This window comes from Streptopelia decaocto (genome assembly GCF_964273445.1).
Source record: "Streptopelia decaocto genome assembly, chromosome: 11".
Lineage (NCBI taxonomy): Eukaryota > Metazoa > Chordata > Aves > Columbiformes > Columbidae > Streptopelia > Streptopelia decaocto.
Window position 1 is genome coordinate 1,598,356 of NC_138666.1, and position 70,765 is coordinate 1,669,120.

Sequence of the window (70,765 nt, forward strand, 5' to 3'; positions counted from 1 at the left end):
CAACCGGAGCTGGTGAAGACCCTGCTCATGGGGGAGCTGGAAAGGTCCCTCCAAACCATCTGTGATTCTGCGGTGCTCTCTAGGTTTCCCTCAGGTTTTCTGGCTCCACCAGCAACGGCTGAGACAACGCAGCATCTCTGGGCTTTCTCAAACCCCTGCAGTAAAGCAAAGCCCACGTGGGTGCTGCTCCGGCCTTGGAATGCTGTCAAAAACTTTTAAAATAACCCATTTGTCCTAACTAGCCCCTGCCCTCTCCCATTCACTCCGAAGTCACAGCTTTCCTCACCCCCGCGGCCTCTTCCCACAAGGCTGGAAAGCTGGCAGCGGGCAGGTGAGCCGGGAAGGCAGAGCCCAGGGAGGTACAGCTGGGGGTCAGCGACTTATAAAGTCACAGAGCAGGGTTTGGCGAAGAAAGGGCTGCTTCTCCCTTCCCTCAGAGCCCTTAAATCACCACTTTAGGACTCAAGCCATGTGGGCAAACTTTGAAGGAACAGCCCAGCGCTGGAGAAGATGAAGGTGCTTGAAGGAGCTGTGACAACCCCAATCACTTGCTGTGACGCTAACAAAGGGCAGGGCTAATTAATAACACCATTTAGGCTATTGCCAGGGGTGTAAGCCCGAAATCATTAGGTTATCTACTCTCTCTGTCCATTCCTCTGGATGACTTCTCTAAAGCACATGACATTCTTGTCAGCAAGGGTAAAAAAGCTTCCCAGTTATTAGATGTCTTTCCTCTGCTGAGGTACCTGGACACTCATATCGCATCCAATCATCTTTTTGTGAGAAAAATCAATCTCTTAAAACTTAACAGCATGAAGCTTGTTTTCACAGCCATGGCTTGTTTCTCCCAGCGTATCCCCAAATCTTCCCTGAAAAATGGACTCAAACCAGGCAATTCTAGTATTTTTTTCTCCCAAACCATCGCCAGTAAATGTGCTCCCCCTTCTGCTAATGGAACCAAAAGAACAATAAGCCGTGCAAGGATTGTATTTCTTTCTTTCACCGCAGCACAGCACTAATTCCTGCAGCTGCAGCTCCAGAGCACCGTCTCCCACCTGAAGCACAAATGGCCTCCTCTGCACCCAGACGCGCAGCGAGCGCCGGCTCCTGCCTGCGGCTGGGTTTGCTGATTGAGTCCCCTTCGCCAAGCGAGTCCGACAGAAACAAAGTCTTTGTTATTTACTGCTTCGCCACTTGAAAGTTTTGCTGGAAAAAGGGTTTTTGTCGCTTACAAGTGCTCAATCTATGACACGCAGGCTGTGCTTGGCTTGACAAACCAACTCATGCTGCCCACAACCCCTCTCTGCATCTGACCTTTCCACACGTTGTCAGCAGCAGAAATTTCAGTAAGATTTAACCGAATAGCCTAAATGCTTCCAGCAAAAAATGAAAATGTTTGCAAGCTCACAGCTTCCCTGAGAAACAAGTTATCTGCTCCTGCAATTTCAGTGTAGCTCACAAGAGGCAGCAGATACATTTCCAAGAGTTTCTACTTCATTCACCCCATTTGCATTATGTGTCTTGCTTCAATGCGTCTAATTAGTTTACACAAATTACAGAGTTTAGCACTCTTCTCTCTAAAAGTCAGAGAGAAGACCCAAGTAGACGTTACGGAACTGTTCCACAACTGGTTTGCACTGAACTGCATCAGAAATTTCTACTAAATAAAGCAATACAGTAAAGCAATATTGCTACTAAATAAAGCAATACAATAATGCATCTTTTTGCTTTTCATACCCCAGGAAGCCTCACAAAGCTTTACGGACACAGAACAAAGCGTTCAGGCCTTAGGACATGTCCAATTTGAAGATGTGTGGTCCACCACAAGGTCTCTCCAACACCCATGTGCAGTATGGCACGCTCCTCGATGACAAGATCAGATATTTAAATAAAGACACACTGCTTTCCTAATGGAGTGACTATCTATTTGATAAGGAGCAATGCATCATCGTATTTACCATTAGGGCTTTTTTTACCATAGGGAGTGTCCTTGGTCACCACCCAGCATTTGGCACACACTGCACGCAGCCTCCTGTTTCCTCCAACATCTGTCCCTTGTCACCGAGTTCAAAAGAGTCAGAGGATTTGGGGTACCCATGGCCAGCGTAACAAATTGGGTACTCAAAATAAAGAAACCCCTACACAAACAGTTACAGACACTTTTTACGTGGTTTGTCCAAAGTTACACGGAAAAGCTGTGACAAGCAAGAAGCTCCTGGAAGAGCATTGTGACTTTTGTGATCTCTCAGGCTTAACATAGCCTTGGTGAATTTGAGTGTGCTGCTGACTTTTATCTACGAGGAGCCTTCCAACTTCTGCAACAATCTCTGCCTTTATTACATAAGGCGGCTTTGATTTTAAAACACTCCAGATATATCGAGGCAAACATCCTGCACAAATACATGAACAGTAATGAAATACACAGAAAACAACCATAACTAAGGTTTAAAGATTGTACACACCAGCAATGGGATTGAACTGGAGTTCAGCATCTTCTAAATATTAGCATTGCTAATGTAGCCCCAACACATAAAACCAGCACAGAACGCAGGTTACTTACCTTCAATCAATTAGAACTCAACAGTTCCCAGCTACTGACGCTTGAGTCTGGGATTTGCCCAGGAAATCAGGAATTATGATTGCAGAGGATGCCAGCATTTGGCAATGAGCATTTTTGAGTGATTAGTTCTCATGGAAGGGATTTTAACGAGCTGCTAAGACATCAAAGTAGCTCAAGTACTGTCAAGCCAGCACTGTACATTTCATTCATAACAGACCTGAGAAGGGACATTTTCTTCCCTCTACATGTTCCACTTCGATCCCCAACAGTGTTACACCCCACTAAACACTATAAAAGGATGATGAAGATGAAGTACCAAAACCACCCAATAAGATACACACTTTTACAAACATCATCAAAAGTTTTACAACACACCAATGAGCACAAGAAAAAGGACAAGGGCTTCAGGCTCACACCGTTTATTCAGCCCACATATAAAGGAAAGCCAAGCACCATGTAAATAACTTATTATCACAAGAGAAAATATCTTGCCTGGTCCCTGCACAACACTGTTATCTTTAGCAAACCTCATTAAAACAAAAACTAAACAAAACAAACTAAAATCACATTGAAGTATTTGTTTAAGCCCAACCCTACACAGGTAACAGTTTGAGGAAAAAATACAGAACTAGGAAATGCTTAAAAGAGCTGTATCTAAACCCATTAAAATAGTTAATAATCAAGCTTTCATCATCATCAGACACTAAAGCAACAACACTCATCACTCAGCAATTAAAAAGCCAACCAATATTTGTATTTTTCAACACACCTGTTGCAAAGACCAAAGTTTACTGCTGCCCTACCATGGTCAGGCACATAACCCCCAGCCTCCCTACTCCCGCTCTGCGTTTGGAGAACACTAGAAATCCCCTTTATAAACCAGTAACTTCTCTTTCACAACCCACAGCTCGGGGCAGGGTGCTCGGGGGGGCTGAGCGGGCAGGGATCCCCACAGCCCACCAGCGCTTGGACCACGGACACAGCTCAGCACTCAGCCTTTCACAACATGCACAAGCAAAACTGCATTGCTTGAAGCCCGATCTTGCAATTTATAGATCACCTTAGTTAAATGCATGATGAAGGAGCTCTTACCTGCAGCAGGGCCTGACGTGATCACTGGCACAGCCTCACTTGCCAGCTGGTGAAGCAACAGGACAAAAGGAAACCCACGCAAAGGGAGCAGCGCGCTCCCCTCCCCGGTGTGCAGCCAGGAGAGCGCGCGCCACGCTCGCTTTGCCTATGGAAATAAAAGGCAAAGCGAGGGCACGGTTTCCTCCCCCTCGGCTGGGCTGCAGCAGCTGCCGGGCTCTCTGCAGCTTTGATCTGCTCAGGCAGGAGAGCAGTTCCAGACACCTCTCTGCCCTCCGCGGTGTGTGGATTCCACAGCGAAGGGCTGTTCCCCACAGCCCTGGCCAGCATGGCTCCCGCTCCCCTGCCCTCCTCAGGTGCACAGTGTGAGGGAACTGACACACACTCACTGACTGACACCCACCGTGGTGTTAGGACACCACTAAAACAAGTTACATGCCCCAAAACACACGTTTTAAATGAGGGAGTCATCGTCTCTTGCCTTGGTTCCTCAAACTTTCGCCAGGCCCCTGCAGAGCGCAGCTCAACGTTTTCATTTATTCCGGATTAAAGTTCAATCTATTCAATTTCAGTTCAAAACCTGGTCAGATTAGAACTGGTGTTTGTTTGAAAAATACTTCAAGTCCAAGTTTTCTGTCAGAAAAGTAAATCCAGCTAAAGATGTAAGAGTGGAAGATGAAAATACAGTGCCTTTAAAATAGTTCACCACATGAGCCCTGAGGACATCTAAATCAACGGTATCACTGAAGATACGATAAGCATTCAATAATTCAAACACTCTGGGCCACATGTCAGCCTTAACTACAGATGAAAGTTATCTTTCCTTTTTCACCTTGATCAGCAGAGCAGGATTCTGGTTAAAATCTCATCTGATACATTTTCTTCTTTGTAAAACATGACGTAGGCCTCAAATGACTACTGCACAACCAAGCAGTTCGTAAAATAAACACACTGATCAAAGGATGTGTTAAGAGTGATCCAGGGTCCGTAACACGCCTCCAACACCAGCTATGCTTTGTATTTATTCCCATCCTCAGGTGCAACATGAAGTTTTGAAGACCAGGAGACGGACAGAGCTGGGGAAGCTTCAGCCTCTTCCAGGTCTGGCTTTGCTGAGAAGCTTCACACAGGCCCATGTCCCACCAGCAGCTCTGAGGAGAGCACAGACACCCCCAAAACTCACAGGTGACTGAAAAATGAGCAGCAACCACAGCTGGGCAGGAATCCTGTCTGTCTCCTTCACTTCTCACAACCAGCAGCCCAACGCTGGGCTGGAGACCTCACACCCCCAGGCCCCCCGCCATGTCCCCGGCACCCGCTGCTTCTTCCCTGCGGGCAGCAGAATCAGCTGCTTTAAAATGCAGCAGGACTCAAATATTTACCCGGTCAAGGGTCAGTTTGCTGTGGTTTTCTCTCTTTACTCACCTGCGTGGCACCACACACCATCACTCTGTTCTTGCACGCTCCCCAGTACCATGAACACTCATTAAGGACCACTGGCCTTTTTAACCTATTTAAAATTGACCCAAACACCTCATTCAAGGAGAAAGGAGCATTTTAATTCATAATAAAGTTTAAGACCACTTGCAAGAGTGTGCAAGTGGCAGGTCAATGAAAGAGGGATCAGAAGTCTCCTCAGGAAAATAAATTCAAAGCTCACAATTCATTTAGTAGACAATGTTCTACAAGGCTTGTTTGTTGTTTTGGTTATGTTTGTCATGCAGATTTTTTTCCTCTTCTCTATTTAAGTGAATGAAGTTATAAACATGATTTCCTTTGTGCACTCTAATTTCACCTGAGTAAGGCTACTAACTTACACCTAGTTCTCTTGGAAAGTAAACATCCACAGAAACACTCCACTTGTATCCACAGCAGGTGTAAACTGGGTTAGCCTTGGTTAACTCCCTTACATTTCCTTTTCGCATCTGAAATGAGAGGCGCAAGCTAACTCTAAAGATAGATAGCAACATTAACACCCCTTTTCACTTCATCACACGGCTCATTTCTGTTCTTCACAGAGCTCAGCTACATTCCTCTCCTCTTTATTCTTAGGCTATTTAGTTCTACAGGGAGGGATGGGGTTTGGGTGCAGGTGCCAGCTCTCCACAACCCATTCCCTCCCTGCATGTGCCACAGCAGCAACTGCAACTTCCCACTCCTGCCTCTGGGAAGATTTTACACCATGACAAGTAACTCTTCAGCAAGCAAAGCTCACCTCAAAACCTCAAGTGTTAAAACAAAAGCAACAACAACAACCCTTACATAATTTATTACATTTAATCTCTTTGGGGGAAGTGGGGATTAAGGACCTACTGTGGGCCTCGAGAAAACTAGTTCAATTCCAGGCTCTGAAACAAGCTTCCAGGTTCCTCATGCAAGCTCCTGTCTCAAGAATTACCCTGCTGGTGTCCATGTAGGTGTGCAGCCCCCAGACATGGAGTATCAACAGTCAAATAAATGCACAGGTAGGGCTTAGGTGAGCTGCAATCATGCTGAGGAGAAGTTTGCTATCCAAAGAGGGCACTATCATTAGATGGGCACCTACCACAGAAGCCATACTTACGTTTTTAAAAAACATATTAGAGGGAATCTTGAAAAATAATACATTTTATTACTAACTCAGTCTGGCAGCTAGTTCCTAATGGTTTCAGCTAGTGCATTAAGTGAATGTAAAAAGCTGCAAGACAAAAGTAAGTTGGCAGGTCTTGCAGAAAGACACCACTTAGTTCTCAAGCACAGAACTATTTTTCCACAGTTTGCACTGGGAGGAAATTTTGCTCAGTTAAGATCTACAGTTGGTATTACTTCTTGGCAAATTTACTAATTGATTTAATTCATAGAATGAACAAATTCAGTAATGAAAACACCTGACAACATGAGTTATGATAGAGCAAATCAAGCAAGCGCTACCAGAAAAACATAGTATTGAAGTAGCTGTGCAACCTGCTAGAAAGCAGAGTGCTCCACTATATAATCCACAGTGAAAGCATTGGACAGCTTGTCTCACAAAAAGAAAAGGATTTAATTACTCTGATATACTGATAAGCACACACATTAGTCTGTTCTTCACCATTCACTATCAGCAGAAATTTTCCTACAATTATAAAAGCAGCTGTCATACACCCATACCAAAAATCTATCAAATAAAAACTGCTTCCCATTTTAAAGACATAATCATTTAAAAATTTGACTCCTTTCTGAAAAATACAATATATTTAATGCATTACAGGAATTAATTTCAGTAACTTAATGAGTGCTTCACATACAACTAAAGCTATTTTCTCTGAGTGTAATTGCCTCTTTCAGAAGGTAGAAAAAAGTTTCACAATTAGTGTTTCTTTATATTCAATCTAAAAGCAATAATGTAACCTTGAGAACTATTTTTGCTGTTTCTACCAATTATTTTGCATGTATTAAATCCAAGTGTACTTGTATTTCAGCAGAATGGCTGTTATTTTTTTTTTAATCTGGTATTTGATTGCTTGTATGTAACTACAGATTAAGGTGGCTCCTCACACTAATTTACTTGACTGCTTTTCTAACTACAATTACTTCAATATTTTCCTTATTTTTTCCACTGTTGTAACTTCAAGCTATAATGGAAGTGAAAACAGTTAAGCACAGAACAGCCAATCCCAAGCAAATTTGATACTCAGGAGATCAATACAAAACTGCTTCAAAGCTGTCAGTTATTAGGTGAGCAAGTAACACCAACAATTCTGGTTGAGACTAAAGTCAGTCCTTTCACCTTCATCCCTCTATAAAATGCAAAAACAACTGATGGACTTCTAATGAATCAAGATCAATTCCATCCATGCCACCCAACACGTACTGAAAGCCCAGGTCTGACCAGACCTGCTCATTCTAACATGAAGAGTCAGATGAAGTTAAACCACAAAGTGAAACTGGTGACAACGATGTAAAACAGGTAACTTTATTGTGTGACTGCTTTGCAGCATCTGATGTAGAATTACAGAGGTACAACACTGACATTCATCAATATTTGTTTTAATAGAAAAGCTTTAAGTTTTTCCAAAGTTCCCACAGGCTGGAATGCGACAGAAGGTGTGATGCACACATGCTTACAGGATGTCCGCTATGGCCAATGGTGTCAGCTGTGCCTCCTTAGCTAAGCTCATTGGTGCCGTATTGGTTTAACGTGAAGAGCTGTGACAAAATACAACAAATACCATCAGACAGTTGTAGTTTCTGTATCTGATCATGGTCCCCACATCTACTTATATCTTAAAAAAAATAAATCAGTTCTCTTCCACCAGTGAAATGCTAACTGCTATCTTAATTTTTCATTTTACTGTACTATCAAGCCTAATGATTTGCTGTAAACTTTTGATTGTTTCATGTACTCAAATAGGTAATCTAACATCCAGCTTCTCACTTCAAAGCAAAATACAGTTCAAATATCTTATTCTTTTTAAGTATGCTGCTTACCTCAGTCAGGTTTCAGGTGAGGGCTCACTGCAAAGCCACTACACTCCTCCAGCTCATATTGTGCTGCAGAACATCATTAAAATGAAGCAGCATGTCCTGTCCTGATGTCTGATGGGGAATCATATACATCTGTATTACCACCGATGGGTGTGCATCTCATCAGTTCTTATTACTGTCCGGGCAACGCGTTTCAATATAAATTGGCCACACACTTCACATCTAACCTAAATAACCCTTATTACAAATTAATGCAATTGCTTGTTATTGTATCTACAATGATGCCAAGAGGAAGAGCTTTGACAAAACCCAGACAATTCCACTAATAACCTCTCCAGTTCTGCTAATACCTTTCAGAGGCTGTGAGCTCACAGCTGCTGCACACCCCCAGTAACTCCACAGCACCACATGCCTAATAAGTAGTCAAAATACCCACTTCATTTCACAACTAGAGAAGCACATCAGTATATTTATGTCTATAAAATGCAGGGATGGCCAATTACCCACACATTTAACCATCCTACTTATTACTGTAACTCCTACCACAAAAAAAGCTTTGCTCCTTAAAAAGGCTGAAAAATACGCTGAAAGCAACAACTGGCTTGCCTTGCAAATCAAATTAATGCGAAATGTCACTTGTCTGCTCCCCTCTAAGCACTGGCATTCTACTGAGTAGAAGCTCAAGCCAACTCTAGGCCCCTTCTCTCCTCTCCCTCCCCTTGTGACCACAGCTGCTCCAAAACCTCCAGTCCAACTTATTGACCAACAAGAGATGGCAGTCACCCTGTGTCTAAGCCCCTTGCAAATCAGTGCAGAAAATGATTTTCAGTATCTCATTTTCCTTTTCCCCCGGCTGACATCTACAAAACCACAGTCCTGCAGAAAAGCTGCCAGCCTTCCTGCAGGCTCCACAACCCCATAAGCAGGGCACGGGACTAGAGTCATTAAGTACTTTGCTTAAACTGATTGTGATCCACCTTTTCGAATTACTCTCTGTGAACTATGGGGATTCAGAAAATACATTTTTTCCCCACCCTGGAAGAGTTTAACATAAGAACTTTAAACTCAGATGTGGTGATGTAAGAAGAAAATCAGTTGCTTTCAGTTCAGCTTTCCTTTGTTTTTCCAGCTGCCTCAGAAATCAGGTCTTCTTTCTTTCTCCCAATAAAAAAATTCCATCAGGAAGTATGCATATTTTTATTTTAAGTCTACAGTAATAGCTAATCATTTTTCTACCTATTTCAAATTCTAAATACTCTAACTATAAATTACATTACCATATTTCTACTGTGAACAACATTTCATTTTGGTTGGATGACAACAGTAATAACCACACACATCAATATGTTAAGTACTCCAGGTATTAATAACAAGCCAAAGAAACCCATTGGACTTGTAGACTTCAGCAAGCGGTGTGTAACTATTACAATTTAGAAGCAGCATCCTTCAGGCTGAGATAAGCTTGAAGAAAGAGGGCCATTGTTCATATTATTTAAACAAAATGAAGTTCTCTAGCTAGAATAGATGTGTGATTGTCAGCATGGGGAAGTTTTTAACTAGAAGTGATTTACAGTTATTAAACCAAACAGCTCCAGAGCTTTGTCACTCACCTGGCCCTGGCAAGAGGCCAGGTGTCCCTCCAAGCACGGGCCACTTTGCAGGTTGATGTCAAGGATATCCCAGGAGTCCAAATCTTTTTTGCAGATGCTAAAAGAAGAGGTGGAAGATTATCCTTTGTATCTGACAGCTCTGTTTGGAAATGGTTTTTGGTTTTTATTGTCAACTGTTTTCAAACAAACAGGAAATATCCGCTTTTGTTTGCATAGGACACTCTTACCTGTGAGGGCCTAAATAAAAAACCCGGCTCAAGAACTGCCAGTTACCTGTTTGAAAACAGGTATAGGAACATACAGAAATGAGCACTGCAGACAAAGCAGTGACACCACACACAGCAGCTACAAATGCCTCAGCCTGTATCCCTCCCAGTGCCCCACTTTAACAGATGTACAGCCACTGAGCTACAAATACCACCATCCCATACGTATTAAACAACGGAGCGCACTGACCTGTAGTGTTACTGAGCTCAGCATGAGCACAGTACAAAGGAAAACCCTTCCTGGTGTACATGCAAACCTGTACACACCAGTTACAACAAACTGACAAATTGGTATGGAAAGTTACAGCCAGATTTTATTTCTGAGTGATTGTTCATGAGAAACATGTTAGGCATCGTTTGAGGCTCGTTTGAAGCACAGATTTAGTCGATGACCATAATGTAGGTCACTAGTTTTGACACAGTTTGTGCCTAGTATTCATTCCGAGGAATCAGATTCAGCACTAACACCAATAGCTGTCAAGAGTCTACATGTGGTTTCACTTACACTACCATTTAATAAAATAATCCAAGTAAGCAGATATCACAATATTTTTTGCTGACTTCCCTGTTTATTTCAATCACTAAAGCAGTATCTAAATGAAAAAAGCACCACAGTCTAATTCTACACATCCAAGAATATTCATCTTTAAACCTGAACCGCCCTCACTGTTTCTGCTGCCCTTCTGGTTTTCAATGAGCTTCAGTAACTCAAAAGAATTGCAACCAACTTGGTAACTAAAAGAGAAAGCTTTGTAGAATAGGAAAGGTTCACGACAGGGGAGGGAAAAAAGCCTTTCTAAAATAGCCAGGTGTTCACCTCAACCCGTATCAACTTCAAACAGACGCAAGGACAGTAGTCGAATCTGATTTCAGACTAAGGACATGAAAGGTGAGCTTTATATTCTTTTGCTTTTATAATGCTAGAACGAATTCATTTTTAGATAAAGAATGGTATACTCCCCACCTCTCCTATTCTTTCACAGAAAGTTTGCTCTGAAAATAGCATGGCTGAGTTCCAGTCTTTCAACTATTATTTGATCACTGCTAAATATTTGCAAGTTTGGATTTTTCCATATCCCATCCATCTACTTGATTGTAGTTCACGTAGTATCTACTATGTTTTGTTCTGCTTTTATAAGTAAACGTACTGTGGCAAGTGATCGAGTCAGTAATGAAAACAGAATGAGTTACTTGAAATACAAAATGGAAACAGTATTGGAAGAAGAGCCCCAACGACCTCTCACCCAAAGGGGGGTTGAACCCAAGGAAGGGGTGACTGGCCCAGGTGAGCAGCTCTGCCGGGCAGGGGAAGAGCTGGAGTTTTACTCAAGGTATGGCTGGTGGTGCTTGTTCATGGCCTTGAAGACAACAGGTCACGAGGACGCAACTCCAGTTGAATCACACAATCGTTTGGGTTGGAAAAGACCTTTAAGGTTATCAAGTCCAACCGCTAACCTGGCACTGCCAAGTCCACCTCTACCCCATGTCCTGAGAACTTCATGTCCGTCTGTCCAACCCTCCAGGGATGGTGACTCCAGCACTGCCCTGGGCAGCCTGTTCCAATGCCCCACAGCCCTTTGGGGAAGAAATTGTTCCCCAGATCCAACCTCAGCCTCCCCTGGTGCAACTTGGGGCTGTTTCCTCTTGACCTGTTTGTTCAACAAGGCTTAGTTCAAACAAACAAAAGTGGCAAGCAACTCTTCAAAATACATTAAGAACACAAGGAGAAGCTTGTAATAATCTCACTATCCCCTTATCACAGAGGGAGCCAAGACTCCTCTGTAGAGTAACTTCTAAGATCAAAATATCACAGATATTCCAAGTCTATAATTTACACATATGGCTGCATTTTTTCTTTTAGAGAGGTTTTGCTGGATTTTAAACTTCATAATTAAAATAAGTTTATACACCACTATATTACTGAATTTTGTTAAACAAAGAGTTGCATTCTGCTTAATGGACTGATGGATATCACTTGAATGCATTTATGTGTACACTGTTATTACAACTTAAATACACAACAGCATTAGCAGATGATCAAATACTCACTTCGCAACCACAGCGCTGAGAGAGCAATTGCCCATTATGGGACTTGTGTATATGTCCTATAACATGTCCAGTTCTGTGAAGGATATATGCAACCTACTTCAGGGTGCACATGCCCATCAATACACACCCTGGCATTCTATACATGCACTTTTGATCTCTAGTACCTATTGTTTATTAACATATTTATGGGGCATGTACCCCACCTTATTTATATCAGATTTAAAAGAAAAAATATTAATACCTTCAATATCTTTCCTGGTCTTTGCATAGTCCCTTACTGAGTTCAACTCCACCCAGTCCCAGTATTTTTCTGTATTTAACAGCAATCTAACACCCAGAAGTATTCACATCTCCCAGCAGTCTGTGAAACGCTGGTGCTCTCCTGCTGCTCACACTCAAACATGCTCCCAAAAGCCTGAACTACAAGAGCCAGTGCATCCTCCCCATGCATGTTATGATGCTCTGCAGAGAAGAGGCAGCCGGCTTTATCAGCCTTGTGTTCTCAGCTACTTCAGGCATTTACAAAAGTACAGAAAAATACAGCTGTTAAGTTCCTGCAATATAGAGATTTTTAAAGCTTTCCATTCAATATCGATACAGCCCACCTGTAGCTGCAGAGGTTTGATTTAGCACCAGTGTACGAACTTCATTTGAAATATAAATTAAAAGGTGTAATTTCTCCTCCCTGCTGTCAAAATATTATTGATCATTCATAATCCAAAGCTAAAATGGAGATGAAGATTCTCAATTCCATATGAGGACTTGCATGAACACCTGAAATAACAGGATTAGTACAGATTTTTTTCTTGATTTCAGAACACTTTTTACCTAACTGGAAAACAGGGCAGTTACTTTCCCTCTGGGAAAAAGTGCCTTTTTACTATTGTGTTCCTGTTACAAGAAAAGACGCAAAATTCCTAGATCTAGTTCTGCAACAAAGATAAAACCTTGATGATTTTAGCAATTCATTTACATAGAACCAGTGCAAGACAGCAAGAATTTAATCAAGCAACCTCTACATAACTTCCTATCATTAATTGTTATCTCTGACAGTTTGTTGCATGCATTTTATGTTATTATTTAAGAGGCAGCAATCCAGGAGATATGTTTAATCACTCCATGTATTATGAATTTTTATAAATTAATTAGTGAACTATTTCAAAGCTGTCTCATTTTAACTAGGTCAAATTTTGTTATGAAGTGCAATGAATCAGGGTTTAAAATTTTAATGAGCTGCACTTTAAACTGTGGCTCTGAATGGGCACTGTTTTAAATGACATCTCCCAAACAGGCTAAACTCTCTTTTCAAAGAACGATAAAGCATGACTACAGTGCAAGAGGAAAGTGTTACACTGGGCTGTCTGAGAATACAAAATCATTTTTGAAATCTGAAATTATTAGTCACAGTATAGTAGGAAGCTGTAATATACATAAAAGGAATTTTACTCATTGACTCCTGAGTGTAATCTTGTTAGTAGCCTGTTTTTTGAAAAAGTACTGAAGATGGAGGGCACAAAAATAAAGAGTAGGGATGTGTATGTTCTGAGGATAGATGCTGGTAAAATTCTTAAAGAATGTTTAATCTCTTGATTTTTAGTCTTTTAGATCATGGTTTTTACTGATAGCAATATGGAGAAAGCAAATTCACGAGCTCCATTTGCTTCACCCAAGAGCTTGCAAACAGTGACCCTGACATTGCCAATGAGACAGCAAGCAGGCAAGAAGAGCTATGGCTTATTCTTCATACACTGTAGTACACCTGCTTTTGGAAACAGTTCTAAAAGTGTTTAATCTACACATTAAAATAACATATTTGGGCTTAAAACAACTGAAAATGAATTGATTTGTCAGCTTCAATTAAATTATTTAAAAAATTAGAAGTCTATTTACAACCTGCTCAGATTATCCCACATGATCTTTGCATTTCAGGGAAATTAACCAACCCAGCTGCAGTTTTTTTTCTGTCTGGATTTCAAATCTCTCTACTACTGATTAAACATTTCAATAGAGCACTAAACCATGGTAGTGGCAGAGAATTTCCAACTCCCATTCGAAGAGATGATGTACCAGTACACTTCTGCAGCACTCCATGAACTGAAACAGAAAATCTCTTGGGCATTCTCAATCATATTTGAGTATCAGAAGGGGATATATCAAATATGGAGGTCAGTGAGGAGGAAGGGAATTAAATATTGCATTGACAGCACCACAATTCAATAGAAAAAGCAACTGTCTCAGCTTAAAATGACCGTGAAGGCAGAATATATGGTCTACATTTCCTGTGAGTTTCAAATGTATTAAAGACATAGGGAAGTGATACCAATAACAAATTTGGTATATAACACTGTTTTGGGGAGGAAGAGAGAAGAAGTTACAATATCAAAGCAGCAATAAGGAATTCAAAGGAGCTACAGTTTACATTTCCAGTTCTCTAGATGGTCCCTTTACAAAAGTGAATTCTGTGTATTTGAGTGGTTAAGATCTCTGTATTCAAGCTGACACAGCTCACCTCCAGAAGATAATGAGCAATATAATGAAAACTAGCTTTTCCAGGATTAGACACAGATTTGTGATACAAGTTTGCCTTTTGTTTAACAGAATGTTACTCTACTAATTCATTTTTTTTTCCAAAGCATTCTTCTAGTTTCGCTTCAAGTACTGACTAAGAACTGGAGACCAGGCAAAATAAAGCTCTGCACTTAAAGTCCTTTTTTTATGTAGCCAGCTGCCATTTTTCCTTCTGTTGGCAACTGCGAAAGGAATCTTTCAAATTAGGAAAGTATCTGACATGCATCAAAACCCACAAAGATTACTCAGGTAAAAACAGTATCTGAAAGTTCTTTTCGAATGTTTAGATTAAGAGACCACAAAATCCACCAAATGTAGCAAAGTGGAAGAATTATGATTGGATTAAGATCAAACTACATCTCAAGTCAATTTTTTTTAAGAACCTAGACAGGTCCCTCATGGCTGCCATACTCCAAAGCCTAAGAAATCTTAGGACTAACTAGAAGTACAAGGGAGATCCAGGAACATTAAATAGGGATGATCTTCAAACATTATCTACATAGTTGCAGGTTCACATTTCTGAACTGGGTTACACTTACCTATGTAATTACCACCTCTAATAAAATAATCTTAATAGAAACCTACTTTTGCTCCTTGCTGATGGCAATGACAGCCAGAAGGTATCTCATTCTTCCTGCATCTGTTGGTAAAACCGCGGGTATAGCTTCTCTCTGCAATCATCTCTGGTGCAGTCATCTGCAAGCCAGTGAAAAATCAATTAAGCAATGGCACAGACTGCAAAACTATATTAGGACTTCAAGTCTTCACTACCTTACTATTTAACAATACTGTCAAAAGTGATACAAACAGTTCTTTGAAGCAAAGGGTTTTTTTTTTTTTTCCTCCTTTCTTTTTCCCTTAGGAAATTTGTTACAGACATGCAAGAAACTGTAAGAACCGTGGTTAAACTCTGCTACAGACTTCTCAGAATAAATCTACCGGGAACAGCCCATTCATCTATTCTAACCCATAGGTGATTGGTTTTGTCCCATTCTCTCCTGAACTTTCTTCTATTTTGATGCTGGGTCTCAAATGCCGCTCCAAGGGAAGGCAATGAGGGACTAGGAAAACCCAAACTGCCTTCTTTTTTTGCTCTAGCCAGACACGAGCAGCTAAACTGGAGCATTTTCAGCTGTGTTACAGAGCAGCTTTAATATTTTAAGAGCCACGTTCAAAAAATACCCACACTGGATACACACCAAGGTAGGAGTCACCAGAAATGAGCTTGCTTGCCCATCTCCAACTTACAGCCACCTGCCAGGTTTTTTTGGATCTGCAAAAATATATACACAGTTCTCTCTGACGGCAAATCCAGAGATTTTTGTGGGTAAGGATTCATTCTCCTGAACAGAGTGTAATATTTTCACAATGCTAATCCTCCAACAGGAACCACTTCTCTCTCCTAGTTCTTAATCACATACCACATCCCACAAGCCCACCCCAAGCAAGCAGGCACTCGTGAACTTGGATATACAGCATTTTATTGGCCTGACCTTGTCAAAACAAATTAAGAGGTGAAAACACCAGGAAAAAAATAATTGTCACATTCTGTTAAACACTTATTTGGAATTAGTCTTCACAATCTTCCTAGCAGCCTTAGAGGAATAAAGCAATTAATATAATTCCAAGTCTACTGCTTGCTGACTTGTCTGTGCAAAACAGGTAGTTAAGCAATAATCCTCTTGAAACTTCTTGGAGGAACTCACAGGCTGAGCACAGATAGATCTAAGTGATCCTGCAATTTAATTAGCGATTATTCCTCACACAGATCTTCCCACATGCTACAACATTTGCACCATTCATTAACTTGTCCTAGATATCATGGGATTAACAACTTCCTTAGATAGCAACAGAAAACTCCTTCATAAATATTCTTCTCTTCCCTGAAGAGAAGTATCTATCTATTTTTGGAATCCAGTTCTACCAGAGATTAAATTTCTCATTTCTACACTCAGCTTCTATTGTCCCAGTCCACTTTTATTGGGCAGATCTCCCCATACAGCTAATGCAAATATGGGTCTCATTGACAACAAAACCTTTTTCCCTCCACCACAAGTATCTACAGTAAGCAACATGAACTCAAAGTAGCCATAATGATTTAAGGCCTGGCTGGGACACCGAGGGATATTACGGGATATTACGAATTTGTCAATTAACATGAGGGTGCACACTAACAAGGAACAGGAGCTAGTTACAACTCTTACCTTTTTAGGAGTACTGTTATCTCATACTAATCTCCTTTCCCTGCCGAATGCTCAGAGCGCTGCCCAAATAGTTCTTCAAAGCTAAGGAGAAAACATATTTTGAATGTACTCTTCTTCAAGTTAAAATAAAAGGCCAATTCATGCCAAATATTTTTCTGCCATGCTTATGGGGGTGATTTAAATAAATCAGACATATCCATTTTCAAAATATTAACTCTGCTAATTGAATATACATGTTTCACCAAGACTGAACTGACGCAGAAGACTGCTCCCCACAACTCATACAAACTCCTTTAGTACTAGCAGGTGGTTGCTTTTCTTCCTATTTTTCCTTTTCTATTCCTCCCAGCATCTCCAGTTCTCACCATATAAGTTCTTCATATTTCATGAGTATACAAAGCATCCCTTCATTAAATATAGACCAGGCTAATTAAATTAGGGTTTTGGAATCTCTTTTGTGCCTTCCTAGAAGGTAAAATGCACATAAACCTGGCACAATGTTTCAAACCCAGACTTTAAATTATTTACCTTCTTTATAAGGCTACTGACTTTTTCTTTTAGTGTACAAATTCAAAGACTCAATTAAAATGATAATATTTAAAGCAACTGGCAAATCATTAGTGAAGTCCTTTTGCTCTCAAAATTAAAGTATCCTATTTTGAAAACCACTCATATTTTGGATTGTAAGCATTTGCAAGACCTTTGGTAAACAGACAAGACAGAACAGGTGAAATAAAGCCTTATATTACTTCCCTATTTTTGACATCCATGTATTTTTATTCCTATTGTACAGCTTGGAACATAATCAGCAGTAATTAACAGTTATTTGTTGTAACTATTTGCAATAGTAAAAAATGGACAGGTATTTCATTTAATACGGTTATTCTTACATTTAAAGCTAAATTTTAGGTATCAATTTAAACTAAGAAAAGTCACTTAGAGATGTAAAATCAAAAGAAAAATATTTTAAATCACTGGTGAGTGATCAAGTTGTAAATAGAAGGCCAACCTGTTAAAACTAGACCAAATGCAAGTTAGTTTTGTGCTCAGTACAATGATATTCCTGTCAAGCTATGCATCTCATTCTTTTAAAGACCTCTCTAGTAATTCACTAAAAAAAGACCCACTGACCTTCCTTCAAGAATCACTATAATGACGGTTCACCTAATCCCATCCCAACATTTTTCTGAACTGTGTAAATAATAAAATGAAATCAATGTAATCATAGTTTGAGCTGTATCAGAAGATCCTAAAACTCTTGAGAACTTCTCCTTAAGTCTATTTTCAGAAGTATAAACTATGAAAACCAAAAATCTAGAAAATAGTTATTTCCATGCAGTTTAATTATACACTCAGCATTTTCTATGCAGCTAGATTTAGTTTCTAGTGGAGAGTAAGTTTCCCTTACCATCAAGGGAAAAAAAAATTACTTAAGGCAATAGGTAGGTAATTACAAACATCCTCAAAAATTTACAGGATAACTCCAGAAAAGATGAAGCATGCACACATGCATCCTGAAAAGAACAGGATAAAAGCTCTGTTTGCTCTTGAAACCAAAAAGAATTCAGGACAAAAAATAAGTATCTAGAATCAAGTCTGTTCACCATAAAAGCTGTCGATTCATGTCACTACAAAAACATCCACTTTTCTTGCCACAGACTTAAATTTAGCAGCCAGGGACTCATAACAGACAGTGCTTTGCAACTGCATCTCAAAGAGCAGAGTCTAGAATTCGGCAGGCTTTGAGACTTGAGATATTTTTCTTACATTATCTATTTATTTCACCAAATGACTTAATGTATAGTCCTGCTACCACATTACCAATATTTTTCTGTTAAACACACAGGTGTTCAAAGCCTTAGAATAATTTCTATTTATGCTACTGAAAGTTTCTTACCTATTCAGATCCTCAAAATCCTTTGTATAATCATCTTGGGAAGATGACGTGATGTCTTCTGTCATGATTCATAAGGATTCATACTAAAAGATACAAGAATATGAAGTCAGATATGCAGAAGTTGCCAGAAAAGCCTTTAAAAAGCTAGAATAAAGTGTCAATGACAAAATACGCACATGTAATAGATTTTCAAAGTAATTTGTTGTTTAAAGAGTACCATTATATAATTAAGAGATGTACTATTTTCTCCTTCACCACACTTTCATTAACAAACTCTAGTGAGACATGAAAAGGTCACATTTCCTTGTTCGGGTTTACCTACCCAACCGAACACTTTAGGATACACTATACACCAGCTCCATCAGTTCCCCCAACATGGTTTAATAAAAGTCTAAACCAGCAAACTGACACAACAGTCATCATAAAAATTTGCAGCCACAGGGGAACAATTTAAGACAAGATCTCTGCTTACACAGAATCCTTCTAAAGCTTTCGCTTAATCTATTTTCCCTTGAAGAAAGAGGCTCTGAACAGTTTACAGTAGGAATTGCCTTGTTAAGCAGCTTGTGGGATCTAGAGTGACTTTCATTAATATCTCATTTATTTGCTTCCCACAAAAAGATGTGGCACTTGTACATCACTTATACATTCTAAATCAAGCATGTTTTTCAATTACAGTATCTATGACCTCACTGAAAAGCTACATCCTGATTTCACTACATGAACTGATTTATAAAAATACAGGATTAATAAATTCAAAAAGACAATTTTTAACAGGCTTAAACATTAACACAGTATCTCTGAAGTAACACATTGCCTCAAGAGGGAGGGATTTTGTTAGAGGAAAATGAGCAGGAGGAGTGATTATGTATAGGAAAACGTGCAGGAAATGCAATCAAACTAAGAAACAAGTGACCCATCCCAATTACCTTTAACAGCAGATGCTGCTGACAGATGCTCTCACATTATGCTCCAAGTACAGCTGTGAGAATCAGAAATAGATACCAAAGATGCTAAACTCAGAAAGATGTAACTATCACACCTTGAAAAGAGATACTTGAGATATCATTTTAGGCTGACAAAGCAGGTTTCTTCCCATCACCTCTGTATTATGAAGTGATTCAAATGTACATTAGGCCCTTTTGCTTATGCTGTTAACTTTAAGGCTTCACAAGTGTTGGCAGAAAAAGAGACATCAAGGATTCCTGAGGTGCACTAAGCCTAAGAAACAGTTTATTGAAGTCATAGCTGTAGTATGATGACTTATGTTGCCTTGTCTCAGTTACCTTACCTAGTCTCCAGAACTGTACAAAGGACAGTAAAAGCTACTTAGAAAAAAATTCAGGGAAATAAAAGCATTTAGAACTGTCCAAGCAGTTTAACATCACAAACAGTAAAGGAATTACAATTTACTTGAGTATCTCAAGGGTTATTTCTCTTGGATTTTTTTTTCCTTGTGTAGGTTCATATTAAGTGTCACAAATCATGAGAGCTTGAATAAAAACTAGCTTTAAGATATCTGTACCTGTTCAGGAGTAACCTAACAGCTGGAACAAGAGAAAAGAGATCCTCACAGAAGTATAAATAGCCTAGTGCAAATTACAACTTTGATACTTTCAGAATGCCAGAAATCTTCAAGGGCTATGCACAACACTCCATTTTTCAAAGTAGCATCTAATTTCTTAGGGTCTGATTAATTCCAGGTTCTACCAACTACAAGAGTATAGCTGTAGTAAGGAAGAAAACATCTGCTTCCCAGCCTCCAGTCTTTTGATTCAATGAAATATTCTCATGCTAATACCTGCTATAACCAACAGTCAGAAAAAATGCCACTGAGGTGCTCAGCCTTTCCACGTGGTTGACGGAATTCCAGCCACCAACAGTGGGAGTGTTTCTGTTGGCTTTTGTACTGGCAAAACTATAATAAGCTTGACTCATAAAAACACTGAAGAAAGTACTACATCATCACCATGTGCAGAGGGCCATCAGCTAAGCAAAAGTAACTTATGACTTTCTAGAAAACACATTTTTTTTGTGATTACACATAAAACAAATAAAAGCAAAATAACTACAAATAATACAACCATGACTTTTCAAATTCCCCTTAAGAAAGTCCTTGTACACAAGTAACACCTTGCCCATGCTCCCCAAAAGGAGGAAAATGATACCACATCTCACCCCAAAGAGCACAGCAGCTTTCAGTGACTGCTTTTAGAGGATAGCAATACAAAATTCTTATGACACCACAAAATATCAATACAGCCTCACATAGAATCATTTTGGTTGGGAGAGACCCTCAAGATCATAGAGTCCAACCATACCCCAGCCCTGGCACTGCCCCATGTCCCTGAGAACCTCATGTCCGTCTGTCCAGCCCTCCAGGGATGGTGACTCCAGCACTGCCCTGGGCAGCCTGTTCCAATGCCCCACAGCCCTTTGGGGGAGAAATTGTTCCCCAGATCCAACCTCAACCTCCCCTGGTGCAACTTGAGGCCGTTTCCTCTCACCTTAAACATACCATTCGCCCAAAAACAGACAGCAATACAGAAAGCCTTGGTCCCTGGATAGCTCACTGATCAAGTTGCTCTATAACTTAAAAAGCTTTCACTTAGGAAAAATAACAGTTTGATTACCTGTGTGTGGTAGCAGAGAGGGCAGCAGACAGCAGTAAGGGCCACAGACCATGACGGCTGATGTCTGTATATCCAACGGTGCACTTGCAACCTATAGAAAACCACAACTTTTAAAACCTATGCTCACTATTTTGGACGTTACCACCCACACTAGACGACGGTCACAGCCAGGACACAGAGCAGAGGCCCCTCCGGCTCTACAGCCACTCAGGACCCGCAGCCACTTCACGAAATTCTGCTGTTCAGTAAAACCGGAGCAGGGAGACAGAAAGCGGGCGGCTCCTGATACCTTGCCGCCCTCCTCCCGTTGGAGACAGCGGTCCCACACAGGGAAGGCCCGGCCGCTCCTGAGGCTACACGGCGCGGTCCCCGAGAAAATCAACACCCAGCAAACCCCCGCGGTTTCCACCAGGCGTTATGCACCAGCCCACACCTCCGCGCACTCACAGGCATCCAGCTCCGCTCCGCAAGCAGCTCTGCTCCCGACCGCTGCCGGCCTCAAATGGCCGGGGCCACGCCCGAGCCACGCCCCTCCCGTCCCCATAGCCAATGCGGATTGTGCTTGCTGAGAGGAGTGCTGTGAGTGGGCGGCTGGCCAGTAGGGCGCGGCGTTGTTGCGGGGGGTGGGGCCTGGTAGGTGTGTGGGGCGGGCTGGGCGGCGGGCGGCCGGTGAGGGGCGCGGCCGGTGCTGCTGCCTCCGCCCGCCATGAACTCCCTGGACCAGGCTGAGGGTGAGTGCACGGCTCGCAGCCAGCACGGACCTGCCGCTTCGGCGCGCCGGGACCTCTCGCCCCCGTGGGTGGGTTGCCTGAGCGCGCTGCCTCCTCCCTCTGAAGCGGGCCCTGCCGCGGCGCGGCCCTGAGGGGGCGAAGCGGCCTCGGGAGGCCTCGGCTCCCGCCCCGCTGCACTCCCGGCGTTCCTGCTCGGCCCAGATAGGCGAGCTGGGGCGGGGTCTGCGGAGCCGCCTCCAACGCGGGGCCGGGCGGCTGCTGCCCTCCGGCCGCCCCGAGGGGAGGCCTGTGCTGGGGGTCCGTGTGCGGGCCCGCCCGCCGCCCTCTGGGGAGGAGCTGCCCCATGGGCCTCGTCTGTCGCTGCCTCTTCTCAGCAAGGCTTTCGCTCTTTAAAATCCGCTTGTGCTGCCACTACTGCTTCTCCACTCGTGGGGTTTTACGCGAAATGTGTTTCATTGGGGTGTGAGTCCCATCTAACACACTAGAGTTTCTGTGGCTTTTGAAGAACGTGGCCTCGAATAGCCCTCTCTTGTCTGCCAACATCGATGGTTTGGGTTACAAGGTCTATGAAGTTACGGTTTGCAGGGTGTGAAAATCCTGAAAGGAGCTTTTAATGTCAGAAAATAAGACCGGTAAAGACTTTTAAAATGCATCAGTGTCTCAGGCCCAGCGGGTGTTCTCTGGCAGACACCAGAGGCTCGTCAACAGCAGCGATAGTCCGGTGTTGTCACGGCTTTGTTGCTATGTCTGTACAAGCTGTAGGCATTTAAGAAATGCGCCGTGCTAGTTACAGCTGCCAAAGTGATAAACTCAGAGAAAGTTTAGAACATGGATATCCAAAGATGTGTTTAAATTCCTGATTTCTGAATGAATTTTTTTTTCTGTTTTTATTGTAACGCTGTCTACATTATGTGTTTTCTTTAGAGCTGTGTTATCAATAGCTTAATTTTATGCCTCCAGGGTGCTTTTTCTCAAGTAGCAGGTTTTTATGGGATGGCTCATCTTCCCCCTCTCACTTCACTGACTAGTCAGGGGTTTGTGCTAGTCAGGGAATGGTTAATTAGCTTTAATTGCTGGCAGTGGCTTAGCTTCCTCAGATGGGAGGTGGAGGACAGGCCATAGCTACCAGGCTGCTGGCAGTAATTAAGACTAGTTAACTGTTCTGTGGCTGAAGTCAAGATGCTATAATCTTCCTCCGTGAATTCACCTGCAAACCACTTAGGAGTGAATTTACAGTTTAGAAAACTACCTTAGTAATTATAATAATAGGTATATTTCTTATAATCTTATTCTCTAATTGCTTTATTATGGTAAATAATTTAGCAATAGGGAGAAAAAAAAATCTAGATTGATGCTAACTGAAATGTTTTAGCTGAAAGTTAAGTTTATGCTAATAAAAACTCCAGGGAGAATTCTGGCTTTGACTGGAATGTTGTCAAATGTTGGCCTTGTTGAACAGAAGCTTAAATCTAACATAGACTTCAGGTGAAACAGCTCCTTCTAGACAAACATTGGGAGGTTGGCCAAGGTCTGGGTTTTTTTTGTTTTTAAACAAATTAAGAGTATGAACTGAAATGCTGCTCAGTATTTAACAGCAATTTCAATGGAAACACCATGGGAGAACGATGGCAATGAGTAGAAAGGCCTATCCAGAGGAAAAAAAAATAGTTGGGCTAGTGTTTGCTGTGTTTTTTTATGCGTGTATATATATGTATATCATGGCATTAAAACTTTGTATAATACAAAAAATTCCTTGAATAGCTGGCAAATGACCAACTTGGGGTTTTTTTGTGTGTTTGGTTTTTTTAAACTATTTTTATTACTATTTTATATATAATAGAACTTAATGGTCTCCTGATGTACTTAATACTCCAAAATATGATACTTTATTCTGTGTGGAGGGGCTCTTTAACCTATTCTAGATCTAACTCTCAGTGTTTTTAAAGATGTCTAAAATGATTTCTCAGCTATTATAGATTTTCTTTTCTGTAAGTGGGAGTTTCTTGCATTTAGTGTAATTCCATCATTGTATTTTTTAGCTAAAATTGTGTGAAGCTGCTTTGACAGTGCTTTTATTGCATCTAAATGATCATTGCATCGGTTTTCTCTGCCTATTTAAGAAATGGGTGTGCACAGGGAAAAAGTTCATTCCTTTTATCTTTTACATTAAAATTTGACTCAATAGATGAAGATCTAATTATGCCTGATATACATCCTTCCCAGATCTCAAAGCTTTTGAAAGAAGACTTACTGAATATATTGCCTGTTTGCAACCAGCTACAGGACGTTGGAGAAGTAAGTTTGTTTTTACAAGGCATACACAGGATTCTCTCTTTCAAGCTTTTTAGATTTACCAGTGTCCATCTTTGATTTATGTTTGCCTAAACAAAAATCTCTGCTTAAACTGTCTTTAAAATTTCTGTGCCATATATTCAAACACTCTGCAACAACATGATAAAAGATACCAAATTAATACTTCAACGTGAGTAGGAAAAATGAGATAAAGATTGAATTGGCTCAAGACTGCATTATTCTGGAAATAGTTGAGATAGTAAGTTGTTGTATTTATTATGGTTTGGTTTATGTGGTATTTTGGTTTTGGGGGGCTTTTTTTGGTTTTTTTTTTTTTTTTTTTTTGAAGGCTCGGACTTCCCAGACAGTCACTATGGTTACTTGAACTAAATATGATTGGGTAAAATAGTCCCTATAAAATTGAAGATGAAAATGTTCCAGCAGTGTGCCTTAAGGGCAGAATATGTCTTGATCTCTGTTCTAACAGGAAAGTTTGAAAGAGGGGGGAAGACAAAAAATACCACAGATTTGCTGCCAACATTGGCATCTGTGGTAGAAAGAGACTGCTTTTTTTGTTCTAAGATTCCACTGAGGTTTCCATACTCGAAGAATGCAGATGCTTTTTAGACCATCTAAAAGAGCATCTTTGTCTTGAGAAGCCAAGAGGTTAATCTCAAATGAAGGAACTGAGGGAGTGGCTAAAAATCAAAAACTTAAAAAGCAAAAACAAACAACCAAACACTCCACCCCAAACCACAACCAAACACCACTCCCAGCCCCCTTGTTTCACAGCAGTTGGGAGGAAAGCAGATATTTCTAAGTAGATCTGTGCAACTTGTGCACACCTACTATAGGAATGTATTTAGCTTCCAGAATTGCTATTTACTGTCAGATATAAGTAAAACAAAACAAACCAAACCACCAAACAACAACAAAAAAACCTGGAAACTTCTAAGCACATTTAAATGAAATTTGCTTATTGTGTTAATGAGCTAACTTTTTCCGCTAACTGCTTGTTTTGCTAGTTTTGTAATTCATTTAGAAAAGGGACTTTTAACTTTAATTATAATGGGGCATTTAACCCAATGTTAACTTTTCCTTCTGTTATCCTGGAAAAAAACAAGTATTTATATAGAGAAGTTCTATGCTTTTGATAGATCTTTTCCAACTTTCTTTTGAAAACAACTTGTTAGGGTTACTTTTTTTAATATTGTAATATCAATTAGGAATGTGCAACTCTATAATAAATTATAGCAGTCTTACAAACCTGAAATTAGCATTTCATTAATATCTGGGGTTTGTTTTCAGTTTCTTTCCTATCATCCTAAAGACTGGTAACTCTGGATTTTCTCTTATTTTTGTGTGTGCCGTTTTTTGTTTTCCTTCTCCCTCCGCAATCAATAAAGGACTTTATTTGCATCCGGAACTTCAGAGTCTACAGAAAACACTCAGAACTGCCAAATGATCAGTGAAAGCTGCTAGGCTTAATGGGTGTGCAATAGAATATGAGCTTTTTCTACCTTCAGATTTGTTCTCTTTCCTTTTTCCATCAACACCCATTCCCTAACCTTTTGTAGTCACTGAAAATCAATTCAGTTACTCTAATATGTATCTAGCATTATTCATTTAGAGCCAGTTGATAAATTCTCCCTAAGCCATTCGGATGTGCAGAGGTTTTTGTTAATCTTCATGTGCTAATGCTAACATGCCTTCAGATTCCCATTTAAGTTTTGTGGGTTTTTTATCTATGTCAGTTTTTCTTGCTTGTAATCATGTTGATTGGGGTGGGGAGCATAACATAACCTCGACGTGCTACTGAAAGTGCTGCTGCTAATGCCTCAGGCTTTTCTTGTGGGGACAGAAGCTTTAGTTCTACTCTGCGATTTAATGATGCTGCATTTCTGTTGCCCCGACTGCATAAGCTCAAATAGCATACTGAGTATTTGGTACAACTCTTGCTCCAGTCTTCCAACTCATATTTTTGCTAACCATGTTATTTTAGAAACTTTCATTTCTTCAAAGCATCATGGTGTTTTTACTTTACAGAATTTAGATTTTGGTACCTACTTGTCCTGTCCAGGAAACATGTGCAGAATCTTTATGGTTTCACATAATAGCAGTTTCTTTGCCTGTTTTAATTTCTACCTTCCAAGTAGAAGCTTTTCCTCTCTCAAAAGTGGGTGAAGAAATAAATATTTAAGAGCTACTGCTAAAAAGTAACTGCTTTTTAATAGGAGTTACACTGTTTCTGACTCTCATTGTTTGCTTTATCAGTGATTCTGATAGTGGTATCAGTCTGCACAGCTACTGGTGCTTGGAACTGGTTGATAGACCCGGAGACACAAAAGGTAAAGATTGTGCTAATCCCAAATGTCTGTGTCATAGCTTGGTGTTGCAGCCAAGTGGTACAGTATCTTGAAAACGAAAAGGCAAAAGGGGGTTTTGCAGTGAAACTGAGAGATCAGTTTTAGTTAAGCTCTCGAGCTGTCTGGAATTGTTGTGGAGTATGTCCTGGGACAATGCCTCCCAGAATGTTACACCTTGAATGTTTAGCTGGGGAATCGTTCACAAATACTTAGAAATGGCTAGAAGCAGTATTTTTATTTTTTAATGAAATTAACTAGGCAGCAATTTTTTAATGTTTTAGAAAGTATCTAGTGGGACTAATTTGATTTCTCTCCTAGGTGTCATTTTTCACATCACTTTGGAATCACCCATTTTTCACAATTAGCTGTATTACCCTAATAGGCTTGTTCTTCGCTGGAATTCATAAAAGAGTGGTGGCACCATCAATGTATCCTTCCATCATGGCTGTCAGGTTAAACGCACTGTAGTTGCTGCTGTTATTGAAGCCTGTGCTAATACTGCCTTTTCATTTTTGACTTGCTCTGTGCCCAAGTGTTAGTTGCCTTCCTTGACACAACCCACACAGTATAGCGGCCCGATGTCGAACTGTTTTGGCAGAATATAATATGTCCTGTGACGATGTAAGTGTCAGTGGTTCATTGACTAAACCTTGTTTTTTGAAAAAATTCAGATATTATGAAAAGGCATACAGTTTTATGTGTGTGTTTGTTTGTTTTCCCTCTGAACAGCACTTGTATACACCTTAACAAATTCTGTGTGTCTGTAAAACCGGGATGCAGAATAGTTGGTATTGTTCTGTGTGTCATTTTAAACTTAGCCTGTAAAGTTCAACGTGAAGTGCAATTGTTGGGCTCAGTTTTCAGGATCTAAACTTATTTTTCTTTTTCTATCTTGCAGACTGGAAAATTAATTTTGAAACCTAGGCCTCATGTTCAATAAGGGCTGTCTTCCTTCAGTTTTTTCCACTGCCATGGAAACCAAAAATGACCCTTTTTAAGGTAGTGTGACAGCAAAAAAACAACAGGACTGGTTGTCGCTGCCTGGGAGTGAAAGTCTTACACAGTTGACAGTGAAAGTGTGCAATATTACTTTCTTGACTATTTATCCAAATTCTTTGTTACCACATTATCAGTGCTTTTGCTACTTCTGATTACCTCTTTTTCAGTATTAGTGTCACTTTTTTACTTCAGCTAGAATGGAACATACAGGTGAAGTATGTTAATCGGCTATGAAGTTGAACTTGAAAATCAGACCTCATTTGTGTTGTGTCTTTGTAAACTGTTGTAAATAGCAGATCGATGCCAGCGTTCAGGAAAAGAAGTAATATTTGCTGTATGGATTTGTTTTCTTTTCATGAACAGTATTGAACACTCACCATTCCCACGATGTTTTATTAGCACACTTCCTCATTACAGCTGTCCTCGTCTCCTGGCCACTCTTTTTGGAATGGGTTAAAAGGCTCGCAGAGACTGTCCGTGCTGGAGAAAACTGGTCTTCTTCTTAAGAACTTTGCAAATGTATCAAGGATCACATTTGTCCAATTGTATATATAGTGCACCAGCCACTTTCATTGTGGTCACATGTAGCTCCTTGTTTGATCTGGTTCACAACACCGCTCTTTTAAGATTTTAATATTTTAAAAATTGTCTTAAATATGCCTGTATCTTCCCGATTATAAGGTTGTACTGTATCTTAACTCCACATGACCATTCTGTGTGGGTTTTTATGCTGTGGTAGTCTGACTATGAAACTAGTACTGCAAACGCGTAACTGCATTGGTGAAGAAGATACAAAGAGTGCCACAATAAAATAACAAAATCTCTTATGCAGAGTGTTAAAAACAAGGCATGGATGTTATATACATGAAGTCTAACTTTTAAATAGCTGCAGTTGTAAAGAGTTTTGAGTTAAGGTGCCTTTTTAATTGTTTCAAACTCTTTTAATTGACTAAAACTGCAAAGCTTTTGCAACTTAGGTAACTCCGAGTACAAGGCAGACTGGCTTTTAAAGGCAGCCTGCTGATGGAACTTTGAGTTGAGACATTAACAATTGTCTCCTGTGGTTTTTCCAGTAAGTCTTCTGCCCATCCATTACTTTTAACTGCTGTATATTTTGTAGGTAAATATGTATAAAATAAATTCTTTGTATAAACAGATGTTATCTTTTTGTACCGTGCAAATGCAGATCTCAAATGAACACTGAAGACCTTCACAAGTTTATAGCTGAAGTCTGTAACTTTCATACCGGACCAGCCTTTCCTGTATTTGATGTGGTTCTTATAATCTAAGATACTGACACCAGAGAGAAAGTCCTTCCAGTTTCCCATCCTCCAGGTCAATCCCGCTTCTGTAAGTGCTGTTAGAGGAAACTCTTTCACTCGACATTTACGTTGGTTGAGATTTTTGACCTGGGGAAACAGCCGGAGTGACGCGATCGTGTCCTCGAACACCGGCGGTCGCTGCAGCTGCCCGGCTCGCAGGCCTGCGTGGGTCTCACTGCTCCAGGGCCGGTGTGCGGGGCTGCCGGTGCCCGGGGCTGCCGGTGTGCGGGGCTGCCGGTGCCCGAGGCTGCCGGTGCCGTCCTGTGCGCCGGTCCGGGCGGTGGCGGCGCGGGGCGGGCCCGGCCGCGGCTGCGCCTGCGCGGGGCTGCACACGTGGGTGCGCCGGCGCCGAGCGGTGGCCGCGGAGCCATGGGCAAGAGCCGGGCGCGGCGGTTCCGTAGAGCCCCCTTCTCCCCCGCCGGCCCCGAGCAGCGCCGCGACGGGGAGGGGGACCCCGAGGACGAGCCGGCCGCGGAGCTGCTGGAGAAGGTGCGGGCGGGAAGCGGCCGCCGCCGGGGGAGGAGGGCGGGGTCGGTACGATCCCCGTTCCGGGCCGGCGGGAGCGGGGCAGCGCCGGGACGCGGCGCGGTGGGGCTGTGCCCGCCGCCGAGGGGAGCGGTGAGGTCTCGATCCTCCCCGGCGGGGAAGGGGCGGTGCGGGGCGGCCCTGCAGCCGCTGCCGCCGCGTCGCTTCTCCGCGTCACGGCTGCGCCCGCGGGCGGCTCGGCGGGGAGGGGCGGCGGCTCCGCTCTCCCCGCACCCGCCCGGGCTCCCGTTCTGCTTCCTGAGCCGTTCGGAGGGGCTGGAGTGGGGCAGGGGCTGCTCTGAGCCCCCGGCCCGGTTCTGGGGCTGCTTGGGTCCGGTTTGCCCGGTGGAGGGTTTTTCTACAGAGCGATGAGCCCAATATCTACAAGTAAACAATAACTGACAGAAAATGTTGAAGACGACTGGGTTTGGCCACTTGTTGGCCACATTCCTGGTGTTGGTTTAAGTATTACAGATGAAAACTAGTTTAAAGCTCTTCCTGCCCATGTGACTTAAGTATCACAAGTAAAGTTTTCCTTTAAGTAAATAAATGCCCTTTGTTCACTTCACCTAACTGAAATCATTGAACTCATCACTGCTTGATTATTCTTCTGGACTAACCTACTTAGTCCTAAAAAAAAAAAAAAAAAAAAGGAAGTTAAAAGAATGCTTAAATGCACAGGTGAGGATGAACTGCGAGACCTTCGTCAGTTTCAGTGGGGCAGGATCTGATGTACCACTCTTTCCCACTCTGCTCTGCAGCAGATGCTTGTCTTTTCTGTTATGATATCAATGAACACCATGACTTTGCAGGATAGGCGCTTCTGCTGCTTTATCGTCTTTATGGTTTGCAATTCTTACATCTCACCTAAACCTCTGTTACGGGTCAAGTCAGTGTTGTCTTGTGGACACAGAGAGCACTTTTTCCATGTCTTTAAGCAGATGTTTTTAGTCTGAAGGCTATCAGGTTTGGTTTTTATTGATTATTGAGTTGTTCTTTATGGCAGCATATGTTATGTCTCTCATACTTCCTTGATGGATTTCCCCCCATTTTGCTTTAAGCTTGGTAATCAAAAGTAGATATGAGGTCTCACCAGTGCCAGCTAGTGTAAAATCTGTGTTTGAACTATGGCTCTCTTGTCAAACACTCAGAATGGTATCTATCTAGTCACATAGTCAACACACATAGCCCAGGCAAAGAATTATAAACTTCCGCAGAAATTAGAAGCTCTTGATTCCATTCAGGAGCAGTAAAACAGCAGCTACAGTGCCAGGCCTGCAAATCAAAAGGCAGATCATTTTTTTCACTCAATAAAAACTTCGAGCTACCATTTCCCTCCCCTCTAATCTGCCCTGTTTGTGTCTCCCAGCTGCAGCATCCGAGCGCTGAAGTGAGAGAGTTTGCCTGTGCCAGTATTTCCAAGCTGTTGCAGCAGCAGCACGTTATCCCAGCCTTTCTGCAGAGAGACGTCGTCCGGTGCTTAGGACCACTGCTGATGGATCACAGCTTAGCTGTTCGCGAGACGGCTGCCGGTGCGCTCCGGTAAGCGATTGTTAATATTCAGAGTTAGAGTGGTAAAGAAAAGAGTGGGGTTTTGCTGCGAAAAGCTGTGAACTTGAGTGCCAACCTCTCTTGCTTCAACTCTGTTTTGAGTATGTATGCCTCCGTTGGAGGCCCTGAGAGAGCGGCTTTTCTTGCTCCAGTAGGCTGCCTTGAGACTTTAATCAGAAGCACGATTTAAGTTAGTTACTACCGTTTTATCTACTCCTGGTGGAATGCACTGCTTTCTATCCTTATGTTAGGAAAACAAACAAACCAACCAAAAAAAACAAACCACCAGTACTATGAAGAAATATAGAGAACCTGCATGCTGTTAGTATGGCATTTTGTGTCTTGATATCACTGTGGGAGCCTTGGGTTAGTTAGAGAATGCACATAGCTGGCTTTTTGAGAAACTTGTAAATATTGAACAGCGTCACTTTGCATTGGTATTCTGCATTAACAGAATCACAGAATATCAGGGATCGTAAGGGACCTGGAAAGCTCATCCAGTGCAATCCCCCCATGGAGCAGGAACACCCAGATGAGGTTACACAGGAAGGTGTCCAGGCGGGTTGGAATGTCTGCACAGAAGGAGACTCCACAACCCCCCTGGGCAGCCTGGGCCAGGCTCTGCCACCCTCACCAGGAACAAGTTTCTTCTCAAATTTAAGTGGAACCTCCTGTGTTCCAGTTTGCACCCATTGCCCCTTGTCCTGTCCCTGGTTGTCACCGAGAAGAGCCTGGCTCCATCCTCCTGACACTCCCCCTTTCCATCTTGATCCCCAGGAATGAGTCCCCCCTCAGTCTCCTCTTGTCCAGCTCCAGAGCCCCAGCTCCCTCAGCCTTTCCTCACACGGGAGATGCTCCACTCCCTCCAGCATCTTGGTGGCTGCGCTGGACTCTCTGCAGCAGTTCCCTGTCCTGCTGGAACTGAGGGGCCACAACTGGACACAAGATTCCAGGTGTGGTCTCCCCAGGGCAGAGCAGAGGGGCAGGAGAACCTCTCTGACCTACTGACCACCCCTTTCTAGTCCACCCCAGGTACCATTGGCTTCCTGGCCACAAGGGCCCAGTGCTGCCTCATGGTCACCCTGCTGTCCCCAGAACCCACAGGTCCTACCTACAGCTTGCTTTATTTGTACAAACATGTAATACTAATACTTTTTAACATTCATGTTGTATCTTACACTGAGTAACTCCCAACAGAATGTTTGAGTACAGATAAGCTTCCTAGTTACATGAATTATTTTTCTTCTGACACCAAAGTTATTGTGTTAGGAAGGTGGAAGACTAAAGTTACTGGTGAAGCAGATAGATTTTATAAAACAAAAAGCAACATATCCTTCAGAGAAGAGTACCGAATACATGTTTTCTTGGAACGTTCCTGGAAAGTATTGTATCTGATCCAAGACATTTTCTTTTACCCAGAAATCTGAGTGCTTGTGGAGGATTTGAAGTCTGTGATGACATGGTGACGAAAGACATCATGACACCCCTTGTTGCGCTTCTGAAAGAGGTATGTCTATTCTGATTTTAAAACTGATCCAGCTGTTGAGTTATTCCATTTTCAAAAATAGTTCAATTTTTGTAGCTCTTATCAAGATAAAATATTTGATAGATCTTTTAAAAGAATGTTTCAGTAGGTTTAATAGTAAGAAAAATATTCCAGAGATTTCAAGCCACCTCCTGACCTGCTCACTTGGGCCTGTGGTGAGGTTTGCTGCCTGGGATGATTATTGAGAAAAGAGTCTGGAGATTTTGGGCGTGGAATGTCAGTCAAGGCATCTCTGTTCTGTCAGTCAAGATCCTGATGGATTTGTGTGACAGCATTATTGTAGCGAGGCTTTTTTGGTAAGCAATTTTGTCTAAAAGAAAGCTTGGATGTACAGCTGGGCAGTTACTGCTAGTGTAGAATAATCTGTACTGAATACCTATTCTTTGTTTGGTCCAGGTGTTGCCGTGCAGTTTGGAAATTGCATTGAATACTGTCGCCTGCTGTCTTTATATGAGCAGCGTTGAGCAATACCATAATTTTCTGTATGTTTCTTCTACATTTTAGAATATTATTGTATTATTGTAAAGCACAGTGAGATATTAGCTGAATTAGTCTTTGTGATTAGAAAGAACAGTTGAAAATTGTGTACAGACTGTGTGAGCAAGAAACAGCATTTCAGGTTCTAAAATTGCTAAGTATTTCTTTATTAAAAATCCTTCTGAAGACTATTGAAAGCAAAGCAAATACTTTAAGAGTCTTTCTACAAGAGAAAAAAAATAATCAATGATTCAGTTCCATCGTGGCCCAGTTCTCATAGAGAATAGGAAACTAGTCAGGTTTTGTGATAATAAACACTTAATGATAAGATCTCTCCATTCACTGCTGCTAATGTGTAAAGTGTTTGCTTTTCTCTTGGCTTGTCAGCTTCCCAACCCTGGTTCTCTTGTTTGGTTGTAGTGTAGCACTGGACTGGATGCTAACCAGCTCTCTCCAAAGAAATGCAGAGTGGTGAACAAAAATTATATTGAAGACATAGCCAATGAGGCTATCAACTTGCTGTGGAATGTATGGTAAGTGCCTTTTAGAAGAGCTAAATTAAATTGTTCCTGAAAAAGAGCATGGTAATTGCAGCAGAGAGACTGTCCTTGCTTGGAAATATGTATTCTGTTGCTGATTCTGATTTCTGATTGTGTTGCTCCTACGTGTACCTTGCTTAATAAACAGCAAGTCTTCATCTGATCTGAAATCCAAGTTTATCTTCTACCGTAAATTACTTCTGTAAGTGAAGGATTCTAAAAGGGCACAAAAGCCGGTCATTAGCTTTAGGACAGTGACAAAGTTTTCTTTCTGTTGGTTGTTTATTCTAAATTCTGATATTGTTTTCTGAATGTGTTCTGCCATAGTCTCCTGTACAGTTTGGGTTCTGGGGTCTCGCATGCGGTTCCTGTAGATCTGTATTGTGATATGGGAGATAGAGAAAATTAAATTCTGACCAGTGGACTCCAGTGCTTTGGGAATATGAGAAGCTTTTTTATTACTTCCTCTCTCTGCAGATCATCCCAAAAGTTAATATTAAATGTTTGGACAAACTATCCCTTAGTGACTGAGGCACTGATACAAATCTACTTGATTATATGAGAAAGAATGTGAATAGCTCAATTAGTAGTTTACATTGGAAACACTGAGTAGAGAAAGAGCAATTGCAACACTATTAATACAGAAGTAGCTGTAAACATTGAAGTGATACAAACCTGTTCTGAAAGTTCTCCTTGAATTTTGTGTTGTTTTTCTTTGGTTTGCAACAGCTCCACATCGTTATACACGTTGGTCCATACAGAATTTAATTTTGTCCTGTACAGTGTTTCCGTGGCGCTGTCTCCATGTCTGTCCGTACAGTGTGGCTGCTGGCTTCAGGCCTTACTTGTGAATTGGGTTTTTTTTAGGGGCTGGAATCTAGCACAGTACAGAAACTGCTTGCTCAGCACCTTGCACAGAATACATGACCCCTTGTAACTCTGAACAACGTTTTGTTGTTGTTTTTGTTTGTTTTTTGTTTTTTTATCGCGTTTGTACACAGAAGTGCTTTGGAACAGGAACTACAATCATTAAGTGTGCTATAAATCACTTCTGTATTTTGAACTTTGTGGCAATGACCGTGAACTGCTGACTTCATTGCAGAGTTTGGTACTAGTAAAACTGGGGCTGGTATTGATGCTGAGCCATACTATTTTCAAAAGGCAGTTTTGGAAGACCCTTGTTGCTAGTTAAGTCCCATGCTTTTTTAGTTTGAATTTGTCTTGTATCAATGCATTAGTTTAAAAATGAGAATAGCTGTCAAAACTTGAAGAAACACAAACCCTGCCGTTAGATAATTAAATGTCACATGTATCATTGACTTAGTGTGCATTTCTGAATGTTGAGTGGTCATTTTCTCTCGTAAGTGACTATTTTGTTGCACAAGGCAGCAGCCGCTGTGCTGCTGTGGGTTTGTGGATAAAGGCTTCCAGGCTTCCATGCTGCGGAAAGCCCTGTAGAATTGATCAGAACCTCGGTAACAAAGGATAGCTCTAATGTGTAATTCTTAGGTGGGTTTTTAAAATGTAGTAGTGAGGACATGTTACTGAAAATGTTGTGACAGTAATTTTTGCCTGGGGAAAGTGATTTATTAATTTTTTCTATGCATTAGTGAATGCAACAATACTGCGGTGTCCATATTCAATAAAGAAGGATGTCTGGAGGCTGTGTTACATTGCATGAAGAAATTCTCCACAAATGTGGATCTGGCTATTTCAGTAGGTAAGTGGTAAAAAGAGAAGATTAGGATTTAAAGGTATTTTTTTCCTTTACCATATGAATGTAACACTGTTGTCACATCCCTCGCACAGCACACCTGCCTTAGCATTGCTTAAACTTTACCCTGAATAGAAGACTTGGAGTTCCTTTCTGAACAGCACATCATTCAGAAGCTGATAACTATTGTGCTTGTTTTCAGTCCAAAGGAGAATGGCTTATTTGTGGTTACACGGGAGGAAAAATATTGTGGAAAGAAGCCTCTAGATGGCGGCTATGTCTTCCATTTCTTTCTGTGGTTTCGGTAATGAAGGGTTTAATTTGTAGAGCAAAGGGCATAGTCTATCTAAAAGTACCCCAAACAACTCCTATTGCTTTCAGCATGTTTTTATTAGTAGCATTATTATGATAGTCTTACAATGGTCTTGCAGGTGGATGTGTTTGCAGCATTTTTTGCTGTTTTCCCTAGCTGGTATACAATGGAGAAATTGAATTTTGAGCAGCTGTAATTAACAGGGGTAGTCCCATGCCTGGTGTGCTACTGTCCTCACCTGTTTTATGTACAGGTTTGCCAGAGAATATCTTTTAATCAAAACCACAGTTTATGAAGGACAGTGTTGTACCATTACACGATGCAGCGTGAAATGTTTTCTCCCGTGTCTGTGTTTCATCACTCCAGCTTTCAGACAGATAATGCTTACTCATTAGGAGAGTGAAAGCCGCTATTGGGTTTGTTAATTACTGCTGTTGTTTGCTGCAGCGAACTGCTTACAGGCAGTGACAGAAGATAACCCGGATCTTCTTTCTTCATTCAATGCTTCTGCACAACAAGTCTTGGAAACGGTGCTGTTGTGTCGGGAGAGCACAATGAAGCACGTTCTGCTGAGGACACTCATAGCAGGTATGGTGCTTGGGGTGTCTGTGGCTTCGTGATGGAGAGCACGGCATGTAAAGGAGGGTGGGAAGGATGCAATTGGAATTGTTTGGATCTTAGGTGTAGATTTTTACCTCAGATTCTCTACTCAATGTTCTTCTTTTCACCTCAAATGCTTAAATGTGGCGATTTTTTGATTTTTGAGTGTAATAAATTAATTTTGAGAAGTCTTCAAAAATGGTTACCTCATGTGGATTTGTTATCACAGGTAAAAAATGTCACCAAGATGGCTTGTCATAAATATTGTGTGTATCCTTACATGCCGAAATTTACTTATGCCCACATCATAAGCTTAATTTTTACAAATTAGTGTATGAAGTGCTAAACAGAAAAAAAATACAAGTCTGTAGAGAAAAGACTTGAAGATTCTTACTGTAATATAAGCAGTGATTATTTTTAACTAGTGGAGGCTGTGTCCTTACAAAATGTATGACTGCCACAGAGCTGGGAATTGGGTACTTTAACAGATTTTATATTTCAACTATCTCGTGTTTAGGCACTATCTGGAATATCAAGGATTCCATTCCACCAGGCAGCCTGGGAAGCATGGTTAATGCAATCCTGAAGATATTTTCAGAAGCATTGGCAATAGACACTGGTGAAACAATAATTCATATGCATGAAGCTGAAAAAAACAGGTTAAAACTTGCTGTAGAGGCAGAAACTGATGAAAACATGAGTGACGTTATAGACAATAGTATTTTGAGCGAAGATGATAACATGGAAGAAATACCGAAAGGGAAAGTCGGAAGAGAAAACAATGTTTCCGACCTACTTCCAGTAAGTGTGGGGCTGGCGCTCGGGCAGCCGGCGCGTTGGGCTGAGCGTTGGGCTGGGCTTAGCCTGAGCCTTAAGCCAGAGTAGCTCCCTACTGGTGTTACCAATCCAAATAGCTGGGCTATTTTAGCTAAAACTTCGAAGCTGAGCATAGAGAGTTTCAACCAACTTGTTCAAATGTGAGGAAGTTGTACGGTACGTCAGGAAAGCACGTTTCCATTGTTTTCCTGCAGTGGAAGGTGTGGGTTTGTCTGACACTTGTAGCTAGCGCAGGAGTTCTGATCTCTGCGTAGGGCGAGACTTGTAATGGGTGTAACCATCCCATCACGAGTGGAGGTGGCACAGAGGTTAACAAATGCCTTCACTATTGCACACGTTAAATGAGTGACAGAAATACATGTTTCTGTTAAGGCTTTAGCTAACATCAGGTAATCTTGTCCATTACAACTTCAGTGCAGGTGGCATTTCTTAAAGGGAAAATTTGTTCTGAGGCATCCAGCAGACAGGTGATAGGTTTTGTTTGCCTTTTTTTTTTTTTAATGTGAAGGGGTGAGAAGAGGAAACGGCCGGATTGTATTTTTAACTGACAGCTCAAGTACTTTAAATTGTGCTGAAATGTTTTATTGGTTCATATTTTTCTTTTTTAGTTTGATAAGTGGGAACTGAAGGAAGTGACAGCCTTACTGATGGCTCAGCAGACCGCTCTAGAAATCATTGTTAATATGTGCTGCACTGAAGGTTTGTAGCAATCTCTTCCATTGCAAGTGTCGTGGTGCATTTTGTTTCTGGAACACAACATGTTTAATTTGCTGTTTGGTGATCTTTGCTTTTAAGGGTGAGTGCACATAGACTTGTCGCTCATACCCTAATCTGCGGGGCAGATTGGATTGTAATTTCTATTACTAATTTAAGTGGTTATTTTTCTCATTTAAATAATTTCTATAACTTCCATATTTTTTTGCATGCTACTACATGTGCCAAAGTTTAAGAACAAACTTGTGTTGAAGAGATATTTCCTAAAAAGTATTACAGCTAAATCTTTGTTCAGTTAGAGCATCACCTGAATGTTCATCTGATACAGTGTAGGTGTGAATCCTATTGCAGGACTGGGACATGAATTTTTTTAAGCAGGTAAGTCTTCGAGTTTTGATTTAGTTTTGATAGCTACAAGCATTGCAAAAGAAAGGAGAGAGCTTTTGATGCAGATCTGGCAGCAGTGCGGATTCAGGCTGTTCAGAGTTCCACCTTGGTGTGCTTTTTCGGATGAGGGAGAAAGGCTGTTGCTCTGGGGGCAGTAGGAAATAGTATTGTATATCTTCTATGAACTCTGATACTCAGTTTTGATAGCTTTTCTCCAAATCCTTAGGAAAACAAATAAATGATTCTCAAATGCTGTGTAAAATGTACAACCCCCCAACCCAAAAAAGTCTTCCAAAACCTGAAAATTGTAATTGCTAGTATAGTTTGTAAGCCTGATGCTAAAGTAATTGTGTAGGAGATAACTTCCTAACTAAATCTTTCAGATTCTAATAAAATCTGCAGTAATACCCAGATATTCCCAATGGTGATTTTTCTTTTCTCTTGCAGCGCAGGGATATTCTGCACCTAGAATATGAAGTGCCTTTCATAACTGCATTTCTCATCTAATGAGCTGTAATTCATAAGCTCTCCCCTTTAATTGGAAAATCTCTTGTGGATAAACTGCATATTCTGCCATTCACTCAGCGTAATGTAAGGTTGATTGTGTTGTATTTCACTTCAGTACTTTACCCATTCATGGACAGAAAGAAACACAGTCTGTAGAAATTAAGAGGAATCCAGAGGCAGCTGTTCATTTAATTTTGAAGTTATTTGAGGACTAAAATAGCTTTAGCCATTCTGCTGCATTCACATAAATGCTCAGCTTACCACAGAGCTGAGGGAAATCACCAGGCTGGCAGGAACTGGGATTTTCTGAGCGCCGGTGGCATCTGGCAGCAGTGACATGAGACCCCAGCATTGCTGTCCAGTCTGTAGGTTACCAGTGCTAGTTAAGATAGGATTTCCTTTGGAAATACTTCTGTATTTCCAAGAACATTAGAAGAAGCCTGACTTTAGTTACGGGCTGATGTTCCAGATTCCAGTTGCTCACTGCAAACACACGACTGTTGTCTTTGTGGTTGCTGAATTGCGTGCTCAGTTCATATAGGTATCATTTAGTTTTCAAATGAGATTTTGCTTTCCTTCATAAAGATGCAGGTGGATTATTTTGTTTGGTTTTTTTTTTTACAAGAAGCAAGAGACTGAAAGTGGGATGTCAGCTTTGATTTTGTGGTTGTTGCTGCTGTGGGCTGATTATGCACAAATGACAACTGTTTTCTCATGCAAAGGCTATTAACAGTAGCATATTACGGCTGTAGAATTAATTGGACATTACTATAGGCAAAAGAAGATGCCCATGTGGTCAAGTTGCCACAGCCCGATGAGTTACTTTGCATCAGATAAGCAGTGGTTGTCATCTTCAAATAAATTCTTAAGCTGCTGCACAGTGCAGGTGAAATGCCTTCCTTAGACCAGGGCTGTCAAATTCATGATCACCGAGGGCCACATCAGCCTTGCATTTGCCTTCATAGGACCGAGTGTCATTTTAGGACTTTATAAATGTAACTACTCCTACATTTGCACAGTCCTAAAATGACATCCAGACCTTTGAAGGCAGTTTGACACCCCTGCTGTAGACCTTTCTTGCTGTATTTTAAGTGAATGAATTTGTCATTCACTTTTGTCACAGAGAAAACACGTGGTTATTAGCATAGTTACTGCAGTACTTTGTTCTCATGAGAATCGGTGCTGTCAGACAAAATTACTTGGGCACTTGTTTCATCCCTGATTTCTGAGCAACCTGATCTCGGTGAAGATGTCCCCGTTCATGGCAGGGGGTTGGACTAGATGAGCTTTGAAGGTCCCTTCCAACCCAAACTATTCTATAATCCTATGATATTTTTTCATCGTAGTTAAATATCCTGAGCTACGTACACAGGCAGAGCTTTCACCTCTTGGTGAGGAGGATCCATCCAACCCGTAGACTTAGGACTTGCGTAAACACCAGTATCGCACCCGTTAAAATGTAACCAGCTTTAAAACAAATTTAGATAAATCAGTGTAAACCCTGTGGATGTAGATATATCAGCTTAAATACAAATGATGGACGTAGCTTGTGCTTGTCAGGCTGAGTCTGCCATGAGCCAGGGACTGATGATTCACTTTGCAGTAGCTGTGCCCCCGGTGACACCACCTCAGCCCCTCTCCCCTCACGCATCTGTAGTAGAGTAAATCCTGTGAGTATTAACCTAGTTCAGGTTTGTAACTGTAAACCTAGTTTAATTCACTTGCTGTGGAGACAGCACCATCTTCATCTGGCCCATTTGTGCCCGGTCAGAGGGCATCTGAGAAAACAGGTGCCTTAAACTGACTGCACTTAGTAAACAAGTTCACTTAAACCGGTGTATTTGTATACTTGAACCTACCTCAAAAACTAAAATAGTACAATCTTAAAATATTAGTAAATGCTTTACAAAATGTTTCTTCTGCACCTTTTTTGATATTGTGAAGTGAAGCATAGTTAATACCAGAGAGTGAAGTACCCGTGTATGAAGAATCTCTCTCATAAGAATGCTTGTTGCCTGAGTGAATACAAAATAAATACTTTTTCTTTTAATGCAACTTAAACAGAAGCAGTGTAATATTTAGAACTGTGGCTTGATGGCGCTTGGTTTGTGTGGATTTCATTAGAGCCTTCATTAAAGACTCCTAAAGCAAGAGGTGGAGCCAAGAGAAGCAGGATACCCCTTGCAGCAGTGCTGTTACGTGTACAAGTCTGTCTTCTGTTCTCAGATCCCTCAGATGATGAATGGGAAGAGCTCTCCAGCAGTGATGAAAGCGACTTGTTTATGGAAAACTCGTACAATGAAGGGAGTGGGCTGCTAATGTCACCCCTGTGCCTCTCTGATGAGGTTAACTCAGCGTTTCTGAACAACCTCATTCCAAAGAAGGTATTGCCTTTCCTTTTATTTCCAACACGTGCTACAGTCTTTTGCTTCTGCCCGATTTGTATCCCAGGTTAGGCAAGTTATCCCAATCCGTCTGGAGAAAAAGAATATCTTTTTAAAAATCAGTTTAGCTTCACTTTTTTTGGCCTAGAGGTGGAGCATCATCACATGAGCTGTCTTGACCTAAATAATTTCTTCATGTAAGTGGGAATAGAAGGATCACGTGTTTCAGAAATCTGGTGCTTATTTTAATTATTATTTTCCAAAACCACAAAGGTGGTTATTCCTTGATTTGGACATGAAAGAAATCCCAGATTTCCATATTAACTGAGATGGAAGGTAATGCATGTGAATGGCAGCAGTCAGCACCAAAGAAGTGCAAGATCCTTTTTCCGCCTGTTTTATACACAGTGTCTGAAGTACAATACTTGACACAGACAAGAATTCAAATGTTCTTGTTTCAGAGCTGTTTTGCTCATTCTTATTTAGGGTTGTGAAGATGAAATTCGTCATTTGAATCAGTTATTATGCTACTTCAGCAGTGTGGTATTATAGAATTCTGACCCAAAGCATCAAGGTGCAAGATGAAAACATTGAAGGCTTTTTGAACTCAGTACCAAGTGTTCTAAGTTTCGTGGCAAGGTCTTTTAGACTTGCAGCTGGCTGAAAATGTGGTAACAGAAGCTGTAAGAAGAAAGGTCTAAATAATAAAAAAAATAGCAGAGACCTAGAAAATCACTTTTGTTCGGTACAGTTTGATACTTACGCTATGCTAAACCCAGGTATAATTGCACCATTGGGTAACTGAGGAAGAGTCTGACATTTTTATTAGGTGAGACACTTGCTACCTGAAATGTTTTGAAATATGTAGGTTGAAGTATCTGTTTGATGTTAAACTAAAATTTCAGTCTTCCCCCCCCAAACACACCTTAAAAAACAAACACCAAGCTTTATTGCTAAATCTTTCTTTTTCCCCTCCCCAGATTCTTGAAAAAACTGCTTTTCCGGACAGTGTTGCTCTAGACATCTGTATGCACAATCCGTCTTGGAAACCATTAATTAAAAAGTAGGAATTTCATTGTCTCTCTTGTTTTTCATGTATATTCAGTTGTTTTAGAACTCTTAGAAGGATTGCCCATCTTTGGGTTACTTTTAAGATGTGGCCAATGGCAGATCCGATACATGATTTTGAGTAGATACAAATGTTTGTGTAAATTGAACACTGGATCGCAGCCTTATTTAATTCTAGATTGTTCTTTGTCTTTTGACGTGTGTTTTCCAATGGCTCTCCTAAGTGCATTTGGTGTTTGTTCCAGGCTGAATGCCGTGCAGTGTCGAGCTTTGACGTGTCTTCACAGCATTTTGTTGGTGTCGGATGTGGATTGTCTGGGAGGAGCTTCAGCACTTCAGTCCCTTGCAGAGCATCTCTCGCAGCTAGTTTTTTCTAAAACGGGTAAGGTGGTTAGTAAGGGGGGCTTGCTGACCTATTGCATATAGGTATAAGGTCGCCACGTACATTGTTAAGTTTTAATGTCATTTTGTTACTAATTTTATCCCTCTGGCCTTTCAAAATAATGATACTGCATGTTGGAAATGTGCTGACAAAACAGTGTATCCTGGTGTGTTTATCCAAATTGCATCTTGACGCTTCATGTCTGTGTGTTCCTGCAGAAAGTCACTAAGTTAGTGCTTGAATCCTCTGAGACCAGAACTGCTTGCTTGGTCATATTTGTGACAATAGCAGTTTGTCATCAATCAGACAAGCCATGAAGAAGAGGAGATGTTTTCATTTTAAATGTGCAAACTTGCCTGAATAGCCATGTGAAAAGAAGGGTCTCTAGCACAGTCTTTCGCATCATTTTTTCTAGGAATCTTACAAAATCGTGGCAAAGGTGATTGTTGCAAAAATCTCCATAATGTACATGCTTATTACAGTAGGGAAGACGGCAGCCGCCTTGTCTCTGGGACATGCTTTATGCATATGATCGTACAGCTTTATTGAAAATATATTAGTAATATGAAAATGCGCCAAGTTTTTATGATCAAATATTAAAGTTGCTTGACATCCTGTTATGGTGGTGGTTCAATTTCAATGGAGAAGGTGATAAATTTCATTCTTCTAAAAATACTATTATAGAAAATCAGGTATATCCTGGTAAACACAGTAATGTATCCACTGTAGTTCCTCCAAGGCATGTTATTTCATACCGATACTGTAAAGGTTTCCCCACAGACCTGCTGGTATTATCAGTATTATTGGATGCTCTAGTGTAGATATGTAGCAGTTAGCACTTCCAGCTGCCTCCTGTAGTGCTACACATAACATCAGCATCATTCCAGTAATACTGTTGGGCCACTTAAGCTATGATCTTTCTGTTACTGACACAAGAGAAGCTGAACTGAGATGAAAATACAAGGACAAACAACAAAAAAAGGAGAAAAAAAATGGTTCCAAGTTGATGATCTGGTTCCCTGACAGGCTGCTTCATTCAGACTATTCTGATAATCTGTTTTCATTTTAAGGTCACTCTTGATGGCTTTTCAAAAAATTAGAGCTATGCTTAGAGGCTGGAAAAGCCTTCCAACTCTCAAAATTGTCAGAAAGCATTTTTCCCAAGACAGATCAGTTGAAATCCAGCATATGCATGGCTTTGTCATTTCTTGTCTCTTAGAAGCTGGAGAAGCTCCATTTTCTTCCCTTCCTCCAAGCATCGTCATTTGTAGCCATAAATGTGATGTATGTAGTTCTTATTGGCTGCATAGTATGCCACTGCATTAATGCTTGAAAACGCTTCTGCCTGCAAAACACACTTATTTCTCAGTGCCATTAAAAGCATGTGATCGGTCCATGGGAACACTTACTGAGACCGTTGTTCTCAAAATACTAAAATGCATGAATTGAAAATAAGTACGAAGACATATGCGAGGAAGTTCACATAAAATAGTTGTCTCATGCTTGAACAGCAGGACTCGCAAGATTTCGGGGTCTACACGTCATGCTTTGCAATAGAATATCCCTAGATGAAGACAGAGCGTGCTAATAAATTAGTTTAATGACCTACATACATTTTCCTTAACAGGCTATGGTTTTAATAGTTAAATGCTATGAAATGGAAGCTGCCAGATAGAGTTGATAACATACCAACATGTGGTTAGAAGGAATTCTGTGGTTTACAGAGTGAAGAAGAGGTTTAAAGGTCTGGTTGCTTACACGGGAAAGGAAGAGATACGCTTGAAGTAATGGAGTGTTTCTGCATCTGGAGTAGACCAGAAAATAACACATTAGAGGAAAATAAAAAGCTTAAAGTAGTGCAGAACATGTGCTGAAGATGTTGGCTGGTATCGATGAATTCGTAGTTAAACAAGAATAGTGCAGTGCTTGAATCATACAGTTCTGAAAGGTTATTAAAGCACTGGAAAACACGCTCTTCATGTGAATTGGAAAGAGTCCAGTGTTCTGGGTGTCTAAAAAGCCTGCTTAGAAGACAGAATAAAGGACTTGAAGTACACAGTCAGCTTCTGTCGCTTTCTCAGTCGCTGCGTTATGACCTCCCTGTGCTGCCGGCGGAGGTTTGTACCTCGCGTTCGGTCACACAAGTGTCTTAACCAGGGACGTGCCTGAGAAGGAGGAGCAGCTGAATTCAAACAAATCACTATGGTTACAGCCTACAAAAGACCAGGCACTGAGAATCCAGCTCTTCCTGGTTGTGGTAGTACCTGAAGGAACAATTAAGGGATTAAAGAATTTGTATTTCTTTGCTTCTTGTATCCTTCACCTTCCTGTTTAACTTTTGGCTCTGGGTTCAATTCCTGGACAGAACTCCTTGCAGACACAGAATTCCTGGAAGCCATAACCAGCGCACTGAGGGCTCTCCTACAAACAATGGCATCAAAGAACATCTCCCAGGTAAGAGCTTTCAAACTCAAATGCTCTGGTAGGTTCATATGCACGTGAGATTGCGCTGGAAAGTTTTTGAGACAAAAGCATTTAAATGAAGTGCTAAACTTCAGTGACTGTGAACACTGAAAGAACAGATTTAATAGCATTCATTCTTTATATTTTTCATGGACCAGGAATACTTTTTTATGTATCTTAACGTAAATAGATGAGAGGTATTTCAAAACCAAAACAGCAATAAGGCACGGGTGTTATCATTAGGAGATGGATAGAATGACAAACATTTAGTAATTCAGTGCCTAGAAACATGGATTCTTTATTTCTAGTTGAAGCTAGTTGTCCTTCGGGAATCTTGGTTGGACATGAATTAGTGAGCTAAATCTAGGAATGAAGCACAATAGTTGTTATACAAGCTGTAATACTACATGGTCTGCTGGTCCTTTCTGGCTTTAAACTGAAAAATGAGCTTTTATGCTATAAGTTGTAATGACTTGGAAATAGCTATTGAGCTAGTTAAGTCTGTGAAAATCCCTTTGGTCTCAGAACTTTCTCTTCAGTTTCATACCAGCCTTGGTTATCTTCTGGAAGAAACACCTTGAGAAGTTGAAAGGGAGAATTTAACTGTTTTCTTGCCAGTTGCCTTGTTGGAATTCATGTAGTTTTCACAATACAGGACTGTGTTTCTCTGTTACAAATTTGCCTGTGTTCTGTAAAAGCAAATAATTAAAATTTGAAATCCATGAAAATGTAACTATGTCTGTCTGCCTTTTTTTTTTTCCCCCTTGCCAAACAGTGCATGACTCCCGAGCAGCTCTTGGCTTTATGTGAGGCTGGTATTCACAGCAGCAACGCCAGTGTTAGAGTGAACGTCGTGAGCATCCTTGGAATCTCTGGCAGCGTCCTGGCGAAAGGCCAAGATACAGCTGAAACACTAAAGGTGAAAAAGCAAACTTTGCATTGCAAGCCTACAACAGTTTTGATACTTTTATTTCCAATTTTCTTAAGCATTGCTGGAAAAATCCATTTTTATCTCTTGTTTCAGATGATTGGAAAATTTCTTCTTGAGGTCGCTATGAAGGAATCCTCTCTTGTCGTAGCAGGGGAAGCCTTGGATGCACTTTTCGATGTATTTGCAGATGGTAAAGAAGCAGAAAAGGCTGCGGTACAGATCGAGTTGCTCCCAGCACTGAAGGAATTCCAGCCAGTGTTCAAAATGAGGGTAGGCATCAAATGCAGCCAACTCAGGGTCTCAGCACACAATGTGGGTTAAAATTTTGACACTTGGGCTGATAGAAGGTAAAATTAAGCAGGAATATATGGCTTTATAAGATGACCAAGAAAGATAAAACAAATAATTGAATTCCTAATATTCTGCTTTAGAGGAAAGCAAATAGACTTCCCTTGCAGTTCATGGAACTGTCAAGGTAACAGCGCAGCATCTTCATCACAACCTCAGTGTTATTGATGTCCTAATCACCATATTGTCCTGAAACCCTTGTAAAAAGAAAGTAATAATCTTGCAAGTGGAGGAGAAAACAGCTAAACTGGTGGGAGAGAAGTCCCTCTGAAGTTACATTGACATCTTTTGTTTCTAACTTGCTGCAGTTGCAGGTGGACATTTTTGTTCTGTTGGTTAATTAAAATAGATTGTGTATTCCATATTATCAAGAATCACAAGGCCAAAATTCTAAACTGTAGTTTTAAGCACATCTTTGTCTTCACTAATGAATGACCTTCAATTTGTTGTTTCTTTAGTCAGATGAAAAGTGAGGGTTGACTTTCAGAGTCTTAAAGCTAAGCACTATACACACTAAATACACACCTGACAGCGCTGCTGTTTGGTTAATTCGATGTGCAAGGTCTGTCATAGAAAAAGCTACAGAAAGTAAGTGTTTCAGATTGATGAGTGAAGTAGCATGCCAATAGTGGTCTAGATTTAGGCAGAGATGTATTCTAGTAAATTGGCTTGTAGAACTAATTGCTGGCTCTGCATGTGCACATGTGAATATGTTGGAGTTCTCAAGGCATGGCTAGCACGCCTTGATATAAAACATACATACAATTGCTATAAACTTTAGGTGATGTAAAAGGAGAAAGTTCTCCATTAGTAAAGTATGTGGTTTTTTTGGTTTTACAGATGCGAAAAGAAGGCAAAGGACAATATAGTACAGATCAACTGTGTGTGCTTGACAATGTGAAGATGAATTTGAGAAGATTCATTGCATATCAGGAGACACTAGGGAAAACTCCAACTTGAAACATCGAGGAACTTTACACTAAGGTTTCCCTTATTGAATAATGTTTTCCAAAAATATAACCGTTTTGAACTTCGAAAATGTATTGAGCAGAGCAGTTTTGTTAATACTGCATTTTTTTTACCTTTAGTATTTTTATACTTCTGGGTTGATGCAATATGAAAGTCACATCAGTGTAAAAAAGCACAGCATACTTCGAAATTAAGTGTTAGCGGTGATAAGAATGTGCTCGTGCGGTCCTGAGGTCTGTACACAGCACCACCGTCATTGCTCAGAAACCCTCATGCATCCTGGCAGAAAACTGTAACTGCACAAAGAAGTAATTTAGAGAATATTCTCGGTTATGTGGCAGATCAAGAGAAAAACTGTAAAAGCTCAATATGTTTTTCAGGGAATTGAGCAGGGGCAGGATGTTCGGATTTGCTCTTACCTGTTTTTAGAATTGCACGGGCACTTACGGCAAGTTTCCCAAGAGGAGCGTGTGATGAATGTGTAGATTACTGTCTGTTACTTCATGAGCTTGATCAAAGAGAAGCCTGTTTCAGATTCATTCACGATGAATTCAGTGTGACAGCTTTTTGCTGTGGAAATCAGTGTAAGAGGATCCTACGCTTATATGCAGCTCCCTGGTTTTACTTTATTTTGATTGGTGTTTCTGCAAATCAAGTCTCCTGAATGACTTTCTTCCTTGTAATTCTACATGAGGATGAATTTGAATTCAGGGAGGTAGTAAACTTATTAAGTATTTTTTATAGCGAGGTATTATCTGAAGTAACTTTATAATTACTTAAAATACCCTTTTTCATCTATTTGTGATAGAGATTTTTAAGCTGTAAAATACAGAAATTATTTTCAAAAAATGCCACTGGTTCGTGAAGATTGTATGTGAACTTCCATATACCAAAAGCTTTGTTTCTGTTTCCGTGAATGAGATCTTCTCACATGCATTTTTTAAGGGGGAAAAACCCACAACAAACCACCAAAGCATTTTGTTATGCTGATTTTTGAAATGGGACCTTTTTCTTCCCTTTTAACATGCTGCCTTAGCACAGGCATCTAGGTTTTGGCAAAATTTTGCCCACGGTGTTAGACGTGGAACTACAAAGCCCAGATTTGCTCGGTTTGTTAGATTTCGGTCTCTTAGGTTGGAGACCAGGCTCAGGGACTGACCGGCTAACTTGCAAATGACTGACTTTATGAAATCCTGACAGAGAAAGGGAAAAAGCGGGTTTAAGCAGCTGTACTGCCTGGAAGTCCTGTTATTGCTGTTACTTGGCAGGAGCTGGATGAAATGTGTGCTGTGGTGCGACGCCTGCTGATCAAACGAGTGAGTGTGGGACGGGGAGGGCTCGGGGCCATTGAGCCTGGCCTAGAGAAGTCCAGGAGAAGTCCTGGGGAGCAGCTGGAAGGTTTTCCTGGCATCTGGCAGCAAAGAGGGCTGGAGTGTCCCAGCTGTGGTGGATTACGGCATCAGACTGCACCGTGCGTGGATTTTAATCCCAATGTTAATTATACTTGCTGTGACTGCAGATAGGATAATATTAACCTGATAAGAGATGTTAGTATTTGTAGCACTTAAAACGACTTCCACGCATAAAGTTGTGCTCTCGTTTTCTGGGTGCTACATGGAATTGTAAGGTGATCCGGGTTGGCGAGGATCTCTGGAGGTCTCAATCCAGTCCGCTGCTCAAAGCAGGGCTTACCTGGGCGTCAGATAGGTTGTGCTAGGCCTTGAGCATGTCTGAGGGTGGAAACCCCACAGCTCTGGGCAGCCTTTTCCAGCGCTTGACTGCCCTGCTGTGAACACTTTTTTTCTTTTTCCCCTTGTACCTACTAGGACTTCCCCCTGTTGCAAAATGTGCCCCTTGTCCTTTGCACACCACAAGAAGCGTCTGTCTCCACCTCTTATAACCCCCATCTGGTAGCTGAAAATAACAATTATATTCCACTCCCGTCCAGGCTGAACCAACACAGCTCCCTCAGCCCGTCCTCGTGTGCTCCAGCCCTCTGACCATCCGGGCGCCCTTCTGCTTCGCCTGCCCTGCTGGCTCTTATACTGGGGGGCCCAAAACTGGACACACTATTCCAGATGTGATCTCACGAGTGCTGAACAGAGGGAAGGAGTTGGTTTTCTGCTAATGCAGCCCGTTATTTGTGAGCCTTCATCACCACAGAGCTGCACTGCCGACTCCTCCTCAGCTTATTGGCCACCAGGACCCTTAGGTCCTTCTCTGCAAAACTGCTCTTTGGTCATTCAATTCAGAGCCTGCTCTGTTTTATGGGGTTACTCTGTCCCAAACGTGGGACTTTGTATTTTACATCATGTGTAGCAGTCAGAGTCTGGTTCCTGGGGGCTGGTAGAACAATAAAGTATGTTATTTTTTGTTTAGTGTTTGGTTTTGGTGTTATTTTAAGTTATTAATGAAATGTTTCATCTTCAAATATGAATCTGAAAGTTACAGATAACTATACAGAAGATAGGGCATCCACTAGGAAACCTGATTTTCTTAACATCATCTGTCAGACCCCCTTTTTTCCTTTAAGTGAGAAAAGACAGACTGTCATTTAGATCCTGAACTATTCCAGCAGTAGGAATGCATGGATTATTTTTTTCGCTATGCACTAATCAGTTGAACGTCTTAAAAAATAATTTGTGTCATAATAAGATAGGTGCATAATATGAACTGCATCGCTTGCAGAAGTACATGATTTTTAGTGTTTAAAATATTTGCTTCTATCTCCTGGTATGCTTGCCATTTCTAGCTAACGGCTGAAAGAGAAATCAGGACATGCAAAGGCATTTTGGTGAGTTGGTGCTAAAACCCTGACATACAAAAACTAAACTTAATCCTCTTGGTGTCTAATGGAGGGTTTGTGACCGAACAAGAGGTAATAATTTTGTATATTAATTTAGAGAGCACGTTCTGCTTGTAAGGTATAAAAGATAATAGGAAAAGCATGGGAGACTCTTGAAGACTTTTGTCTATGGAAGACAAGGCAAGTTATCAGTGATTTAAAGCAGTGTCAGATCGGGGCCTAAAGCCAGATAAGATTTATAAATACAGAAGAGCTAAGCTGTAAGATTGAGGCTATAAATGTTCTGACACAGTTAAGGAAAATTAAGGCAGCAGCAGAAGTGATGATGTGGTGCAAATTAAATGTTTTGGGGGCTCTTTTGGCACTGGTTTATTTAAATAGGTTTAGGGTAAGCTTGAGACAAAGATAAGATCCTTGACAGCCTGCAAAGGCAAAGCCAGACCTTGAAGATGCTTTGAGGGTGGCAGAAATTGGTCTGATCTAGCTGGTGTGCAGTATAAGTAAATAGATGCTAACCAGATGTAGGCGATCGTCATCAGTTCATGGAATCACACGGGTAAGACCGGTGTCAGAACAGGTACCTGGCACTGAATTTATTGGCTTATCCTGGTCCTTAAGGCATCATCTGTGCCTCAGTTAAGAGCTGCGATCCTTCGAAAGTGTGGATCAGGAGTGCCCATCGCTATGTGGGTTTATTTTTGCTCCCGATGTAAAGAAACAAGTGGCAAGATTAAAATAAGCATTTGTTGTGAAGTACTTTTTATACATCATGCCTTGACATTCAGAAGATGCCTATATATCACATCATAGTCGGTAGTTTATTTGGAGCTTGTGATGTGTGTTGAAGGTATTTTTTGCACAATATGGGTTTTTATAAGATTGTCATTTAAGAGGAACAAGAATAACTTTACCCAGTACTAGTTTGCTTGGTTTTACATTTGTATTTTGAGATAAAATATATTAAAAAAAAAAAATCAGAGTGCAGTAAAATTACAAAACAAGAACTGTGTTGGAGAACAAATTAGTTTAAGTATTACAAATGAAACGCATATCTTGTGGAATATTGACATAAAACAACCAACCAAAGATGCACCTAAACTTGAGTTCTGTTTCCTTCCTAAGTGATTTTCAGAAAAAGCATTTCCAGAGGAGCGGATAGAAGCGTCTAGCCTCACATCTACTGTTGCAAATTCAAATTCAAGCAATGCTTGCGGTAATTGAAAATAATGTAATTGTTCCTTTCTGGCACAGATGAATTGAGCAAACAATCTAAATATAGTTTGTGCTGGACATACTGCTACGATATACAACATTGGGATAATTGGCAAGAACTGAAGACTCTGACAGTCACAGCAGATTAAGGAACCTGGAGGTTTTCCACGAGGGCTGAAACGCGGTGAGCCTTTTGGTTTGAAGAAGCTTTTACTTGAGCGGTATTTTTGGGTCTTTTTGACTAATTTCCAAATAAATTCAAACTGTTAACTTTTGTACCTTCTGGGAAAAACAGCATGAATTTAAATCAATTCGCTCTAATTTAGTTTCTATATTATTTTCATAATTTCCTTGCTTTTGTGAGAGGGATTTTGCCAGACATAATTCAGTGACCACATAAACACATAGTTTGAGACTTGCACACAAAGGATATGCTAAGACGCTGCCTTTTTTGTTTTAAATTTCAAATCTGCGTGTCAGGAACCTCTCGCATTGCTGTTATATTAAGGCCTTAAATCAAAGTGCTTGTGCACTGAAATGAGACAGCACTGTAATAATCCATACGCTGTTAGGACGGTCGCGGCTGCTCCGTGTTCTCAACGTGACAGAGGGTCCCACATCAATACCGGCACCGCTTTTAAATACGTGTTGGGATTTCAATGTGCCTTCTCTGGGTGTTTGTTCCTTTTTTGACAAAAATCCCCACATGGATTCTTTTTCTCCTCTGGCATGTGAATTTTTTATATATATTTTAAGGAAAATTGCGTTTGCCGCCTCCCTCCTCCCCAGCCCTTGCTGGAGGGTGAAAGGCACTTCCAGAATTTAGCGAAATGGCTGATTCAGCTATAAAATGCACGATGTTTCTAAATGACCTTTTCTGAGAAGTTCTCTTTTCAGTAAGTAGAAGAGTTAAAGTTCAAAGTCGTGATTAAAAAAATCCCTTTGACCGTATTCAAGTGAGGGGGGTTTGTTTGCTCGTTTTGTTAATACCCATAGATACACTCATACACTCCCTGATGTGAAGCCTTTGTGGTATCACACCACCCGTGTTGTGTCCTGCCTTTATTGCTTGGGACCAGGGTTGCTGCTGAGGAATCCTATAAATTAATAAACCTCAGGCCTACAACAAAACTTGTTTACATTTATGTGCTATGAGTGTAGAACAAATCACTGATTTTTGCAGAATTAGTTTTTAAAAAGCAAAACAATGGGTAGTTTTACTGTTACCTCCTTAAGGATAACATGAAATCCTTTATTAGATTTATGTGCACTTTTCTTTGTTGCATTTAAAAAAAATAATATTATGAATTGAAACCTTTTTATTTGCATCTTTGATGTAAGATGAACATCAAGCGAGTAATTTTCCAGTTACCTTTTTCTGGACTGTTTATAATTCTCAGAATAACTGAAGAATGTGTTTTGGAAAACAGGGTTATTCAGGGTGGTTTTTTTCCATGTCCAAGCTGTGCTTAAGTCCCACCAGTTTCCACTTGGCTTTTGAAGTTGATTTTAGGTACAGATCCTAACTCTCAAAGCAATTGAGTCAGTCAACTTGAACCCCAAGTTCTACGCTGCAGCTTCTTGCGGCAGTTGTGTGTGCAGATCAACACCCTGTGACAGAACAGAGTAAGGCTGGGGACAAATGTCCTGCTCTGCGGGGCGGGGAGAAGACAACTTCAACCTTCGGTTGTTGTCAGGAAGTGGTGCTAAGACTTGTTCTTTGAAAAGTGTCCACCCCATGGAATACTTAAAATTGAAATGCAGCTTTTCAATTCCAAAACCTCCCTGTCCATCTCCCTGAAGAGAAATTGTCTCCCATGCAATTCTGAGGGTATGGGAAGCACCAGGCCCTCCTTGCAGCACGCTGGCGACTTTCTAGCCAATATTAAAGGTGTTTTAAGGCTGTAACACTAAAAATAAAATGGACTTTGACCAGAACTTGTAGTGCCAAATGTTGCCATTTGCTGTGTTGTGTATGTTACGTGTTTTTCCCTCTGCAGGAGCGCTGGCACCTGGGCTATCTTATGACAGGCACGAAGAACCAGAAGTGCCTGTAACCATCCCCAAAAGAGTTTTAGGGGAGTGCAGTGGCAGCTGACAAAGGTGAATCTGGAATATTGTGTCACATCTGGAACATTGTGTCCAGTTGTGGCCCCTCAGTTCCAGCAGGACAGGGAACTGCTGCAGAGAGTCCAGCGCAGCCACCAAGATGCTGCAGGGAGTGGAGCATCTCCCGTGTGAGGAAAGGCTGAGGGAGCTGGGGCTCTGGAGCTGGACAAGAGGAGACTGAGGGGGGACTCATTCCTGGGGATCAAGATGGAAAGGGGGAGTGTCAGGAGGATGGAGCCAGGCTCTTCTGGTGACAACCAGTGACAGGACAAGGGGCAATGGGTGCAAACTGGAACACAGGAGGTTCCACTGAAAGATGAGAAGCAACTTGTTGGGGGTGAGGGTGGCAGAGCCTGGCCCAGGCTGCCCAGGGGGTTGTGGAGTCTCCTTCTGTGCAGACATTCCAACCCGCCTGGACACCTTCCTGTGTAACCTCAGCTGGGTGTTCCTGCTCCATGGGGGGATTGCACTGGATGAGCTTCCCAGGTCCCTTCCAACCCCTGACATGCTGGGATTCTGTGAGGTGCCGGCAGCAGACACGGTGCACCGCCGGACGCTGGTCCCGGTGTGCCCGGTGTCCTTGTCCGCTGTGCTGGGGTGACAGGGGCAGCACCCGCACCCGCGGCCGGCGGGGCTGGGGGAGCCGGGCCGAGGGCTCGTCCTCCCGGCCGCAGCCCTGAGCCGCGGGGCTCTCTCAGCAGCCGCCTCCGCTGAGGGCCGGGACCGGGCACCGGGACCGTGAGAGGAGCCGCTGCTCTCGGCCCAGAGCCGGCCGGCTCCGGGGCTCCGCTCCCCAGCGCCCGGGCCCCGGCACAGGGGGAGGCCGGTGCGGGGCCGGTGATGATCCCGGGCCCGCCACTGCCGCCGCCCGCCGGCCCGGCCGCCGCCGCCCCCTTCCCTGCGCGGCCCGTGTGCCGGCGGCCCAGCCGGGCCCCGCCTCGCCGCGCTCGCCAGGAGGGGCGGGGGCTGTGGAGCGACGGCAGCGAGCAGGCAGGCGCGGAGCTGCCCTTCCATAGGAGCCGCCATTAGCGCTGGGACCCGGTGACAGGGTCTCGGCGGCGGCGGCCGGCGCGGCGCGGGGAGCGGAGCAGCCGGGGTGGGTCCCCGTTTGATGGATCCCCGGATCGCCTGGTTCCAGCCAGAGCAGCTCGGCCCCTCGAACCGCCTGTGGATGCAGATCTGGGAGACCACGCAGGGGGTCCGCAACCTCTACTTCCAGCAGCAGCAGCAGCAGCAGCAGCAGGAGCAGCAGCAGCAGAGCGCCCCCGCCGGGGCCGGCCCGGCCTCCCCGCCCGGCATGTACCGCGCCCCCCGCGCCGACCCCCAGCCCGACTTCCTGCCGCTCGAGAGCGCCAACAACCAGCACAACCGCAGCCACCGCCAGGCCTCGCCGCCCCCGGGGGCCGCCGCCTGGGCCCGGCCCGCGCGGGGGGGCCCGCCCGCCGCCGCCGCCGCGGCCGCCAGCAACAAGAGGAAGCGCGACAACAAGGCCAGCACCTTCGGGCTCAACTACAGCCTGCTGCTGGGCAGCCCCGGCCAGGGCCGGGCCCCCGCCCTGGGGGACGAGCCGGCCGCCCGGGCCCAGGCCGGCCTGGCCGAGCCGCTCTACACCGGCACCCCCTGGAAGAAGAGGAACTACAGCCAGGGAGTCGTGGGGTGAGCGGCCGCGGGCCGGGCCGGGTGGGCGAGGGGGCAGCGGCAGCGCCGGGCCTGGCCCCGGCCCGGCCTCCGGAGTAGGCGGGGGCGCAGGCCCTGCCCGCCCCGGGGCCAGCGCGGGGAGCGGGGCCGGGCGGCGGGACCGGGGCGGCCGCCGAGCCGCGGCGGGGGCCGCTGGGCCGCGGCAGCTGAGGCGGGGCGCGGCGCAGGCCCGGGGCCGGGGCAGCGGGGCGGTGTGCGCCGGGCTGCCCGGCTGTCAGCGCGGAGCGGCCTGCGGCGGGGCAGCCCCTCGGCGCTCTCCCGGGCCGGGGCGCGGCTCCCCGGGCAGGGGCAGCGCAGCCGTGCGGCGGCGGCCGCCCGGGGGCTCCTCGCCGCCCCGCCGCTGTCACCGCCCTGCCCGTGGGGCGTGTTCCCCCCTGTTCGCCGGCCCCGCGGGCTCGTGTCGCTGCTGGGCTGTCTGGCAGCGCCGCTGCTCCTCTCGGGCAGCGCGGCCGCGGTGGCTCGGCGGGCAGGGCGGGCGGGACGGCGGGGCCGTGCTGCGGGGGGGACCAGTGCAGGAACTACACCTTTGAAACACTAATAATCCGCTCCTTTAAGAGAAGGCGCCTGGGCTGCGTAGGTACGCGGGGAGCGCGTTTTCCGAGACCTGACAGAAGGTGTGCGTGTGTGCGGGCACCCGCTCTCCGGAATAAACTTGTGCGCATCTACAGAGCGTTATGGATTTCAGTATGGGATTATTAATGGTTTTCATGGCTCTGTGGCTGTGGAATGCATGTGCTGATCTGAGTGTTTTGTGCATGGTGTTTTTGCGTTAGCTTAGGTCCCAGCGGCTTGTGTTGCACCAGCCCGCAGAGATCGAGGGCAGGCAAACGTGGCTTCTGTTTACCTGACAGCTGTTTTGAGCCCTTTCTCCCTCCTTTTTCTACATACAGGGCTGGCCTTTGGTATGAGTGATGCCCTGGATAAAAGCCATTCGGTAACTTCTGCTTCTTTTTTTTTTAAGTTCACGCTTTTCAAAATCCAAGCTTCTCCTTGATTCATGCCATCCCCGTGCTCCCCGTGGCAGGAGCACGTTGGCGTGTGTTTGACCTGTTCCGTGTGGAGGGCTGGTGCGGTGTGTGCAGGTGTAATTCCCTTTCCACCCTGCTCGTTTACAAGCAGGTCTGGCCCGCTTCCAGGGTTCGGGTGGCGGAGGTGTATGGTGACAGGCCAAGGCCCAGAAGAGCTCAGTTTAGAAATCAGGAATGATTTGGGTGCGTCAGTTTTGGTGTTCCCAGCTTGTATCTAAGGGCCTCTCCCCACTGGAAAGCGTTGACCTCTTGGCCTTCTGAAACTGCAGTTCTGTAAGATTTCTCAAAATTACCATTCAAATTTGCTGGTTGCCTTGGAAGGCAGACTTTACCACCTCTGGCTCCCTGTTTTCTTGCCAGCTCCTGTGTTACCTTTGCTGCTGGGGTTATAATAATTCATAAAATGACACTGCAGAAGTGTGCTATTTTAAGTTCTGTAGCCACTATACATTGGAACCTTCCATAACTTCCTTCACACAACTTAAGAGTAATGTGTGCAGCACGTACCAAGTACTGAATTTTCCTGAGTTAGTTTTTGGACACTGTTTTTCTTGTTGAGGAACATTATTAGAAGTGCTTTTCTGTCTTGTAAATCCATAAACCTTTTCTCTGCGTTGAAGATATAGGGCTGGGGAGTGGGAAGGGGCAAGCTTCAGCAAGAGCTTAATAATAATAGAGGGGGAAAAGGGCGAGCTTCAGCAAGAGATTAATAATAATCATGATAATAATAATAAAGGGGGAAAAGGGTGAGCTTCAGCAAGAGGTTAATAATAATAGCAACTGTACCAAAGTATTCTGTTGATAGAGTAGAATTTTGGTTGAATAGGTTTCAAACTCGAAAAGTACTCATATGTTGGTGTACATTTGGCTTGGCTGTCTAGTTTGTGGCATATATTTACACGATGTGGAGGTTCTGTTTTAGCTGTTTCCTTTGTTCAAAGCAGAATGTCTCTAAGATACACCCCTACGTTGCTTTTCCTAAATTATAGAAGTGAGCGGTGCTTGCTTCTAAAAAGCTATTTATTCCAAAGGTATTTAGAGGCAGTTGGCTGACAAATCTTGAATGAGAAATTGTGAAAACAATTTCTAAAAGCGTTGAAGCCTCTTAGGAAAGCCTGGGAAATCCTTAGTTCTTGTCGAGTTCAGCGAGGCTGCCTGGTGTGCACTGAGGTGCTGCCGTCACCCTGTATACAAGTTTCTTTTTAATAACTCTGTTGTAGGGCATCTGTCCTGGGCCTCATGACATGGGACAGGAGTGATGGATAGAGGGGTTTGTAACCTAGCAAATGAGGTTGTTGCTAATGTAAATATTTTAAATTAAATATTTCCAGCATGAATTCCCAAATTTGTGTTGACTAGTTCTAACAGTCATTGGGGAACAAACTACCTGCACGTCTATTGCAGCATTACTTGCACCTGAGCATTACGGGTACATATATTATACCTTGTACCTATAGCACTAAAGGCATCTTTTTCTTCCCTTATTGTTTTGATACAAAATATATTAAAGGTTCTCTATATACCATCCTGTATTTTTTTTCAGTTTAAATGGTGAGTCTTTTGAACACGACAGTGCTGTAGAACAGTCCCATTTTCAGACAGATCAGGCCTGGCTTGCTGGCAAACCCAACTGAAAGCTGACCTGTGGCATTTATATTCCAGTGCGAGGATGTCACTGTGTGTACGGCTCTGCAAAACCAGCTCTGAATACGCAATTATATTGATCAGCTGTCCGGAAAAACAGTCCGATAATTTTTAGCTAGTAGGACAGTTTATGTAAACACATAACAGCACGTAAGTAGCTGTCTGAAGATTTAGGTAAGATAAACGTGTTGAAATAGGAGAGATTGTGGTTAAAAACTAAGCTTCTCTTCGGTCAAATCTTGGAGGTTTTTCTTTTTGTGGTTTTTATTTTGATTGAGAAACATACTTTCCTACTTATTGCTATTTATACATGCAAAGAGATAACCAGATCATAAAAAATAACCCACAGCAGTATATTTTCTTTTCAATTTTAGGATAGATTTCTTACAAAGTACGCACAATATTTGCCACCATCCACCAACACTGAAATACTGACATTCAACATGTGGCCAGTTTTCACTTCCACAGCATTAACAGTGCTATTGTGTATCTCATATTCTGGCTTATCTTTAATATTTTTCACATATTCTAAGTTTTCAGACTTGCAGCTCTATTAATGCTATAGATGTTTCCATCACAGTTACTCTACCATGTTCTGGCACTCTTAAGTTTGTGACAACAGCAGTTGTCTGGTGCTGCCGGCACCAGATGGGTTCAGCTGGCGTTACCTTTGTCCTCTGGGGACTTTGTCAATGGACACTAGTGCTAAAACCAAAAGATAACACAGAAAATGAATTAAAGGTTTTGCAGCATGTCTATAGTGTTACTGTTGACTTAACAGATAATGTACCTTTAAAGAGTTTAATTGGATTTGCCTGGACAGGGTATTTAGCAAAACTCAAGGATGTAGAAGGATGGGTGGATTGGGGTTTTGGAGGGGATGTTCTGTGTGTGTCCTGAGGGCAACAGTAAGTAATGTTAGTAGTGTCACAATTAAAAAAGGAAGAAAAAGCACTTGGGATACTGGAATGGCTGTTTTACAGCTTTCCCTGAGTTTAGGTTGAGCCTGACTAGAAGGTGACACATGAACTGCTTAAGTCAGAAGCCTTAAGCGTAGCATAACCCCAAAATAAAGGCTTGCATGTAAGTTCAACGGGTCTTTTCGTAGGTTTCTGTGATTCTTGTACCAAAGGAAAGAGTCTGGTTTGTACGCAGTTCCCAGGTAGGAGATGTGGATTTGGGGACTGTAGGGTCCTGCTTAGTTTGCACAGGAATCTGGAGCCAAAACCCAATTAGTGTGTGAGTTTGGGGAGGGAAATCTGTCGTGTGTGCCCCTGAGGAGGAACCTTGGTTAGATAGAAACCGGCGCATTTGGGAATACTGAGTGCACACTGCTTTGAAGTGCTGATGGACGCCGTGCCGCGAACCGGGGGAGCCCTGTGGCAGGGACGTGCAGACACTCCGGGGCTGCCACGTTGGTTGGCACAGAACTGAGCAAGCTCCAGCTTACTTGTTTTAAGGGTTCCCAGCATGTTGCCCAAGATTACAGAGGGTACCATGAAATAAAATCATAACTACTTTAGGAAGAAAACAGCTTAAAGCCCTATGCCTTTGCTACCTAAATTGTACTATGATTTTTTTTTTCATGTGAAGTTTGTCAGCTTCTCAAGTCTTTTAATCTCTTTTTTGAAGGAAGCTAATGAGGGGGGTGCAAGCTCATTCTGCACAGGTTTTGAGCTGGCCGGGGTAACGCAGCTGTGTGCCCGAGATAACCCACCCTGGGTCTCTTTGGCTCGTGTTTGCCCCAGCCCTTGCATGGTGTCAGCCACAGGAGCCATTTCCATGTGGGCTGGAGCATGGACAGTGTGGTGTGAGCACGCAGGTACGTGTTCTGCAGCAAAACGTCGAGCCAGGCTGAACGCCTGCCTTAGGGAAATAGGATAAAATCCTAATCAATTGCGGTGGTTTTTATCATGTACTCTTTAGTGCTTAAATCCAACGCATGGGTGGTGCTTGATTTGCTGTTGCATTACTCGATATAGATTCTTCACAGAAGCGAAGCAAGCACTTCTGTGCACAGACTTCTGATTTCTGGTGAAACAACAACGAGGTGTGTGCACGACTTCTTAATATATCTTCTATTAGAGTCGTTGCGTGTGGTTTGGATTTAGAGAAGATGTACGTTAAAATTCACCGTGCACATCATGCGTGAAAATGAATTATTCAGGAAAAATTCATAGGTGCAAATCTGTTTGCTTCCTGCGAACACCTCTCAGAACAGCACTCTGCTCGCTGCCTACGTGAGCTGTAAGGTGGAGGCGCAGGGATGTGACCGGAGTGCAGATCCTTCCCTGGGATCCGTCTGAGAAGATGCAGCGTCGCTCCCGGTCTGGTCCTGAGTCACGGCACGGCGCGGGCTGGCAGCGCCTTGCGCGGCTCTGGAGCCGCCGCTCGGCTGCGATTTACGGAAGCGAAATGGGATCTTTCCCCACAGCCTCCTGGAGTGAGAAATCGCTGCTTGCGGAGGGGCTGTGAGAGAAACAGCTTTACTAGCGGGTGAAGATGTTGGACTGAAGGCAGTTTGAGGAAACCTTTAGGAAGTGTACTGTAAATATTGTATAACAGTATTGTTTGAGCTTGCAGGGTTTTGGAATGGTGCCAATATTTTGGCATGTTTTGTTGAAATGCTTTAGGGAGGACTGGTTTCTACACATACAAGGAAGGAGCGTGTGAATGTGTTCTTGTAAACTGTTTTGTTTTCTCCAGTTCTTATCTTCTGCTTGGGACTGGGACACCTATTTACCTTGGAGTGGCTATATAAGGAACAGAAGTTTGGCGGACTTTTTTTGGTAGATAGAGATGTCTATATTAAGTAATAGGAAGAGTATGTCGTTCCCTCTCGTGTGCTTGCTGATTCCCAAGAGCCGATATGTGCTTTCTGTAGCAAGTATGCATTTGAAAAATGAGGATCTGCTCACCCTGGATCTTTATCAGTATTATATTAAACCATGTTGGGGTTCTAGTTCTTATTTTTTAATTGGCAAACTGTTAGTATAAGATCAGGTTTAGGAAGTCTGAGATAATGTTGATCCTCAGGAATGCAAATAGATGGAGATGCTTATCGTGAAAGCATATTGTTGCTTTTTTCTTCTTTTCCCTTATTATTTATTTGTTTAAATTATTATTATTATTATTATCCATCTTGCTGTTATACTTTGTTCCTGGGCAGTTGCTATTCACTTATTTAAAACTGGACTGCAAGGTCCGTTTCTTACTTTGGGAATTCACAGAACTTGCAAATGCAGTTTCGAGAAGTTCTTTACATAACCTTATTATCAAAGTAGGCAATAACATTAAATACTTCACATTTCTTTTTATTGACTGGGTAATATGGTGATTCAGAATGCATTTCTCATAATGGGGTGTGTGATCCCAGAATAACGTCTGTGCCAAAATTGGAGGTGCGCTGCCGTGCTGGATGTGGCGCTGGCAGCAGCAGAATGCGGCCCAGAGCCAGCTCAGGTGTGTGCAGAGCTGGGCGATGTAGCGATGTAACCAGGGACAATCCTGCATAATGCATGTTAGAGGCAAATAAATGCTATTGCCGTTCCTAGTAAGCAGTTGCCATGCTCATTCATTATTTGAGCATGCTGGGGTTTCTTAAATTGTGAGCGTTTGTCTTCTGGAATTATCTAGTTGGCTGAGCCGCCAAAGAGCGCTGAAGATGTCAATCATGTTTTAATATTGTTTTCTGTCCCTTTGTCTATAAATTTGGGATAAAGAAAATATTCCTGTAAGCAAGAAAAAGAGAGGAAAACTAGTGAACTGGATGCAGGCTTCAGATATTTTTCCTAGGCTGCAGGTAGCTTTACAGAAGAAGCAATTTGAACTTTAATCATTTTGGAACTTTAACCTACAATAGATAACGCAGCATGAATTTTTTCCAGGAGTACTATGAACTTATGATGTCAAAGCAGGAGATAGATGTGGAGCAAGGCAGCAGAACTCTTGTTTGTAAGTTTGTACAAAAGCCTCTCCTCCGGATCCCTGGAGCCTGTCTAAATCTTTTCAGTAACTTTGTAGTGGTGATACTCATGTGTTGTATCATAATAATGCAAATAATGTACTAGTATTGCTGCATTCAGTATAGATCTTTTGCTACTAGCTGTTCCTAATGGTTATCTTTCTGACCCTTGAAGTGGTTCGGGGACGTGGGGCTCGGAGGGTTCGGGGACGTGGGGCTCGGAGGGCTCGGGGACGTGGGGCTCGGAGGGCTCGGGGACGTGGGGCTCGGAGGGTTCGGGGACGTGGGGCTCGGTGGCTTCGGGGACGTGGGGCTCGGTGGCTTCGGGGACGTGGGGCTCGGGGGCTTCGGGGACGTGGGGCTCGGGGGCTTCAGGGACGTGGAGCTCAGAGGGTTCGGGATGCAGAGCTCTGGGGTAGACGGCAGGTAGGAGGCAGCTGCCCCAGGGCGGTTCCAGCACATCAGCTCAGTGTGAGCTGTATGACTGGGTGTGACGATGTCTTATGCTGGTACATCAGCAACATCTGTTAATTTTCTTCCTCCCGTGGTGACAATTAAGGTTATTTGGCAGCCCTCATTCCAGATCAGCCTCTCTGACAGTCTTATAATGTCTTCCATGGCGTGAGAACTGCATCTGCATTATTCAAAAGCGATGTGCAGCTAAAGAGGCACAGTTCCTTGAGAGGGCTTTACAGTGTGGAATTCTCCATCACCATGCTGTATCGCATGCATCTTCCAGGGGTTTTTGCATTGCATTTTACAGGGTTTTTACTGGAAAACAATGGTAGCAGAGTCTCAAATAAGCAGAAGCTTAAGATCAAAGTGTCTGTGCATTTCCACTCTTCCATCTTGTCGGCATGATTTATTAGGGGGGAAATAGCCAATATTTTATTGAAAATGTGGTTAGACACCATGGAGAAAATAATGTTGTGATTCTGCTAGTCATGGGATATAACAGCAGGTAAATGGAAGCATTCAAGTCCTTTGGAAACGTCCGAATTGGGAAGATGAGGGTAGTAGAAGAAGAGATGTGTGGGTGAGTAGGAACATTGGCTCATTGTCTACATTCGGTGTAGACTTCCAGGTAGATTTAAGTACACACGTGTAAAGTGTCAAATGCTTTCTCAAAATTACTTTGTTTATGGACTCAATAAAATGTGAAAGAACTTGCATTAACCTGTCACAAATATCAAGTATAGATAAGCCCTTCATAAAATGTCATGTTGCAGTTAGAGTAAGAATGCTACTGAAATACAACATGCAGGAATATGTTCCTGTAGCCCGATGACTAAGATGTTGATTTTACTGTTATGTGTCAGTGTGTAGTCTGAATATAACGAGGCCTTAATCAAAGCTTGTTGGCCTTACCTGCCCTCTTGATGTTGTGAGTGATCTGCACTGAGGAAGTGTGATAACATGACTGTCTCATTTTCCTAAGTTTCTGTCTCACGGTGTTAATTTTAAAGCTATTCACTTTCTCTGTTACTTTAGGAACAGATGATGTTTTCTTGTGTATTACAAAAAAAACACGAGGCTTTTTAGGTTGTTGTTCTGGCTTTGGGTTTTTTTGTTTCATTTCAAGGGGATTGTTACAGAAAGCACACTTCTTTAGATGCATTTACATCCTCCCCCTTCTCTCTCAGGGAGATTTTGGCGTTAATCTAAAATAAGTATGCGTATCATTTTGGAAAATGGTGTGAAGTTTTGCTCCGGGCCTGCACCTTGCACAGCAGCTTTGTCTCTTAGGTATTCAGAGGTGTTCCTGGCCAGCAAGCTTTCCACAACCAGTAGAGTATTGAGCTCAACACAGTGCCGTGAAGAAGCGTCTTCATCTGAATAATGATTGTGATTGCACATCACACCCTCTTGCATCAATATTGAGCCTGGCTGAAAAAAATAAGGTCCTGATAGTTTATTTTATTTAATTTTTGCTTTGTTAGGTCACGTTCTTCTTCGGTTGGGTGATTCAACTCATGTGCTTGAGGATCTTGCATTTATTTAGCTTTCTAGTTGTGCTTTGGACTCAGCGTCTTACTCTCACTCATCCCTGGGGGTTTTTCGTTGCAGTAATCATACGTGGCAGGTATGAACATTTCCATGTTGATTTTTGCCTCACAGTTCATAATCTGAAGTAAGCGGCTTCTGTACATGCACCTCCGCTCCCAGCATCGGGGGAAGAGAAGTTCTGCCTCATCAAGCTGTTGGATTTCCTCTTATGGGTTAGTTTTTGAGATTAGGCAGAAAGGACGTCCCATGGTTTTTAAACTCAGATTGGCCATGGCACTTAGTGCCATGATCTAATAAATGGACTAGAGTTGGACCAAGGGTTGGACTCGATGATCTCTGAGGTCTTTTCCAACCCAGTCGATTCTGTGATTCTGTGATGTAACTGTCTCGCTTTTATTGTTGTAATTACGTTATACATCAGCTGCAATTGTTTTTGTAGCTGAAATCTATCTAAATTTGGATTAGTGATATTCTGAAGCTGCTCTTGTTACCAGTTGGCCGGATGTGGCAGGGCATACGCAAGCAGTGAAAAATAATGTTTTGGTGGCGGTAAGTAGCAGTGTGAGCTCCCAGCATAACAGCACCTTGGAGCAAACAGAGAATAACTGCGTTATAACAAACCTGCTCTCTGGTTTCTTGTATAACGTGGTATTTGCCTGCAGGCATGAAGGCACCGAGCACTGTTTGCGGGAGCAGTTCAGCTCAGCCTTTGCTCCTTGGGAGCTCCTGCTGCAGCCACGTTCAGCCCAGCTCTTTGTCCCTGCTGTGGATTCTGCGGTTTGCGGAGCGTCCCATGCCTCCCATAGCTGGTCTCTGCGTCTGCTGCTCGCCGACACGTTGGTTTTATCTTCAGATCATTATTGGAATTATTTTGAGAGAGCGGTTTCAGTGAGCTGTGAGATCTTGAGTGGGTTTCTGGGAGCCCCTTGCTCTCTGTTTGCTGCTTTTATCAGAAGACTGTGCACAAATGTGTTAACACAAATTTCTTCTCCTAGAGTGGGCTCCAGCCTTCACCCACATGGTATTAGACCTGGCCCAGTTGTGAGGATTTAACTCTGGAACCATTAGAAGTCCCTTTCTTCACCATGTGCTGATTCTTTTGTCCATATGTCCAAGCAGAGCCCAGTAACTGAGTAGCTGATGAAACCTTTTGTCAGTCATCCTTCAGCGTGTGTTGGTGTCCCTGAATTTTAAGATTTTGGACTCATGGAAAGTATTGTAGTGAGGAGTTTTCTAGACTTGCATTGGTGCATTTCTGACAGATGTACTAGGTGAAGCTTCAAGAAGATAAAAACCATTATTAGATCCACATGGTTAGTCAAAGACCAGCTTCTCCAGATAGTTTGTAGGACAAGACCAGTCACCTGCATTGGAGGAGGAAGCATTTCTTCCAGTTCCTGACACTGAAGCTCTTGAGTGTGCATTTCTGTCACTGGGATAATAGAGGTGACCTCAGGAAACATTCTTCTGTGATCTGCTTAGGCATTGCCCTTTTTCGATGGTTATTGTTGGTAGGTTTTTAGCCCAGAGTGATGAGCAGAGCAAAAGGAGGTTGGTGACGCTCCAAAATGTTTTGCAGGTTGAGTGCTCCTGCTTGGGTCCCATGGTTTTTCTGGTCCCCAGGTATCCTGCCTTGCAAGTGGGGGTATCTGAGTACAACGCAGCAAAGCAGAATATGAATAAATAATTTCTAATATATAGCTTTAAGGGAGCATATTATTGCATCACAAGTCCCAAAATGAATACTCTGTTGTTTAATCTGAACATAGTTCTCTGTGGGCACCCTTACTGTAAAGATTACAAATCATCGATATAAAAAGTTACCTGAAATGTTCCCTGTACCTTGCCATAGTATATGTGACTTTTTCTTCCTCCTCTTGCAAAATGCACCTGCTTCAGTGACTTCTGAGCATTTGGAAGTGAGAGGAGAACTACCTCTGGCATTTGAATTTTGCCTGGATATGACAGCAGCACCTCTACACTTGCATTAGTATCGTAGCAGAGTGTCACCAAAGTGCAGGAACGCGTCTTAAATGGGTGAGAAGCTGGTTCTGAACCTGTGCTAAACAGGTAAGTTGGGTCACTGTCCATTTTGCTTGAAGAGTATGAATTTAACATACAAACTTAAAGTATTGTGGTTTTCATAGTAAGTGCTGGCTTTGAATCTTGTAGTAAGAAGTTTTGAATGCTTCTAGTACAAGGAGATGCGAACAAAGTGATGTGTGGAACATTGAATGTTCCAAAATGCCGTGTAATATTCCCCTCTCAAAAAAAAAAGCCACCCAAACCCATGAATGTTAGAAAATGTTGGAAAGCTTTAGGAATCTGCATTGATTTTCCAGGTGGCATAATGGCACTTCAGATTTAATTTGAAAATGTTCTTATGCTGGAGCTGAAAAGGTATTAACAAACTGCAGCTGTGGCCAGTTGTTTGACTTAATATTTTTGTATTAAATCATTTGAAGTTTGATCTAATGTGTTACTGAAGCAGAAGGATGTAGAGTTTTATTCTGTTCTTGGTTCTTCTGGCTGTTCAGCAGCCAAAAAGCAGGTTTGTGCCCAGATGGAGCGGGGTGGCTGTGCTCTCAGGTGTGTAAGCACTGGCTGCAGGTGGGAACTCAACTTTAAACAGCTTTTTGAGTTGGCATAGAGGGGAATGGCATAAGCCTGGGGTTGTGGTAGCGTTTTTCCTTCCCAGGGACTGGCGTGGGCGTATCTGGGGTGAGCGTTTGAAAGTTTAAATTCACTCTGACAGAAGGAGATGGGAGTTAATGATTGCGTTGCTCTCCTTCCTTTCATTGAACTGATCTTTCAAGTTAAATAATTTATCAAATCATAACAGGAAGAGTATTTGCCAGGAAAGTAGAGGACTTCTCTCCTGTGTCGGAAAAGGCTGTTTTGAGCCCCACACGAGGCTTGCCCGGCTTTGTTCACGCAGTGCCCGAGGTCCGTGGTGCGTTTTTAGCTCCCATCAGAGGTGCAGACGGAGGTCTCTTCCGAGCGCGTTACCCTTGGGAGGTGCAGCTCGGCCGCAGGAGCGTGTTCGTCTCGCCTCTGCCCAGATACTATGTGCTGTCGTTTATTGACAAGTCCCAGAGTGTTTGCTTATGCGATAAAATTTACTACGCTAACGAAATAGTAGCAACATACTAGTGATGTATGAAGAACTGTCCTGATAGCCCAGCTTTGCGGAGATAAACAGGGAGATGCGTTAGCTGACCTGCTGTATCCTCTGCTCTAGTTTAATAGTAACGCCACTTGGGATACGTGCAAAACTGATCTAATACGCTCTTTAACTCCCTTCTACCTGTTGTGCGGGTGCAGAAGGGGTCAGACCTACTCACAAGCCTTGTGGGGGTTCGCTGGCTGGAGCTTTTGTTACGATCCTAATGCAAACCCAAACCTTACTGTGTGACTGGGGAAATTGTGCTAATATAAATTGAGTTACTACTGATACTGAGAGTTACTTTTGCTTCTTGTTAAGCTCTTCTGTAAAAGAAAAATGCATGAAGTGTTGTCTGGTCTTTCTGAATGAGAGCGTTTTAAGCAAGGGCGATTCCCCACTATAGAAAATAGATACCTTTAACTTCTCAGTGGTTGTAGCTGTTCGGAGATTAACCTCAAGCTGTAATTAGAGAATGTATGAAGTGCATGCTAACGGTTGCACTTCCAACTTAAACGCTTTAAAAAATGTATTCCTGTATTTTAAATTATGAGGTTGCAGATTGCACATGTAACTGTTGCAATGGACTAATACTTTTCTACAAGTCAGCTCAAGAAAACCCTTGTGGTAATATTTCACATAGGAGATATTGGAATTAGTGGTTTGTTTCAAGATAATTAGCTGTTGCTAGAGTCAAAGACTTTTTGTTATTATGAAGTAAACCAGCTATTTCCTATCTCTGTTTTCCCTGAACAAAACCTTTCTCTCCTTCATCTTGTTCTTTTGTTAGGACTTTTTCTTTTAGCTCAATTGAGGTAGCAGTTTCTCTTAATATCTTGTTTTCCACTCTATTAGCAAAACACCTGCATCAATTTGGGAGCGCAGAGCCTGGGAGAAGGGCAGGAACAGACTCTCCCAACCCTTGTTTATGGAGGTGGGAAGGAGGGATGATACTGAGATACTTTGCAGGGAAAAATAGAGGGCTGTTCCCACACATGTAGTGATTCAGCTGGATTGTTTTCATGTACAGGAGGATTAAAACAAAAAAAAAGGCAATGGGAAATAAGGGTGCTTCTCAAAATGTTCTTTCAAGTTGGCATTTGATATTTTTGTTGGAACTGCTGTAGAAATCGAGAGCAAGACTCAGTATGTATACGTGTGACTCTGAAAGCCAAGGGATCAGTCACGCCGTTATACTTCAGATTGCTTGTTGATAGGACTCATTTAAGCATCTGATTTATCATTAAAGTTCAGTAGGACTTTTTTCCTCTTAAAAGACAGATTTCTGTAGGAAAAATTCTAGTAGGTGTGGGTGTATCTTACAAGACAAAGCACACACTGCAGTTTATGGACAGACAAAACCTGCTCTATTCGATGTTGTCAGGGAAAGGGAGTGTCTTACATATCGACTAAAGACTATGATGGGGATTTTTAATGAGAAGTAACCTGAATGGGTTTAAAGAAGCTAGCATTCATCTGGACTGAAACAAAGCATCTATACAATAAAAATTAAAAAAAAAAAAAAAAAAGGAAGAAAGAAAAGGCAAAACTTAAAAATATGGAGATAAAGTTTTAAATAACTGAAAAGAACTGCCCACATTGCTGCTTTCTGTGTTTTAATATGTCTCTACTACACTTTGGCTGTTTCCATAAGACAGTGCTATGTTAGTGCTCATTATGACGCATTTAAACAAATAAGTTAATGTTAAATCCAGAACACAAATAAAAAGTGACATTAATTTTAGGGGTTATAGGGAATGGGTGTTTATTGCGGGGAAGAAAGAGGGAGCTATACTCCGTGTTTTCAAATATTTGCACAGGATAGAAGTTTTAGGTTATTGTAATATATGTTTGTCGTCTTTCTTTGCTCCGCAGCATTTAAATAAGTGCGTGGAATCAGCGCACCATAAAGTGTTGAAGTGAACAACTTAACTCCATTCAGAAAAGCGTTTTGAGACTTAGTATCCTGAAAGACATGAGTCCTGAGAACAGGATCTGGGTTCCTGAATCACACCTGGTGAAGGTGGCGGGACGTAACTTGGCCAAATTCGCCTTGCTTGGGGTGATTGCATTAGGATGGTTTAACCCCCGCTGGCAACACAGCCAGGATGGCCACTCACCCCAATAGGGGAGAGAATTGAAAGGGAGAAACTCACATGTTGAGTTAAACACGGTTTAATAAAATATCAAAATAAGATTAATGTATTCTAGTTATAATATATATAAAATGGAAATGAGAATATAAAGTAAAAGGTACTCCGTGCAATTCATCACAGACCACCCTGGTCCCAACAGCCGGTGCCGGGGAAAAGAGGAAAAGGCAGAAAGGCCCCAAGGCCCCTGCAGAACAAGGCCCGGCTAAAACCTCCCGGACGGGACTCGGCTGAAGCAGAGCGGGGCTCTGTCCCCTGGCCCTAAAATCCAGCTTGCCCTAAATACAAAGCCCGGCGCTAATGGCACGGACTGTCCTCGCTGGTCAGGCTGGGTGTCAGTCCGGGTCTGTCTGTCCCACACCTGCGGACTGAGCTCACACAGACCTTGGCTCCCAGACTGCAGCCAAGATAACAGTAACTTCTTATATTCTCTTTGTTTCACCTCAAAACCACTGAAAATGCACTCGAAAAATATTAACTCTGTCCTGGGGTCTGATCTTGTTCTCAAGCTAAATCCAGAGGGTGACTGAGCCAGCTGTGGAAAAGGAAGGTTTCTAACCGCAGGAGGAAAGTTAACTTACTTGGAGTCAATCCAGCAACCTGGTTGCTGTCTAACCTGGGTTGTAACTGAAGGGGCCAGAAATAAGTCCTGTTTGCTGAGCTCTTTGCAAAGTTGACTTCGTCATTTGCATCTTAGGAAAGCGCTTTATACAGTAGATCCCCTCCAGCAGATACCCTGATTTTTAGTGGTGGTTAGTAATCCTATGGCAGTGGAATGCTTGTTTTTTTCTGCATGTGTATTTTTAGGTAAGCTGTGAAAAGATGCTCTGTGAAGCTCAGTTTCAAGTGGGTGAACTGAAGAAAAATGTGTGCGATCAAAAACCCAGCTCCTTAAGATTTCCTTGTTTCATCAGGTTACTAACATGGGCACCTTTCAGCATGCTCGATTTTAAAGCTTCCAAAATATGGTTACTGTGTCACCTATGATATATTGATACAGTTCAGTAACTGACGACATAAAAAGTGACAGTCAAAGTCTCTGAGGCCTTTGAAAATTGCTTGCTTTATTATGCACAATTTTAATTTCTTACGAGGACTGATGTATCAGTCACCACAAGACTTAACTGCACATTAATTCACCTTCCGATGCAGTTAGGTGTTCTTTTAGTAGGCAATAATAAAAGAACTTGTCTGCTACCAAGGCTCAGGTGGCAGGGGGAGGATGTCAGCAGATGCTTCGTATTTACAGTTGCCTTCACTACTCTAGTGTTTGGTTTTGCTTGAGTCTGTGGGTGAGAAGAATAATCTGTTATCTTCACAGTGGCTGCTGCTGTTCCTGATCCATTATTCAACACGTGAGGACGGTGGTAGTAATCCCGAAATTATTTTATGAAGCTCATGGGAGATTAATGTTAAAATTGAAAGTTATTTGGGAAGCCCTTGGATTCCCCATCTTGTGGAGCGTGTCGCTTTTAAAATAAATAGTAAAAAATAAATGAGTGGGATTGTGAGGGGGAAAGGGAGGATTTGGCTCTGTGTGTCTTTACCTCAGTTACAGTTCTGTCCAAAGCCATGCATCCTCAGCAGGTCTGGGGGTTGGTGTGCCTCAGTGTGAATAGAAAGGAAATACTGCTCTGTAGTGAAATCAGGTTTATCACAGTGTCATTTCCTGCTAAAAACAAGGCTTCTTTTAA

General features: G+C 42.5%; 3 protein-coding genes and 1 long non-coding RNA gene across 12 annotated transcripts in view; 3 read left to right on the forward strand and 1 right to left on the reverse strand.

Moving 5' to 3' along the window:
• Positions 1-7,569: 7,569 nt before the first annotated feature.
• On the reverse strand, positions 7,570-21,838 carry LOC309444645. 7 transcript variants are annotated; one of them, XR_014185124.1, is made up of 8 exons: positions 21,756-21,838; positions 21,323-21,413; positions 18,690-18,833; positions 16,793-16,873; positions 15,174-15,284; positions 9,706-9,802; positions 8,099-8,206; positions 7,570-7,816 (listed from the first exon to the last, which is right to left on the reverse strand). It is a non-coding gene; the product is annotated as an uncharacterized lncRNA (long non-coding RNA). The 7 variants fall into 7 exon arrangements; XR_014185125.1 differs by lacking the exon at positions 8,099-8,206 and adding an exon at positions 19,619-19,671; XR_014185126.1 differs by lacking the exon at positions 8,099-8,206 and adding an exon at positions 19,619-19,671 and having other exon boundaries at positions 21,770-21,822.
• A 103-nt stretch (positions 21,839-21,941) lies between these two features.
• Positions 21,942-29,033, forward strand: CNEP1R1 (CTD nuclear envelope phosphatase 1 regulatory subunit 1). Of its 3 annotated transcripts, none has more exons than XR_014185145.1 (7): positions 21,942-22,053; positions 24,277-24,348; positions 26,620-26,693; positions 27,030-27,139; positions 27,278-27,332; positions 27,610-27,710; positions 28,897-29,033. XR_014185145.1 is itself a non-coding variant. In XM_082062780.1 (6 exons), exons 1-6 carry the CDS (start codon positions 22,029-22,031, stop codon positions 27,649-27,651), a joined length of 378 nt encoding a protein of 125 aa, XP_081918906.1. In that variant the 5' UTR covers positions 21,942-22,028; the 3' UTR covers positions 27,652-28,865. The 3 variants fall into 3 exon arrangements, 1 of the variants encoding a protein (XP_081918906.1); XR_014185146.1 differs by lacking the exon at positions 28,897-29,033 and adding an exon at positions 28,128-28,865; XM_082062780.1 differs by lacking the exon at positions 28,897-29,033 and having other exon boundaries at positions 27,610-28,865.
• Positions 29,034-29,376: 343 nt separating this feature from the next.
• Positions 29,377-49,665, forward strand: HEATR3 (HEAT repeat containing 3). Its single transcript, XM_082062355.1, has 15 exons — positions 29,377-29,521; positions 30,927-31,099; positions 32,528-32,615; positions 33,552-33,664; positions 35,281-35,390; positions 36,145-36,285; positions 36,815-37,098; positions 37,743-37,833; positions 40,969-41,126; positions 42,107-42,189; positions 42,440-42,576; positions 44,942-45,030; positions 45,815-45,958; positions 46,064-46,240; positions 47,159-49,665. Exons 1-15 carry the CDS (start codon positions 29,402-29,404, stop codon positions 47,276-47,278), a joined length of 2,028 nt encoding a protein of 675 aa, XP_081918481.1. The 5' UTR covers positions 29,377-29,401; the 3' UTR covers positions 47,279-49,665.
• Positions 49,666-54,379: 4,714 nt separating this feature from the next.
• TENT4B (terminal nucleotidyltransferase 4B) overlaps positions 54,380-70,765 on the forward strand; it is a 40,383-nt gene continuing 23,997 nt past the window's right edge. The window contains exon 1 of the mRNA XM_082062695.1: positions 54,380-55,070. Within this exon, the coding sequence (XP_081918821.1) occupies positions 54,526-55,070 (545 nt within the window). The 5' untranslated portion in view covers positions 54,380-54,525. The remainder of the gene's footprint in view (positions 55,071-70,765) is intronic.

Coding starts and splice junctions, on each gene's coding strand:
- CNEP1R1 (XM_082062780.1), top strand. CDS start 22,029: ATGAACTCCCTGGACCAGGCTGAGG. Junction 22,054..24,276: donor CTCCCTGGACCAGGCTGAGG/GTGAGTGCACGG, acceptor CATCCTTCCCAG/ATCTCAAAGCTTTTGAAAGA. Junction 27,333..27,609: donor ATAATATGTCCTGTGACGAT/GTAAGTGTCAGT, acceptor TCTATCTTGCAG/ACTGGAAAATTAATTTTGAA.
- HEATR3 (XM_082062355.1), top strand. CDS start 29,402: ATGGGCAAGAGCCGGGCGCGGCGGTTCCGTAGAGCCCCCTTCTCCCCC. Junction 33,665..35,280: donor AACTTGCTGTGGAATGTATG/GTAAGTGCCTTT, acceptor TCTATGCATTAG/TGAATGCAACAATACTGCGG. Junction 36,286..36,814: donor GCTGAGGACACTCATAGCAG/GTATGGTGCTTG, acceptor TCTCGTGTTTAG/GCACTATCTGGAATATCAAG.